Raw genomic sequence first — 72089 nt, forward strand, 5'->3', positions numbered from 1 at the left:
AAATGTAGTTGATGCACTGTTTATAATGGTTTTGATAGACCTTACCAACCTCAGTGTTGGTGGCATGGTACCATTGCGAAATGATTTGGTGTTAAAGGGAACTTTAAATGGAAGATGGTTTTCACTGCATGCTGATATATTAACACAACGTAGTTTGATTCACTCAGTCGGTTGAGTGCTCGTTTGAAAGTGTTTGCGTCGCAGGATCGACCAACATTGATGTATACATTCAGCTGATTGGGTTTTTCTCGACTGGACAAAGGCCGTTGTATGTTTTCCTGCTTGTGGGAACGTGCATATAAAAGATCCCTTGCTGCATTAGAAAAAAATGTAGCGGGTTTCCTCTGATGACTACAAGTCAGAATTACCAAAGGTTTGACATTCAATAGCCAATGATTATTTAATCGATGTGATCCAGTGGTGTCGTTAAACAAAACAAACTTCCTTTTGTAGCTTCATTCATGTGTTCGCCAATGCGTGTCATTTGTGTGATTCAAACGATAGCTCTTAAATACGGACACATCAATAAAATAATAAAAAATAGGTTTATTTAGCTTACACTAAAACTAATTTATATTCTTTCACGTGAATTTCTGCTATTATGATAGATGAGTATTGCACTTTTATTTAAATATTAAACAAAATAGTACATTTATGTTATTTCCAATGGTTAAGGACCGCACAGATATTGATTGAGGAAATCCGCTGTCGCCACTTCATGGGCTACTCTTTTCGATTAGCAGCAAGGGATCTTTTATATGCACCATCCCATAGACAGGATAGCATATGCCACGGGCTTTGGTGTACCAGTCGTCGTGCACTGACTGGAGTGAGTAAAAAAAGCCCAATGTACCCATCGACGGGGATCGATCCCAAACCGACCGCGCATCAAGTGAGCGCTTTACCACTGGGCTACGTCCCGCCCCCTCTATGTATTTATAGAATGACAATATTGAATAAAAATACCTGTTGTGGAGGTTGTGACCGACTATAGTTTACAATACTTTAGTTTCCCAGTTCTACGGACATTCAAATGTGTGTACACTATTGTTAACACACCCTTAAATAACACACAAGAAGCTCGTTATAGTTTATCGAATTTATTTAGTTTTAACAAAGTCAACAAAATACAAAAAAATACAAAGTAACATCTACACAACGTATCGTAGGCAAAACATATCTCTGTACCAGTCAGAGTCCAAGAGTCAGTCTGTAACTGCAGGCACTCACGAGTCACAGTTACGTCAATCATACCAGATACTTTTAAAACGGTCTTCTTTTCTTTTCAGTTTCTTCTATGATGCCTACATCCCCAACGTTGCAAAACATGCAATTATATTAAGGCCAAATTATGGAATGCATGAGTAATATTATTTGTCAAAACAACTTCATTTCAACTTTTTTTCGTGCTTATATCCAATTAAGGTTCAAGCACGTTGTCCTGGGCACACAACTAAGCTATCTGGGCTGTCTGTCCAGGACAGTGGGTAAGTTTGTTTGTGGTTAGTGAGAGAGAAGAGAGTGTAGTGGCCTTACATCTACCCATTGAGTAGAACTCGCTCTGGTTTGAAGACGGTACCGGGCTGCGAACCCTTTACCTACCAGCCTGTAGTCCGATGGCTTACCACTGCGCCACCGTGGCTGGTTCTTGAAATTATCACACACATCCGACACACAACAATGAAACTACGACTAGGGAGGCAATTCATCCAGAATCTGCTCACTCAGAATTATCTCCCCGTGGTATTCCATATCGTCAACATTAACACAAATTGTCCATTGGTTCATTTCAGAGCAGGTCCGTAGGAACGGGAAGGCCGCCAGTGGGGGAGGGAGGGAAAAGGTCCTCCATTTGAAGACGAATTTTTGTTTTCTCTCGATATAAAGATAAAAATTGGGATTGAGCCTCCCTCATGTCCAGTAGACATTGTGCCCCACACTTCAGATATCGTTCCCACAAGCCTGCAAGTATTTGGTTAATTTAGGTAAACGTCAATCAATGGTCAGTGATGTTAGTATGGAATAGTGGTATGTCTAGTAAACTACGAACATTTAAAACATACTGTCTTACAGATGGACGGATACACTTGTAACAAACGACACTGGACACAAATTGTATAGCAATACATATATATACGTAAATGTATTTTAATCCTCAATTAGGTATTGATAAGGCTTTGATTGTCTGTGATACACAAAACGTCACCATAGTGAGCAGGGAGGCTATTGGAATTGGATCTTAAAGAGGACTTGCACAACAAAACTATTGCACGAAAAAGGTGGTCGAATATTTGGTCTATGGTTTTATCTGTTAGAAAAAGATATCATGCCTTGGTACTTTCAGACCCACATTTGATATTCTTTGGAACTGATCAAAAGAACAAACGTAGCACATTTTCAAAATTTACCAATTAACCAAAAGCATGAGTGGATTTCTTAGGTTGTATATCACATCCATAACACTGCAATTGAAGTTGGTACGCTGCACAGCTTACAAAAATAACTCTGGATCCGCTTCTATTATGAAATGGAGACAGCATGCTTTAAGATGGGTTATTTTAATTTTGACGTAAATGTGTAAATTACAGAACAGATTCGACCATCGATTTGTCAGTTATGATATGACTTCATCTAAGCGCACGTCAGATACCTATTTGTTATATAGTAAGTAATAGTTGTGCAGTAATATAATTATTGCGGCGGGAACCAAATTCGTGTAGTAAATTACATTAATAATAAACTTTAATGTCACAAATTGACTGTTAGAAAAACAACGCATTTATAAAGTAGAATGGGGCTCAGTTGTCGGTAGGTATGTGTGAAGAAATGTCAAAATAACGGACTAGACTGAAGGCATTTTCTCTTGGTAACAGAAATAATATATATTCAAAAATTAAATTCAGTGTATTCGCAAATGATGATAATATAACATATCAGTTTAAAGTAGTGCAATTAAAATGTTTTGAAGACACAAACGGAAATACATAACAGTGATATTAGTGCAAAACTAATACCCACGTGGTCGATATTTTATTGAGTTCAGGTAACACACCAATATTCGTCATGTCGTTACTTGCTGAAGCAGCTTAATATAGTCTGGTTAAGGAAATAGTTCCTCATAATTAAAAAAAAAACTACACAATTCTGATATGTTTTCTGAAATATTGCTTTGAGTTAGTTTGTTTTGAAATATTTTATTGATCAGAAAAAAGTAAAAAAGATTGCACAACAGGCAGAGCCTATATAAGTGCTCTCCTAAACAAGATGGACATCAGACAATAATCAATATTCATAATCATATATATAACATAATAACATAATGTCAAATGGGATAAAGTATTTAACATAATTAATATTTATTAATATATAGTAATAAAAGGTAGAGAGTAGATAGAAATGGGACAGGCAAGAAAAATTATGATAGTGATGATCCTATTGTTGGAGCTAAACATTATATGTGGCAGTAAAAATCAGAATAATAAGTTAGTTCAACTCGAATCTCTTACTTGCAGCTATATATTTATATACTGCTTTAAAAAGGAAATAGTTTTCTTCAATTGGTAGGTTTATTGCGCCAGCTAATAGTAGATCAATGTCTAAGATATCAAGGTAATCGTGCTTTGATTAGACGTAGGTTGACCTCTGCAGTATTTAAATAACCCATTGGTTTAAAGTTACTTGTTATATGTAGTACTAACTGACAACAACTGAGCAAGTGGTACAGTGCGACTTGTATAATAGCAACACGAGGCGGTGCTCTGGCATAGGCACCGTTAATTTAAAACGTTCGTGGTCTACCTATGTTGATTTTGTACACGGTACTTGTCACTTGAGAACACTCCCTAAATTTGTAGTCACATGACCCTCTCGATAGTGTTGTATTAGAATATATTCTGACATAGTAATTGTATTGAACTGCATGTAGTAATTAATGGTGGTGTGTAACCTTCAGTGTCGTAACTAATTCACTTGCACAGAAGTTGTAATATCTCTATTATAGCTGTATTACTGAACTCTAGTGGAAATGCACCAGTCAGATATGTAGATGGATAAAGGAGAGGAGAAGAACAATATATAAGATTTAACAGAGTTTGTATAACTGTATGTATTCATGTAGGTAATAAATAGTGTATACTTGGGGTAGGGTTGTTGCGTATTTTATAGACAGCATACATGCTATAGCAATAGCAATTAAGAATAGGTTAAATGCGTTTTCAGTGAAGTCCTGTATACAGTTTTTCCAAGGTGATTTGCCGAAACATAGCTTATTATCATTATAAGTCTAAATCTGCACTATAGCAACATCCTTTACTCTTAATATCAACAGTGCATACATATATTGATGTGTATCAGGTGCGATTATGTAACATATTGTGAGCAGAATCCCTTCCAACACCAACCACCTCCGCTCCCACAGTTAATTAACCCCAAAATGTTAAAATGTATAAAATAAAGATAAGCATGTTGGCTATTGCCCTGGGCCCATATTTTCGAAGCTATTTTAGCGCTACGAAATCGTCAAACCATCGTCATTTATGACGTCACCATGGCGGGTGCTGTATTAACGCCATATCCTACTATGGCTTTACGATTTCGAAGAGCTAAGATAGCTTCGAAAATCCCTAGCCTCGTTCATCATGTTGCGAAATCTTATTTCCAGATTAGTTCTCTATTTCCTTCGATTGACGCTCCTCTTCCACTTGGACACGACCGCAGCTTGGCGGAAGATGGTGCTGGTCAAGATGTTAGAATTGGGGATGACGGAGAGGAGTCCTGTCGCCGATCTGGCGCCCTCGTCCCACACGTCGTCCTCAGTCTGAATCTCCATCTTCTGAATGACCAGACGCAGCAGCTCGTAACACTTGTCTATCGTGCCGCTCACCTCCTTGATCCTGTACACAAACCACAGCCATAGGAGTTAAACAGTCAGAACAATGGGAGCGGCTAGTTACTGCCTTAAGATATAGGATTCATCCTCTGAAATCCTATATAGCTGTTTGGCAGCAAAGCTAATATGAATAAATGTTGTTATCAAGGTTTAAAGGGACATTCTTGAGTTTGCTCCATTGTAAGATATTTCTGACTAATAAAATATGTCTATGATTAAACTTATATATTAAATATATTTTCTTCTTTATAATGTCAGTGTCTGTATATTCAATGTGTTTCTGGTCGTCTTATTATTTGTAAGAAGCCCAAACTGGATTTTGTCTTCAAATAATTTCGTACGTAAAATGAAATTTAAACTAGTACAAATATTAGAACGATCAGAAACACGTTTAATATACGGCCACTAATATTTTATGAAGAAAAATATATTTGATTTATAACTATAATAGTTAAAAAGTCTCTGTTAGTCGACAACATCTTAAAAATTGCAGCAAACTCAGGAATGTCCCTTTAAGTTATAGGATTTATCCTCTGCAATCCTATAAGCTGTTTGGCAGTAACGCTAATATGAATAAATGTTGTTATCAAGATTTGGGCATTTTCGTTTAATTCGGGCAAAAAGCAGCCTGCCCCTCTACAAACTTCACGAGGCTATACGATAAACATTTTTATATTGCCTACCTTAAATTAATCGTGGGGAGGGGGGTGGGGGGGGGGGCAATCAGCAGTGAAACAATTAATCATGGTACAATAGAGCCTAAGGAACCTCGTAGGATCTACGATGTATTTACGATATTTTGGAGTTACGACAATTTTGAAAATACGCTACGACATTTGCCGCAGTCACTTACGACGGATTTACGACAAATCGTGGCTAAGATGCCTTCGAAAATATGGGCCCACCGACGGGGATCATTCCCAAACCGACCGCGCATCGAGCGAGCGCTGTACCACTGGGCTACGTCCTGCCCCTCAAAAACAAATGAGATTCAAATTGAATAATTTTAAATAAATTAAAGACAACTACATTAATGTAGGTATTTGTGTTTCATGTGTTAAAGACAACTACATTAATGTATGTATTTGTGTTTCATGTGTTAAAGACAACTACATTAATGTATGTATTTGTGTTTCATGTGTTCTTCAATATGTTATATTCAATTACTACATCCGACACTAATGGTTTAGCCGTAAATTTCTAAATTACCTTTTAAATATGTAATTCTTGTCCCGAGAGAGGGCTGCGATCTTATCGGAGGTCGGACTCAGGATGGGCGTGTTCGAAACCTTAGAGGTATATGAGCACGTTAAACTAGTTACTTACCTACCTATCTTAGGCGTAAGACTACGAACACTACATAACATTATGGGAGTATCTCCTACGGGTATGGTCCATTGACGGGTATGGTTATCTATCAAGTACAATAGGTCCTGTTTACCACAAGCTCAGAAGATACTCTGATACATTTCACGAGACCTAGAGTGGAGCACACTTGAACCAGGTATTCCCATTACAAAACTGAATAAATAAAGCGGTTTCGCTATTTGTATAGTTCTTACCAATACCATTTTTGTCTCAATGTTTGGGGCGCCTTCGCCATTAATGAAATATTTGTTTTAATAGACTATGAAATTCTGTTTTGGGTTTTCTAACATACTTATATTCGTAGATTGAAAAGGCAGTATCATATTATATTTTTGTTACATTCTTTATTTCGCTGACGGCACTAGTCCATAAATTGCACGATAATTTGACCATCACGAACAAAGCTTATTTCACAGCAATTCAGGAACCATTGTGGAAACACTGTAGGATGGGACCATACCTTTGTTTCTGTTTGAAGAGTTCCCGATTGAGGACGCAGTTTCGACTCGGAGGACCAGTAGTAGATGCTACGTCATAATGGTTGTTTGTAACTTTGGTCCATAGCTGAAGCACAAAAGAGGAAAGATGTATTTAGGTATATTGTAGTCAGACAATAGGATGTTATTCACAAATAAAACGTATATAGATTGGAATCGTAAACACAGTGTCTAAAACTTTTTGCTGTTATGTTGCATTATATAATACTGTATATATCTAGCCTACTGAATAAATACTTTATGGAAATCTATTTATTTAATCTATAACCGATTATCCATGATGATGATCTATCGTTTATTTTTATCTATCTATCTATCTATCTATCTATCTATCTATCTACATACATACATGCATACATGCATACATGCATACATGCAGACAGACAGACAGACAGATAGATAGATATATAGATATATATATCCATCATACATACATACATATATACATTGTATCTATATATCTATCTTTCTACATACATACATGCATACATGCAGACAGACAGATATATAGATAGATATATAGATATATATATATCCATCATACATACATACATATATACATTGTATCTATCTATCTATCTATCTATCTATCTATCTATCTATATCTATCTACATACATACATGCATACAATCTATCTATCTATCTATCTATCTATCTATCTATCTATCTATCTACATACATACATACATGCAGACATGCAGACAGACAGATATATAGATATATAGATATATATCCATCTATCTATCCATCTATTTCTATTTCACTATTATCTGTCTACTAGTCTACCAATATGTCTACCCCTTATCAATTTTATATTACTATCTACCTCATTTATCCATCCATCCATCATTCCATCCATTCATACATCCATATATCTATATATCTTCAAACGTAAAGCTGCTATCTCCAGTTGTTTTTGTATTGTGATATCTAGAACATACCACCAACATCAATGTTCTTACATTCACAAGTCATCATTCGAAAGTATACTAGTTTTCTGTCATCTACTTCACAAACGTACTCCAGAAGCAGGGTCTTATTCTCTTCACGAACGTACTACTGTCCATGGTAACATCCAGAGGCGGGGCGTTATTCTCTTCACAAACGTAATACTGGCCATTGTAACCTACAGAAACGGGACGTTATTCTCTTTACAAACGTATTACTGGACATTGTAACCTACAGAGGCGGGGGCGTTATTCTCTTCACAAACGTATTACTGTCCATTGTAACCTACATAGGCGGGGGCGTTATTCTCTTCACAAACGTATTACTGTCCATTGTAACATACAGAGGCGGGGGCGTTATTATCTTCACAAACGTTATAATGTTCATTGTAACAATCGGAAATGTGGCGTTATTCTGTTCACAAACGTACTACTGTCCATTGTAACATTCGGAAGTGGGGCGTTATTCTGTTTACAAACGTACTACTGTCCATTGTATCATTCGGAAGTGGGGCGTTATTCTGTTCACAAAAGTACTACTGTCCATTGTAACATTCGGAAGTGGGGCGTTATTCTGTTTACAAACGTACTACTGTCCATTGTATCATTCGGAAGTGGGGCGTTATTCTGTTCACAAAAGTACTACTGTCCATTGTATCTTTCGAAAGTGGGGCGTTATTCTGTTCACAAACATACTACTGTCCATTGTATCTTTCGAAAGTGGGGCGTTATTCTCGTGCTCGGTGATACAAGTAGACTAACATGGCGATTACAAACTCATATATACTGAACTACAAAAGAAATGCGAACACTTAATTAGTTTTCTTTAATTTGGTTTAAAACTAATCAGCTTTAATTCCATACCGTGTTTTAATTTATTAAAAGTATCCATGCCTTGTGAACATTGTAGACCCATTTTCATACGTCTATTTATCGAGTTAACTGTAGCACGAAAAAATATCTACATTACAAAATTCGCATTCCTTTTGTTGTTCAGTATTCTACAATGAGTCGAGACTACGGCTTTAAAGTGTGTTCTACATTTGTATTACTCAACCATTAAGCAAACAGACAGACAGACAGACAGAAACTGAATACATCATGCAGCAATGCAGCATACAATACGTTTCGTGTACGTACAGTATGTAATGTATTCGCGTTCTTGTTTGGGTATATTTTCTGTGTGACCCTGTCTACCTTTGCTAACAGGCTTAGCGGCATTTTGCGTTCCAGGTCCATGTGGAGTTCAACCTGTGTGGATTAAAAGACAACATACGAATATACAATACATACATGGCTACATAATATACAGATATATAACAAAACCTACACCATGGTAAAAAGCGAAAAACAGCAATATATCTTTAATATGCATGTCCTCATTGTTATATCAAAACATGCTACGGCCTTCAATGTACCAGTCGTGGAAATGTTTAGACAGGAAAATCCGAATCCATCAACAGTAATAGACTGTGCGACACATCGCTATCTACCACTGATCTTCTTGCCCTCCTACCCCCCCCCCACCCCAAACCCATTATATTCAGAGAAAATAGCGTTTATTTACATCTGTTACAAACATAGGTAATTTAGTACCCAATATAGGGATTTTATAAACATTTAATACACACAATAATTTTATTTATTTTATAACTTACCCATGATATACATGTCATAAACACATGTGATAATTTAGTGTATTAACCCGGTTAATAATGGTATGCAAATTTAAAGGTATATAGAAATTTGCAAGGTATGTTGGTAATAATTTGTTGCTGTGAATGGGTCATTTGTTTACAAGCCATCAAAACCTGTATACCTGAGCGTAACGTGTTCATAATATTTAGTTAAAGTGCGTGGTGACTTTAGTACCGTAATTTACTAAATATCGAATTAAAATATTATTTTAGAAGTGTTATAGGATAAATAGAATTCACTACTCGTGTTTTTTTAATATGTAAAATATCAACCTCTTCTAGTTAATCTGCATTTGTCTCGGCAGAGCCTCGACAAATACCGATTAACATAGACTCGGTTGATATTTTCCATACTAAAAACACTCGTGACGAATCCTCTATATATACTAGCCGTCATTAATAACGCAATTTCCTTTTGTCAAAATAATATACGTTCCGGTTGGACTTCGTTGACGCTATTCGTCAATGTACATGGTACAGTGGTACACATTATTTCAGCAGCATGTAAAGGTCGACTTCCGGCCTGTTCCCAACATAAGGGGAACAACGCTAAAAACGCATTATCTGGTAAATCGCGCACACGCAACCACTTGGCGAAATAACACTTTGCACGTGCATTTCCTAATACCCGGGCACACTCAGAACACGCGGGTGGTAATGAGTATCTCACTCCTACACGATGCCTCGGTTGAACAACGCCGATCGGAATCAAGCCATTGGCTTGTTGAATGCCGGAAACTCGCAATTGCGGGTAGCACAACGGTTCCACGTGCACCCGTCAACCATTAATCGGCTCCTCAACCGATATCAGACGACAGGGACCGTCAATGACCGCCGTCGTTCGGGCACACCACGCGTAACGACCAATAGACAGGACCGGAACATACGGTTGCGGCACCTGCGCAATCGGTTTTTGACAGCCGCAAGCACTGCCAGGACTGAAGTGGGAACCAGGGGACGACTCATCAGCGCCCGAACTGTCCGGAGACGTCTTGCCGCAGCACGACTGCATTGCCACCGACCCTACCGTGGCCTTATCCTCCTGCACAGACATCGTCAAGCAAGACTCTTATGGGCCAGGAATGGTGGGCATTTGCGACCCAGGAGATGGCGAGATGTCATCTTCTCGGATGAATCGAGATTTAACGTGAGTGTCACGGACAGACGTCGTTGCATTTACCGCCGTCGTGGAGAACGTGTCGCGCAGGCCTGTGTTCTGGAGAGGGGACCGCTACGGGGGCGGCGGAGTCATGGTTTGGGGCGCCATCAATGCTGACTTCCGGTCCGAACTCGTGGTGGTACAGGGAAACCTTAATGCGCAACACTACGTCGACAACATCCTGCGGCCGGTCCTCCTCTCCATTGATGAGACGGCATGGCGGAAACAGGCTCGTCTTCCAGCAAGACAACGCTCGGCCGCACACTGCCAGGCGTACACAGGCGTTTCTTCGTGCCCACCATGTCACTGTGTTGGACTGGCCAGCAGTTTCCCCGGACATGAACCCAATAGAGAACATGTGGGACGAGCTGGGACGTCGTGTTCAAAACCAACCGAATCCACCACAGAACTTCGCTGAGCTGCAGCAGGCATTGCAGCATCACTGGGCAGCCATCCCACGACGTGTGGTGAGGCGCCTGTGCATGTCCATGCCTAGGAGGCTGCAGGCGTGCATCGCAGCACATGGAGGTCACACGAAATACTGACCCCCATGACGTTGACATCGCCAGAGACGTTATGCGCGATTCACTGTTGGCGGCTGACAGTGCCAGTCAGATGGGCCAGTGGTTGGTCTCACTGGTGGTATCAGTTTCATTTTTGTGCGATCTCGCATAATAAAATAAACCATGATCATTTCCGAGATTGCGTTTTTATTGCCGCCTAGTATATATATATATATATATAAACACACACACACACGCGCGCACGCACGCACACACACACACACACACACATTATATATATATATATATATATATATATATATATATATATATATATTATTCAAAAAAATGCTATCGGATTATTTTTACAGAATCAAACACATCGTAAAGACAATCAAGTAAGTGAGTGAATGGTGATGCCAAAAACACTAGAAAAGACGTTCGATTCCCATAAACGTATCCATAGTCAACGTTTGTACCGAAACGCAAAAGCTCAACCCTCAGAGAAGCACGTGCATCATGAAGTTCTGTAACTTTGCATGCCGAACCTTCCGTTAGTTGGGCATAAAAGGCCACATCAGCAGTGATTAAAACAGACCACATGACGACACTGTAGGTAATACAATAATGCCAAGATTGACGTCAGCTCAACGCAATAATGTCATTGGGAGATTGCAGGCAAGGGCAACTCAACAAGCTGTGGCAAAGCACTTTGGCGTCTCCAGACAGACCATCTCTGCTTTATGGGCAGGGTACAACACCATTCAAAGTGTTAATGGCAGACCAAGGTCAGGTCGTCGCAGAGTAACCACCGCCGCTCAAGATAAATACATCTTCGAAATCGAACCATTACAGCAACAATCACAGCGACATAACTCCCTGGACTACGCAGAATATCTTACAAACAGTTCGTAATCGGCTGAGGGAGGCAGGAATTTTCCATAAAAGACCAGTGCAACATGGTGAGATGGACACGAGCCAGGTGAAGGACTGTTTTGTTCTCAGATGAGTCGTATCCTCCTGTCACGTGCTGATGGACGCACACGTGTCTATAGACGTCAAGGGCAACGTTATGATCCAAACTGCGTGCAACAAATCGACCGTTTTGGTGGTAGCAGTGTCATGGTGTGGGCCGGAATCCATCATGGTGGTAGGACGCTTGAATGTTTCAGCATGACAATGCCAGACCACATGTTGCACGTGTTAGTCGGGAGTTTCTGTAGCGCCACAACGTCCAGACAGTACCATGGCCTGTCCGTTCGCTGGATGTAAATTCAATAGAACATCTATGGGATGCACTGGATCGGCGTGTGCGCCAGAAGAATTGACCACCCCGACACTTCCGCAAATTCTTACGGCACTGCAGCATGAATGGCAGAACATTCCACAACGTGTTGTGCAACGTTTGATTGCTTCCATGCGTCGCCGTTGTCAAGCTGTCATCAGGGCTCATGGTGATGATAACAGATACTGACATTTTGCCCACCCCTATATCACATATATGCCTGTGTACATGTTTCAGGTGGATTCCCAGACATGTACAGAGTAATCCCCTTGATCAGTGGTTGCTTGTATCATGTCTACCAGGTTTTTTTTTTTATTAAACTTTGAAAATCAATATCAAGTTGTTGTTTTTTAAGACTATTGATAGACTCACAGGAAATGACCAAACGTAAAATGTAAGTTAAGGAAACAATATGTCAAAATGTTCGTACATACCTGCATTGCTAGGCGCTTGAGTCGCGCATCCCTCTGAACTGCAACAATGTCACCAACAGCCAAACCAGTCTATAAGACATTTTCAAATGACATACTGTAAATTGTATTGTGGTACCCATAACGTTCACAAGGTAAAATACAAGTTTGCGATTTTCAGTAAATAGAACCGATGCACTGCATACAATTGAGTATACAATATATGCAGCACAGCTCGACAATGGGGAGTTAAACATGTAATGAAATGTATCTTTCTCTTACAATATATCCAAAGTAATCGATATGCGATCGAAATCAAGCAGATGATTGTTCAAAGAAATTACGAAAAGTTCAAATTTAAAATAATAATTAAATGGTATTTTAATTTAAAAAGAAATAAAATATAGTGTTACATTTTACGCAAACTATCAATTTACAGACCGTACACATTAATGACCCAAAAATACTAAACTATTACCGAATCAAAGAAACAAGACCGAGTCGATAAATGGCAACGTTAAATGTTGCTGTGGGAAATTTGTGTGAAGTTTATTTATTTTCCTTATGTTTAAGGGTTTTTTGTATTCTTCAACGCCTGCGTATCTTAAACAATTTACACTAAAAGAGTCATTATGATAGAGAGTACCGATTTATGTTTTTAGGTCAAACCAACGTTTTAAACTGAAGTCAAATGCTTTGGTTGATTGGCTCTTTTTATTAGAAATTCAGAACAAATACTGAAATGACCGACTTATAATATACTTTTCTTTTGTCTCTCTTTTTTTGTCTTCTTCTTTTTCTTTCTTTCTTTTAATTCTATTATTATTATTATGCTAAAATTACGTATCATCCGCTACTCCCTACTACAGTCGAATTTCAATATAAAGAATAATTTACTTTCGTGTTTAACAAGCCTACCAGTAGATTGACGAGTAGAATTGGCATGAGCAATATGAAGACTGCGAGGAAAACCAGAGTGAGGTTACTGAAGTGGAGAGTCTGGTCAGAGTCATCATTGTAGGGCGTGTTGAAGGAATTCATGTAGTCCAATTCTAGCATCATGGTGGCCGTCCTTAGTAAGGCCAGTCCAGGGTTGTCAAATGCTTTGTTCTTCTAATATAAGTAACAGAAACATATATACAGTAATATCAACATCATCAACAACAATAGAATAATAATAATAATAATAATAATAATAATAATAATATGGACTTGGTGAACCAGAAATGACTCTGCGGATGAATGGTCTTGCCTAGCATAAATTGATTCGGTGAATAAAGAAATAAATTGTGGTTTCATCTCGTTCTTGAAAAACAAAATTGAAGTAAAAGAAAAATGAAGCAATCAATTATTATTTGTAAACAGGCATTGAACTATAAACCAAATTCCATTGGCCTTGGACTTTTTTGCGGAATGGACCTAAACGCAAACGTTCAAACCGTGACCGCCGTCTATTTATCTGTTGTACGTACAGTGATCCTCTCCTGTCTTCTAAACCTGAAGTACGGTCTACGCAATGCTTGGTGCGCCGTCGGTGACGATGTAACAGAACAATATTTTGATGTACTGTCATGGTCGTACTTTGTGATCATATAATCTGTTGCGCACAATTCTTCCACTGATTGACCTTAACTCAGGGATGTATTGGGAGTTAAACTTCTCATTTCAAAATGATTCTATATGTGTACCCACACGTGACTAAGATTGCTAGTAATGCAACTTGTGATCGCAAAGCATAAATAGTTCGTGCAACTGACACGACACCGCTGGAATATCGAAGGGAGTGGTTACACTTTTATTTATTGAAATGTTTATGACCAGATTTCAAGGGTATTATATTCTATATATAACTAACATATTGTAATAGTTGCCAAATCGTCAGATGGCTCTATAATTTTAAAATAAGACGTCAACAAAAACATATGACAGCAATTACGTTTTTCTCGATCGAATATGACAAGTGATACGTATTTTATATTATATATAATAGAGGTAACACAAAGCAAAGTAACATTACCTCTTTTCCAAGAAGCATGAAGAAGGCCAGTCCAAACGCTATGATGAGAATTGAAAACACACACAGAACCTGAATTAAAGTGCGCAGAATCTCCAGAAACATCACCACATAGATGCCAAAGAAATCAAACCTGAAAAAGACAAATGTGCCCATTGGCGGCTCCAGAAAGGGACACAGGGGATCACAGTTCATGTGTCCCCCTCTGTCCGTTTGAAGTGCCTTTTTAAAACAATTCATCATCCATAACATACAACAAAAAATAGACTTCAAAACGCGTCTCTAGGAAATTTTATTTCAAACACTTTCGGGGAGCATGCCCTCGAACCCCCTACAGATTTCGCTTTCGCTCTCTTTGGACTTGGCTCATTTGCGTTCAGTAAAATCAAAGTTGTAGTTTTTAGGATTGTGTAACACAAACACACAGACACAAACACACACACAAACACGCACACACATAGACACACAGACACACACACACCACACACACAGAGAGAGAGAGACAAACACACACACACACACACATACACGCACAAACACAGACAAAACAAACACACAAACACACACATTCACACACACACACACACACACACACACACACACACACACACATATACATAGAGAGAGGTAGACACACACACAGACAGAGACACACACAGACACGCCACCCTCGTCCCCTTCATAAAATCCTGGATATTCTCTTGTTGACACAGATATTAATGTACGACAAACGACTGGACAATTGGCAATAGTCTATTTTCGTAAGAAAACAGATTGTTAGTTTGTATTACTGAGATATTCCGTAAAGCATTATTGAGACAGACGTAGAATGTCAAATATGGGTATCCATACCTGTGCAAGAAGACCAGAGCGTTGAACCAGGCGAGGAAAATCACTACCGCACCTGTCTCCCACTGCCAGTGGAAAGACATTTTGAACAGAAAGGGAGCCGTGAATATCATGGAAAATGAGAACAGGAAAAACTGTAACAGGTTCTGGATTTCCAAGAAGTATCTTATTTTCTGAAAAACAAAATCAGTAGCATTACTATTTTTATTACTTACATTGTCTCTACAAACAAACACCCCAACATATTAGTAATAAAATTAAATTTTCGTATTTTGTTCGATTATTTTCTGCTACTGAATCTCAATTTGTTTTACTATTATTTGATTTATATCAAACTGAGGTTCAAGAACGCTGTCCTGCGTATACCTCTCAGTTATCTTGGTTGTCTGTCCAGGAAATGCGTTAATATTTAGTGGTTAGTCAGTGGAAAGCGACTTTAATGTAGTAGCAAACACCTCCATACTAGTCGACAAAAACTCACTATGTTTAGAAGCTGGAAATGGGATGCGAATCCTGTATTTACGAGCCACAAGACCAGTAGTTTATCAACTAAGTCACCAAACTAAAACATGTTTTAATTTAGATGAAATGAGAAATCTACCTAGCGCACAATACCTAATTTGAATACTGTATAGTAATTTTATATTGGGATACTCATACTGGGGGGGGGGGGGGGGGGGGGGCAAAACGCTGTCCCTTGGTCATGTTGTGGGGTGACAGGGAAATATATAACGGCAGTATTCATTATTATGTTTATGCCAATGTATACTCAATTTTTAATCTACGAAATGTCTTTGTAAAAGACGAATCTAACACGTATACGCAATCGACAAAAATCACCTTATGACTTTATTAACTTTATTGAAACGTTAACTTTTATTAATAATTACGTTTTTCCCCAAGTTGTTTCATGCCTGTGTTTAGATACATTTCACAGCAGACTCTCACATGTGCTGTTTTATTATCTCCAACTTAAATTACAAAGACCTTTGAAATAAATGTCATAAATGAAATAAACTACATACCTGCGTAAACATTTGGAAAACCTCCTTTATAACGTTCAGAACGCTGTACAGTGTAACAACCCACAGTGTGATCACATAGAAAGAACTAAACTGCAAACAAAATATAAAGGTTAAAATATTTATGTATGTTGTTTTCTTCTTCTATTGAACACTTAAGTAATAAGTATAAAGAACTATGATCAATTATGTGTCAGTACTATACATTACCTAGCCTAAACAACTACGAGACAAACAAGAATCTGAATGTGTACATTTTTGCTGGAAGCAACTGCACTAGTGTCCTTTACAACTTAGCAGGTACAGCAAATGAGTTTGGCTACAACATGAAAATTGGTAACGAAATAATAGGTGCATTACTTCTCTTGAGATTTAATTGAGTAACATGAAATATAGTACTTTATATAGAATAGTAATTCTTACATCAACTGCTAGTAGATGTTGCAAAAAATAAAAAAATCGTATTTTTATATATAACACATCCAAGCAGGGATCATGAACATCTTAATAATGAGAATTCTGTAATTATTAATTATCAATGAATACTACGATAGTAACATAGATATTGCCGTGAAAACATTGAAGGAAGTCATTAATTCTTTCCTTAACTTAGAATATGGGGAACCATTAAGATATTACCATATTAAGATAAACGTTACACTTCATGAACTAGTCTCAGGGGAGTGATAAGGAGCTAGAGTGACATCTCCCCTTAAACGACGAGGGCTGGTAATAACACCTAGTATGGGCTAAGACAAGGTTGTCTACTATATCCATATATTTTAGATCCATATATTTTAGATGTATATGTTGATATACTTCTGATAATTTGATTGTGTATAAATATCAGCAGCAAATTCGTAATCCATAGCCTTTCAAAACTCGTTTTACAAATTAAATACATGCCACGCAATTCTACATCCAATTAAGTCGTCTTCAGAAATTAATTTCACACATTTATGAACATACTTGATACCCTCCATAGTAATTTCCTCCCAGCATCTTTAGTGTATCGTTGTCCACTGACCACATGTCAAAATGTATAAGAGATTCTTGGTTGATTATGAACGCTGTCAGAAGACCAAGATATGTCATGTATATTAACAGGTACACTGTGCAGAACCATTTTCCATAGTCATTCCTGAATATACAAAACCATCTTGTTATAAAAAAATAATGAAACAAAAAACGTGTTCAACAGAATTGCTTCATATTATTATTATTAGAACTGAACAAATACTGGCACAACGGTTCAAATCGTATATGGAGCTCCAAAAATACTTAATTTTTTTTTCACGTAGTGCTATTATTAGTAGTATTGCCATTATTATCATTGTTGTTGTTGTTGTCGCTGTTGTACAAGTGCAGCAATTACATTGTTACTGGTTAACATATTGATTAACCTGATTAAGTGGGTAATCCGTTTTATTTACTTTTTTCATAATTGGGAATTGCATCTTACATGAACATGTGATGATACAATAGCAATAAATACTGAATTAATTTATCAAGTACTAACTAATTATAACACCTCGACGAGGTGAAATATATAATGCTTATTTGTTAGATTATTTTTATAGAGAATTTGAAATAATTGTTTGCGAATGCTGTAGATTTGCGATACAGACAATAATTAAGGCTCTGATTTTTTAAATATTTATGCATATATACTGAGTCAAATTAAAAACTTCGCAACCGTTTCATATTGGCTAATTAGCAAATATGATTCAAGAACGTGTCAAGTAAGGTATGTTTTTATTGTATGACGTCCAAAAAAGAATAGGAATAAATGTTGAGTCAAAAATCTGTTCGTCAAAACCACAAACAGTCAAAATGGTAATTCACAAGCAGGGTCGTCTGATGAAATCACAGGTTCAGTAGCGTGTATGCCCTCCATGTGTACCCACAACTGCAAGGCAATGCCTATTCGTCGACTGCCTGATGCATGTAAAGACTGCATTGTGGATACGGCGCCATTGTTCCACTAATGAGGCACCAAGTTCCTGCAAAGTCTGTGGAGGGTTCATTAGAGTGCGCAGGCGACTTCCCAGCACATCCAAGACGTGTTCGATAGGATTCGGGTCGGGCGACCTTGAAGGCCAATCCATAACATTGATGCGCCCGCGTTCCTCAGGTAATCCCTTGTCAAGATGGCCGTGTGGGGTCTGGCGATGACATGCTGAAAGATCAGACCTGGACCATGAGCTGCCATGAAGGGCACAGGTTCCTGGGCCAGTACCTGGTCGCGGTATGCAGCAGCGTTGAGGTTGCCACGGATGACAAGAAGTCCATTTCCACAGAAAGCACCCCAAACCATTATACTTTCACCTCCGAATCTGTCAACTTCAATGACACAACACTGAGCGTGTTGTTCACCACGCCGTCTCCAAACTCTCTGCCTGCCATCGGCAAATCGCAATGTTAATCTTGATTCATCGCTAAACACGACTCTATTCCATTGCCTCTGAGTCCATCGCAAGTGACGTTGTGCCCACAGTTGACGTTGACGTCGATGGAATTGGGTCAAAATCGGCCCAACATATGGGCGCCGTGCGTGGAGGTGAGTGGTTTGCAGCCGATTTTGGATCCTTTGCGCGGACACCCGACGTCTGAAAAGTTCATTATTGGTTGCTGTAGCTGTCATGAAACAGTTGCCGAGGTGACGTAACACAATATGACGGTCATCTGCCTATGACGTCACACGTGGTCTACCCGGTGGTGCCCGTTTATTGTACTCGTGTCCGCAGATCATAAATTTCCTGCAATCCAACGCCTTTGCAACGTCAGCTACTGACGTTCCCGCGTGCAACATGCCGACGCCACGTTCACGCTACACATTTGTGAGGCGTGGCATCGAATAAGGTATTAACAAATATCATTTAATATGGTTTTTCATTGTCTCAGACTACTGTGAGCAAGTAACGATAAAAACACGTGTGCTATTGTAGTCACGTGACCAGTGGCACGTGCAAAACCGCTGTTGCCTCAATGGTGCTGTGCACGTGCTATGGATCGCGCCAGGTGGGCTTCAAATGGAGTGTCGACATTGTCATTACAATATTTATTCCTGAAAAATACCTGCTTTCAACACTCACTGACGTTATGCAAATTTTAGATTGTGAAGTTTTTAATTTGACTCAGTATATATATAGACTTAAACAGGTCTATGATGAAAATACTTACCACTTTGCATTGAGGAAGCTGACACAGAGAGGATGTGACAAACATTCAACTCGTCCATTCTTTACCATTACCTGCAAATAAGGTGGATGTTTCTAAATTCTTCCAGCCTGCATTAATTATCTAGCGATAACAGTTGGAACGTTTTTCTATACATTTCAGTAGTTATACGAAATATTTGGATTACATCGTACACAAAGTAATTGCCTCCACAGCAATGTTTATTAAAATCAGTTTATACTTATTGACAACATATCGTCTTGTCATGGATTTCAAAACTCTTAATTCTATTTTTATCCTGCATGCATGAACTTAGGTTATCTTACTAGTGGTGACAGATTAACACAAAATAATAATTAAGCGTTTAGTAGGACAAATTAATCAAGAAGATGTAATTTCTAATTCCGTGAACAAACAATTAACCAATGTTTTGTTTTTATAAACTGTACATAAAAATACTTTTGCTAGTTCAAAACGCTTAAATTATATGCTTAAAAACAAGGAATAGTTCATAAAAAACAAAACACAAAAAGTTTTCATTGAAATGAGATTCACAAATGCAACTATAAATCTGAATGACAAATCCGTATTCCGCAATTAAATATAGATGAGTACGAGCAATAGTTTTGCTACATATACTACTGTCAAAACTTACATTAAGTAGAAGCATCGGCGTGTAAGGTTCTCCTTTCCGCTTCAACTCGAGCACGTAATCCACTGGACACCGCAAGTATTTATAGTTATACTCCACCTGCAATATAAAACCCTTCCAGCTATAGCAAGTATTTATAGTTATACTCCACCTGCAATATAAAACCCTTCCAGTTATAATGCAAACAAATTATGTTACTTTTGCAATCTGATAATAATGCAATAATGCTTAGTGAACTAATATAGGCTATGTGCAATTCTATATTTGTAATATGGAATTTGTTATTATCTTTAATTCATTTTTGTTTTAAATACCGATATTGATGTGGCATATGATCCACAGTATGCGATATACAATTGTTTTTCTATTCACATTTGTATATATGCTACTATGGTGGTAGCTTCATAATCTGGTTTTAAAGTTTTAAAGTTCAGACTCAAGGTTTTAGTTAAATGAAATACGTATGAGCGAGAATGCACTAAAACATTGTGACTAAAGTTCTATACGTTCAGGGCCAGAGCTATTTTCTGACGTTGAGTAACTAGATATGTAAAGTGTATAATTAATAACACTTTCTATTTTCTACACAAGAAGTCAGTTTTCAACTTGTTTCAGACAAGTTTAATCTCGGAAGACGTTTAATTGCATGATCTGGTATTGTGCTTATAAAGTATTTAGGGCCTAGACTCAAGACATTATAATAACATTTTCACTTTTGAATTTGTATATTTTTCGTATTAGTGTGTCATTAAACATTCATTTATTTATTCATTCATAATAATAACATTTACATACTTTAAGGTTATAGCAATGACATGCACATTCCATGTGTGTGACATATATAGTCTAAGCACCACAATTACGAATTTAAACTACAAAAGCCATTATCCCCTATAAAGATCAATGCAGAGTAGAATGGGAATTTAGCAAAGTGTGGTTAATTCCATGAATCTGTATCCAGTGCTCCGTCTGTAACAGGACAGTGACTTCCGAGAAGATCCTTTACACGAGAATACATCCTTTCTGTACCACTCCCAGACATGCTACTAAATCAAAACCAGCACTTGAAAGAATAAATATACTGGAATAAATATGGCTGTGATTACATTCACCCATGAATCACTGTCAAAACAGTGATGATGCCAGGTGTTGGAGCGAAACCTGTTTTAGTCTTACATGCGTGTAACTACACATATTTAGAATGCTCAAATATCTGCATTTAAGTAAAGAAAAAAGACTTTGTAAAATCAGCTCTAAGGTTTTATAAGCACAGGCCCATTCTATTCCAATTTTGTCTGAGCTACAACTATATTGTGTTTAGAAAAATGTGCATCCATACGTAGTAATCTTTGCTCTGTGTGTCGTGGACGGATTGGCTTTGGCAGCGGTCAAGAACAGCCTGCAATAAAGAATATGTGCATTGCTTATAAAAATGTTTTCACTCTAAAATGTGAAAAGAATCTGTAATGAAGGATAAATGCTAAAAAGTATTTTGTTTTCAACCATGGTATTTATTTCAATGTATTTTATCTGAAATGGGTAAAGAAAAAAGTATTTTGTAATTATCACCTGTATCATCTTTTTTACTCAAATTATCCCTTCTATCTCAGTTCCTACGAGTACTTCAAAAATAGCTTGAACGAAATAACTGTCACAACTATTGTTGAAATTAATAACGTATGTTCTTAAGAATAATTTACAAAGGACATGTCAACCCACTGTATTAGAATACCAAACATCTTATTTCACCTTACCATGCAGACTTCTGGTAACTGCTTAATGAGTCCCAGCATAGGACACCCGTAAGGTCCAGAGCATGTATTCATAACATCTTCCCATCTGTGAAACAAAATTATACAAGCCGTAATAATTATACAAGAATCATATGTCAGTCACCAAATAATTGTCATTTAAAATGTGCTGAGGTGTCGTTAAACAAAATATTGCTTGCCTGTCTGTTCGTGGATTTTGTGTACAGAAGTCACTAGCAGAGTCTGATAATCAGACCATGCACCGACAAGATTATTTGGGCTTAATGCTCAAACGTAGAGACACAAAAAACGTCTGTGATATTATATTAATCATGACGTTAGTTTAGACTAATGTTGAGTGTAGTTATTGTAACGTTCACACAATAGTAATGGAGTCCATTATTCAATGTTTAATGTGTATACTATTATTACAAGCTTCCAGTGAATACATAATTGATTCTCTGTAATTTATTGCCTACATTTCATTTTTATTTATTATTTTTTACTTTATTTTTAAAAACCCGGAAATGGTCGTATAGTGAACACAAAACGAAACCCAAGTCAGGTGTACGGTTGTTTTTTAATGTAATTAGAAACGTTTACCTGATTACAAACTTTATGTTGACAAATGATACAAGGAATATCATCTTTTAATTCTTCCGAATCTCAATATGTTTTAATCCCTTCTTTAAAAACAAACCTTAATGTTACAGCTGAAAATTATATTTGCGTTTTGTTTTGGTGATCACTATATTATGTTACCTCTCATGGTCAATAACCGCTAGAGCAACCTCTGTCTGCTGTTTTTCTAAAATGTAATCGAAAAATGATCTGTTGTCATTGTTTTTGGTAATAGTAGCTCCAAGGGTCAACAAAAGTGTCACAGCATTCGCCTGTCCATTTGTGGCGGCGGCATGTAAAGCTGTTTCCTATAAAATGACAATATGCATGCTAACAATACAATTTCTGATACGAATAAATCAAAACTACAAAACAACGCTTGAAACGTCGCTTCTTTAGGAAGTCTAAGAACCGGGCGTTCTTTGTTTGTACAATGCATTTAACACATTTTATAAGAAGATGAAATGATATAATGTAGATAATTTGTTCCCATAAATATGTTGACCAGTATAAATACACGGATAGGAAGAAATAAGGGAACACACAAATAGTAACAGAAATATTGACTGCAACCAAAACCCCATCCAGATTGTCCGAAAGTTAACAGAGTTACTGGCAGTTGATCTCACAGTACTGACATCCAGTCCCACATTACATCTCTGTGTTGTATACAGTTATAACCACTCTGGTGGTGATTTAAATCTGAATGAAAAAGCCGTAATACATGGTTAGGGGCGTATATATGTACAATGAAGAGTCGAATGGCATTTGACAAAATAGTTGTAGATTCCGTGATACTCTATCAAGTGCACCATAGTTTGACATCCAATAACCGATGTATTTTTTGTGCTGGGGTGTCGTTAAACATTCGTTTATTCATTCTATATATATAAGAGGACAGCCACTCCCGAGGAGATCCTTTACTAGTTAGAGATTGCATCATTAATGCTCCGCCATAAAGAGGACTGCCAGTCCCAGACTAGTTTACTAAATGAAAACTGGCACTGGATTCCCCGTATTTATTTATATCAGTATATATAAAAAGCCAAATACATTAATCATACAATTCCTGAACGAGTTGGAAAGGTTTTTCCAAACAAAGTTATCAATAAATTACTCGTTTGACTCAAGGGTGACTTAAACCTTTAGTCCCTAATATAAGCTAATATGGCACCAGTGGAGACATACCCATTACTTGTGAATTGTAATGAAGATACTTACTCCGTTCACGTTGGCTGCGTTCAAGAGGTTGTAATGGACGCTCACTAACAGACGGATGCTCCGGGTATAACCATTCTTGGCCGCGTAATGCAGGGCATTGTTGCTTTCGTAATCTCTGAAAAACATGTTTGGTTTTATCAATTTAACAACTTGTTACAGTCGATATATGTAAAGCAAATCGGAGGGGATGGGGAGGGGGATCCTAACACACGTTTCCTTGTTATTGTGTTCAGAAGGCTGGAAATGCAAGATTCTAGATTGGGGGAAACACACTATTACTTTAATCCGATAATAATTGTAATACTGAATGCAACCTTCAAAACAATGTTCTATTTTTATTTTAATTCAACTTATTTTCGTGCTTATATCCAATTAAGGTTCAAGGACGCTGTCCTGGGCACACACCTCAGCTATATGGGCTGTCTGTCCAGGACAGTGTTAGTTGTTAATTGTTAGTGGTTAGTGAGAGAGAAGAGGGTGTAGTGGCCTAAGAGAAGAGGGTGTAGTGGCTTTACACCTACCCATTGAGTCGTTAAAACACGCTCTGGGTGGGAGTCGGTACAGGGCTGCGAACCCTGTACTTACCAGCCTTACCAGTACTTACCAATGGCTTAACCACGATGCCACCGAGGCTGGTACGATGTTCCAAATCGAGTTGTACATCAATAAAAGGGAAATAACTCCAGTAACTTTAAATGTCAGGGCCAGACGTGTTCACGTATTAATAATAAACTTGAAAATAAATAGTTATTTGTATTATTAATGTGTGTGTTATGAATAACTAAGTGTATTAGTGTATAGTGATAAATTATGAAAAATTACTATATATTTGGCCTAGGCTGTTTGCGGACGTTCACAATTATCAAAAGTGTACAAACTATATTCTGGGTGGGAGGATGTGGGTGAATGTCAGTATACGCTTGCAAAATAAATTAAAATAGTCCTTATAAAAATAAACATGTTTTAAAAATTAAATTATAAAAATATTCCTTATAAAAATCAAAATGTTTTGTTTTCTCTTAGAGTGGGTCATAAAATAATTACGGTCTCTACCCTCGTGAAAACATTAATAATTCTGATTTTGTCTTTGTTCTGCATTTATTCATAAACGTTTTATATAATACAATTAAACCTAATAATATATTATGATCATATACCTTTATACACATCTAAATGCACTGTTTATTATAACGCTCGACTATGAGAGCTAAAGGGCTCCGTTCGGCTTTAATGATGAACATACTTAGCAAACACTGCGCCTTTCTTCATGAGGAGACTGATGATCTTGGTGTTGCCATTCATTGACGCGATGTGGACAGCTGTTCTACCCTTGCCATCAGTTTCGTTGATAATATTTGGACCCTGGTCAGTCTCCAGTAGACGTTTACATGTGTTGAATCGACCATACCTGAAATACAAATACAATTTTGGTGATACCAAGGAACAAAACGAATCGAATAGAATGTTTAACGACACCCCGCAACAAATTACACATCTGCTAGTGGAAAGGAAAGGGAAGGAAGGAAATGTTTTATTTAACGACGCACTCAACACATTTTATTTACAGTTATGTGGCGTCAGTCGGCTATTGGGTGTCAGTGAACAAAACGGACTACGTTATCGTAGCAAACTAAGGTTACTTTTCCATTGTTTTTATCCATTGTTAATAAGGATGATATGCTCACTTTGATACTCGGTCATGTTGGCATCATTAACAATGAAAATGCAGATTGTGCCCAGTCTGCTATGAATTTATCCTACAGTGGTTTTAAACATCGTATGAACCATTTATATTTTCAACTTCGCAGAATGATTGGAACGACGTAATTGCGACCAAGCGTTATTTTGACAAGCTATTCCTGGGGTAGTGGCAGTTCTATCACAGGCAGTGCGGGAATAATAAGTGGTTTTGTGTCGTGCTTGCATTGGCCATACTCATTTAACTATTTCATATATCCTAAAACTGGATCCTCCTCTTCAGTGTGAGCACTGCCCAATGTACCTGAAACTGGATCCTCCTCCTCAGTGTGAGCATTGCCCAATGTACCTAAAACTGGATCCTCCTCCTCAGTGTGAGCACTGACCAATGTACCTAAAACTGGATCATCATCCTCAGTGTGAACACTGCCCAATGTACCTGAAACTGGATCCTCCTCCTCCGTATGAGCACTGCCCAATGTATATTGACTATGCACCACATTTAGATGGAATATAGTCACCTGGTGCCAGTGAGGAAATATATATTCGGTAAAGGATATATGGTGGAATCTTTTAATTTCTACCCAGAATTAATTTTAAAGTTTTAAAAACATTAGAGATTCTATACCAAATGTACCGATATCTATATTTTGCACTGCTCTGTACACTGTGTTTTCAGATGATTATATTATTTTCATTTTAATGTAATTAATTATTTTGATATATTGATCTTTGTTTGACACCCAGTAGCCGATAGATACGTTTGTGCTGGAGTGTGTTAAACATTCGTTCCTTCGTGTTTGTTTGTGTTTTGTTTGTTTGATGGTTTATTTGGAGGGGGGGGGGGGGGGGTTGAGAGCGGGGTTGATTGAATGTTTTGGGTTTAATATTTTAAGTATATGAACAGGATTAAATACCAAAACATTGAACATATAACATTAAATTTGCTTTTGTTTGTAATAAACTATAAAAGGTACTAACAACCAGTGCATAAATATTCAAGACATTGTTAGAGTAGTTTGAAAATATAAATTGAAATGGTTTATGTTTGAAAACATACTTGGCTGCAAAATGGAATGGACTCTGTTTTTCGCTGTTCTTCACGTTGATGATAGCGCCCATCTTCAGCAGCTCGTCGATGGCCGTGAGATTACCTTCCTTACACGCGTAGTGGAGCGGCGTGCAGCCGTAGTCGTCCTTCTCATCCAAGTGACTCTTCACAAGCTGCAGGACACAATCACACTATATTGTCACCTAGTGGTGGCAATTGGTTGGGTTTTCATCTTTTGATAATTGGTTGGTTAAACCAGCCAAACATCGATTATAATCGGTTGTCGATATTTTAAACCTTGTTTTACTCAAGGTTAAAAATATGTAAGTTTGTATGCTTACTGGCATCACTGAAGTGTGTTGTTACTCAAGGTATCTAATGGATACAAAATATAAGAATAAAAGTACTGTACGTGTAAAATTGTCACTTAAAGTTAAGGAAAAAACTTAAAGGCGAACGTTGCGACCTTTAAAAACTAAACCGGTTGTTATAAAATAAAGATCATTGGTGAAATGCACGGATCTCGCAAGTTGAAAATCAAACGCTCAATTACCCAACTCGACTTTATCCTTCGTCAAATAAATTTAAGATGAATTAATACAAATTTGATATAACTAGTTTTATTGTAGGGTATAATGTATATTATGTATTTCTGCAAAATGGTAACGCTGTATAAACACTGCATTTCACAGATCAATCCGCAAATAATAGAGTTGCAATTTGTAGTTACCGTTTTTATAGAAAACATTTGGGTCACTTCGGCAATTTCCGTAGCATAAGGTATATGTATGTTTGTTTACAATCGATTACCAGAAATTATAATCGATTATTTGGAATTTGGATTTAATCAACCAATTCCAATTAATCGGACCACTACTGTCACCAGAGCTGCTTCATATGCTAGAGTTATAATGTACTATATCTCGCCGTTTAAGGTAGTACTAAACCAAATAACTTCCGGCTGGGTCAAAGTTCGAGGTGCACCCAACTTTAAAGAAGTGAACACCACAAGGCCTGTGATTGGTGATAAATGTGAGTGTGTTGGTTGTAAAAAACTTGTTTGATCTGGGTAAAAAATGTATGCAATTTTATTTCATCTAGTTCCACTGTGTCAAGTAGCGTTGTGTTTGAAACATGTATGGGGTACCTGTAAAAAACAGTACTAAAATTTTTTGCGGAACTAGGGTAGTCATAGACGCTACCCGTTATCTCAGAAATAAGCAGCTTGACCCCCATTTTTTTCTGATTCACTTTAAGGGTGAGGGGTGGTAGTATTTATATCCGTGGCGTTTATGTCGATTGATACGCTGCAGGTAGGAGTTTTGGCCACATATGTTACTATTGTCGTCTATGGGATTTGATTTGGTAGCATACACCTTAAGGAGAGCTGTCACTCCCGCTCGCCACTACACCCCTGAAACTAGTTCAAGGAGAGTAGTGTTTAGCTCCTTTCAGCAAGTGAATGTATAAGGTATTAATATGATAATTTATTGAATGGCTTGCAAATAATCACTCCCTTAAGTTTGTTCCAGGTCAAGGTCTGATTTTGATTTTTATTCTCTCCAAGTAGAATTAATTCGGCATCGGAAGAAAAAACCCATATAAAAACAAGTATGAGAACAGTTCTCAAGCAACAGTGGAACAAAATAATTTGAATGTTTTTTGGCTGGCAGTCTCAAAACGATGTATGATTTTCAAAACGTTATTAGCTGATCAAAATTGTATATCTGCACAAGGCAGAGTCGAAAGGGTGTTCGATAAAGACGTGATTGCTTCCATGATTCACTATCAGGAACTCGTCCTGATATTGTTTAAAATATTATTTTCAGTTTTTTTATTTTCAAAACGAAAAAGATTAGTATTGATAACCCTGTTCATGTATTACATTGGAAATATTTGTAGTTGTTTTAAAGATGCCAGAGTAACAGCAGCATTTTTAAAGACATCTGTGTATCAGTTATGACCCGAAATAGACATTATTACTACTAAAAACAATGTGTAAATTACATACCTGTACAAACTCTGAAAAATGACTTAGTTGGCCACCAAACTTAATGGCTATATGTAGAAAGTTTCGGTTGTGTTCGTCTTTCACGCATATGTCTGCGTTGTGCTCCAACAAGCACTTCGCCGTCTGCCACCCTCCCTTCGACGCCGACAGCAACAACGGCGTGCGGTCTTGGCAGTCTTTGGCATTCACGTCAGCTCCCTGAAAATTTGAGAAAGCAATTTTACTAATCAATCAATATATCAAAGAGTGGAACGATTGGAATGATGTAGTATATTATTTGTGTATATATGGCCAGTTGCCCTGTTTTCGTGAGGTTACCTGTTTCGGTGGTTGTGTCGTTTTTTGCGCAGTGATACGTACATTTAAATAGTTTTGACAAATTTTGACTTTTGCATGGAGAAGGTAAACAAATGTCTGGTATATTCACAGAAATGTTCGTAAAAATAAAATTAAACGAGCAAAGAAAGCAATATTGAACTTTACCTCACTCATAAACGCGGCATATTTCTTAATATATTTTTCTATGATTTTCAAAGACTGTAATTTGAAAGAAAACTTAATTATAAAAAGTATTTCTGTCTGTTCTCAACTGTACTGGTATTAAGTCACAGGGCATACCTACTCCATCTAGGGCCCCTCCACATGAAGCTATTTTAGCGCTAATGCCACCTTAAGTGCATACAGTAGTTATGCACTTCGGGTAATCCTAGCGCTCAGATTGCTTCGTGGAACGGAAAGAAAAGAAAGAAATGTTTTATTTAACGACGCACTCAACACATTTTATTTACAGTTATATAACGTCAGACATATGGTTAAGGACCACACAGATATTGAGAGTGGACACACGCTGTCGCCACTTCACGGGCTACTCTTTTCGATTAGCAGCAAGGAATTATTTATATGCACCATCCAACAGACAGGGTAGTACATACCACGGTCTTTGATATACCAGTCGTCGTGCACTGGCTGGAACGAGAAATAGCCCAATGGGCCCACCGACGGGGATCGATCCCAACGGAGCCCAGGACAAAGATACAACGATAGGTCTTTTATCGATGGACAATGGAAATCCTAAGAGTTACTGTCTCAATATTTTCAAATTTGTCGGCACCACCGATTCAGTCGGTGTGTTTTGACTTACTTTCTCCAGCAGGTACGTCACGACAGCGACGTGGTTAAACAGCGCAGCACGGTGTAGCGGCGTCATGCCGCAGCTGTCGGCGATGTGCACAGCCTTTTCAAATTTGTCCGGCTGCGAGTTGTACATGAGATGAAGCATGTCGAGATTTCCCTGAAGACAGGCGAAATGGACCGGTGTCGCCTGGTCGTCCTGCAATCAGAGACGTGTAAGTTCATTCTAAAATGTCTATAGTACAAAGACTTGGTCCCATACTAGGCTGTCGGTTAGGTATCGATGAACACCATTTATTTCCGCAAGCATACAGATATGTATACTGAACGTCAAACAAAACTATAAACTTTTATAAAATGCCATATTTTCTACAAGTTTTTACAAATTCTGTACATCTTCTGCTGTTTCATTCTTCCAATATGATCGCCCAAGAACAGCTGCAATCAGTCAGACGTTGCATGGCTGGTCCGAAAAAAATGGTCACGTGCACGAAAACAAAATCACGTGCACGATTAAATTGAAATATGCAAGTGGTTACTTCATACTGAATCAAGCGCTGAATGGTAGCCACTGAAAAACGTATCGGACATTGAAAAATGTTGAATGTCTAGGTTCAAACAAATTCAACGCAAACATGGGCAAGTTTCAATTAGTTTCGAGTGTCAATCCAATGAACATAGAGTGTGCAGCAGGGTGAGATATAACCAACAATCACACACGTGCTTCCTTTGCAAAGATCGCTGGGACGTGAAAGACAAACTTTACTATCAAATGTGGTTCAGTATTTACGTTAACTCCATACTGTGACATCTAACAGCATTATTTTTATCTAAAGGCGGACAAACACATTATGAAAGACACCAACGCGTCTGTTCAACTTGGTTATGACGCCGTACATATGCTCTGTTACCTACAATTTCCAACTGAGGATTTAGATTTGTCAAACATCTTACAACTTTACAGTTTGTGTTTTTGCCCCCCCCCCCCCCCCCCCCACCTCACCCCAGTATGAGTAAATGGTGTTTTTAATTTTAAAATGCAATGACATGATTTTATGGTGAGATAGAAGATGTGGTGTGTACATTATTTATATTTACCTGTTGAGCATTCACGGGTGCACCTGCTTTGAGACACATTTCCACGGCTTTAATGTTGCCGCCGTTTACGGCCGAGTGGAGAGGTATGTTGTTCTCCATGTCTTTCCATAACAATATTTCCGCTGGTGTATAACCACTAGTTTCCGCTAAATGAAGAACACACAAAAAAGCAAGTCAAGATTTCACAAATTAACAATAATCAATTAAATAATCCCAACGTGCATATTGGTAATGTCATACAGTATAGGACGAAACACGCCCCATTACTCGTTTTACTCTATGATGAATTAATTCAAGAAACGTCTTTGATTTTCTTTGTCAACGAGATATCGTTAATTGTCTGAATGCAATATGTTTCGTTGCAATTGTGTTGCAATTCAGAAGCTTCCTACTAGTGTTTTACCCTTTGTGGACAGATATGACAAACGTGGCAATAACTAACATATCACCGAAATACGATTACACTGTATGGTGTATTGTAAATCATTAAATCAAGTATACCCGAGGTTGCAGCTTTAATAGCGTAAATTTGATTGATGATTCACAAGACTATACTAAAATAAAATCACCTGATAGTCTTTCTAGAATAGCCAACACAAAGCCCGGGCTTTATGAGGATTGTGTTGCTGTTTTGATGTTGTTTTATGAAACTGTTTTGATGTTGTTTTATGAAATGCAGGTTTAATGTCTTTTGTATCGTCACTATGTGGTCCCTCTGATCAAGTGAATCATTACGTTTTAGACATTATTATTCACACGGGTATATTAAATGTGAACCAACTGTGTTCAAAAAAGCATATTTGTTTAGATGGAGACTGTCAATACAATATTGACTTGATGTTTTTTTTTAAAAAGAAAACAATTGAAGGTCACCGTAACATATGGTCACACCATGCATGTTAGCAGGTCAATGATGTGTGCAAGTACTGAAGGGAATAAGGCAAAGGCGGACACGTACAATAGTTAATCAGGACTTCTAGAGTCTTCGACGATGCTGATTTGGCCGCGGCGTGGATGGCGTAGAACCCGAAATCACACTTGATACAGGGCTTGGCACCATATTGTAGCTGGGAAAACAAAACATATTATGTGCATCAATAAGACCGTAATCCATAAAGCCATTAACACTCGTATTTTCTCTGTAGCCATGTGTTCAAACGTGGTCGCGCTTCGAATATTTACAAGCTATTAAGCATGCGCTATTTATGTTCCGTCTGAGTTGATAATTAATTTAGATCCAATACAAACCCTAGAATGTTCTCGAAATAGGATATGTGTTCTGCTTGTAGTGTTTAATACGTGTTGTAATACGTGATACGAGTCAACGCGCTACAAAAACGAGAATCCAAAAACAAATGTCACGTTCAATTTCCAACAAGCTGTAAGTAAATAAGTCGCTTTAATGATGTCTAGGACATTAATTGCTATTTACAGTGACCATTGTCACAAAAATACCTCAGTTCTATGGCGTGCTTAATGTTTTGACGGGGTTTGGATATTGTAATTGCTTTTATTTTACAATAAAAATATAAGACACTCTTTGGTGTATTTAAAGTATTTGTCTTTTTAATTGTTCTTTTAAATGTTCTTTTTTAACTGACTTAGTCAATAAAAATCATTTATTAATTCAGTTAGTGCATCATGTATTCTGATTTATCATTTTCTGTAACCATGCAGAAAGAAAGAAACAGACAGAATGAGAAAGCAGTTCGACTTGCGCAATTGGTCCTCAGTCACAGTCTACGAATTGTCGAGCATTTTAAATGTTTCATTTAAATATCCATTTGGGTACATTAACTAGCTATTGGTAACTAGAATTCAACCATAAAACGTGTACGCCTCAAGAGTATCGACCAGGAAGTCATAAACCTAAACATTTCGTCAGTGAAACAAACAAATCCCTGATCTGATGTGCGAATAAAACGTATCACTTAGGGATCATCAAATTTACCTTTCGCTTCCACCTTTTATTTACTATATGGAATCATTGTGTTCGTAAGCCATTATTTGCTGATCCTTGAGAACCCTTTTAACTAAACGGATCTGACGAGTTCACACCGAGTTTATGTCACCATGTTCCTCAAGCTAGAGGGAAGAAAACATGCGCTCGATTAGAAATCTGCCTCGATTACATTGGAGGAGGCACGATCTAGATTAGTCGGTAAGAGTTCTCGGCTGAGGTGGTTGTCTTGTGGGATCGAAACATCTCAGTGGACCAATTTTCTGACTGTGTTTTCCCATCCCAACCAGTGTCTCACGACTGGTATATGAAAGGTCATGGTATGTGATGCCCTGTTTGTGGGAAAGTACATATATAAAAGATCCTTGGTTTGCCATCAAAAAGCCGATGACTAATAGATCAATGTGCCCTGGTGGTTTTGTTAAACAAAACAAACTTTAATTAAAGTTTCCATCAAGGTAGTTCATATATTAAATTTATAACAGTGTTACCATGATACTGTGTTAGTACGATTTGACTTCATTTTAGTCTCGCCCTTGCGATTTTAAGCGGCAGTATCCGGAATATTTTTTATTATTTAAGCATATAGAACAGAAAATCCAATTACGTTTGGTGCATAATATGACGCCACACTCCGCATTGGTTTTACTACGCTGGCTTATCCAGGTCAAAAACAAAGCCAGTATTTTGAAAGTGGGACACTTTTGACGGGCTCCTACCGATCTCGGTTTTCAATGGAATTGCCCAACAAGAGATCACGTGAGATTTCGCAATTTTTGAACAAATTTAATTGTCTTGATTGAGGGGTCGTTTCATATCTCCAAAACATATTTATATCCATAGAGGTATGGTACAACGCCTTTCTAGGGGTCGGTGGGTGGGGGATTTGCCTTGAAATTTTGATAGTGGCCAGCTGTTAGCATACGCGTTACATGTAAGGGGGTGTTACTAATTACGTAACGCTCTAGGGGTAGAGGAAGAGGGTACTGTGTTCGATTTACGTAACATTTTTCAAGACTATGTGTTATTTTTATTCATTACTTAGACCTAAAAAGGTGTTTTCTGGAAATGCGCGGTCAGTCTAGGATCGATCCCCATCGATGGGTATATAAAAGACCATGGTATGTGATATCCTGTCTGTGGGATGGTACATATAAACGATCCCTTGCTAAAAATGTAGCGGGTTTCCAAGGCGCGTGTGCAGGGATTTCAGCGGGGTTGAGGTTATAGACTGTGTTGAGCGAAGTTTATAATGGGGCCATGCTCCCCCAGAAAGTACATTTCAAATTTTTTTAAGCTTGAGCAAGTAAGGGTTTCGACCTCCAATACCCTCTCCCTGCACATGCATCCGATTCCTCTCTAAGATTACCAAATGTTAGACATCCAACAGCAGATGGAAGGAAGGATAGGATATGTTTTATTTAACGACGCACTCAACACATTTTAATGATTAAATCAATATGCTCTAATTTTGATGTCGTTAAACAACTCCCCCCCCCCCCCCCCCGCCCCTAACTTTACCCTTTCCAAACGAAAGAATATTTATTTGAATTTGTCGATTTTAACACGTAAAATTAAGAAGTGAAAACCTTCATTGTCTACTTCAGTATATTTTATTTTTAAAATATATACATGATTAATGCGTTACTAGTATACAAACTAAACTTTGAAAGTTCTACTAACACTTTATAAAATATTAATTCTGAAATAGGAAGGTACGATTGTCGATAATACGTTGTCAAGATCAAACTAGTTTTAACGAAACTCTAGTACCGTATCCTCAACCGAACGTTCTTCGTACAGCGCAAGATTTCTCTTTTAATTTTTTGAGACGAACCCTACAATTTGAAATCGGCAAACGCATGTGTTAACTAAACTGACAACAGGCTGTCGTTTGTGCTTTGTTGAGCAATGGCGGCACATGTGACGAATCAAGCATATACTTTTGACGATATCCATTCATAGCGAACACACACGAGTTTTTTAAAAGTGCATTTGAGCTTGTATGTCATATTTGTACATGATGTTATAATATGGTAACCAGAGACGGTAACATTAATACGACGGTGGCGTTGGCGTTAATGTTTAACGTTAAAGTTTCGTGTTTATATCAATTTCTCACAAACAAGTCCCAGGTCAATGAAACTTGGTTTATAGCTGCACCCATGGGTGTTCATCATAGTACACTGAAAACATTTGTTTAGCGAGATATTTAATTTTGTGAAAATGTTAATGTCTAATGTCCTATTAGCTGACCAAACAGCCACACACACCCAACGACCGGCGCATTTCAAACTTGAAAGTCAAAATAAATATACCGCATGCTATTTACAGAATTGTGTCATAATTGGGTATTGTTAGTATTATTCAGACATTACATATCATATAAACAAGTGTTGCAGGTCCATAGTGAAAGTGTTTTGTTTAAAGACACCACTAGAGCATACTAATTTATTTATCATTGGCTATTGGATGTCGAACATTTGGTCATATTGACATATAGTCTCAGAGAGGAAACCCGCTACAGTTTCCCAATAGTAGCAAGGGATCTTTTATATGCACAGACATGATAGCACATACCACGGCTTTTGATATACTAGTCGTAGTGCACTGGATAGAGCGAGAAATAGCCCAACCGACGGCGATCGATCCTAAACCGACCGCGCATCAGCGAGCGCTTTACCGCTGGGCTGCGTCCTCCTCCCCTCCCCGATTTAAAGTAAAATGCAAAACAACACACCAGAATCTCTGCACATTTGTCGTGGTCGGTGACAGCGCAGTAGTGGAGAGGTGTGAAGCCACTCTCACCGGCCTGGTTCACATCCACCTGGTCATGCTGAAGTAGAGCCTTCAAAAAACAACATCAGGTTGTTTTATTTATTGGAGAAAATACGGTTTAACACATTCTGATATATATATTTCAAAACGTTTTATGGTACATACAATACATCGCTGAACAAGATGATGGCTGATGCTGTTTCATATTTTGAACTTGAGTGCATGTCATCACAGCTGTACTGATTCTAGTGAGCTCTGTCCGGCGCTATTTTTGATTTAGTAAATTAGTCTGAGAGTGGCAGTCATTTTTTGTGGCGGTGCCAGAGAGGTGCAATTTCCAGTAACGGTTCTCCTTGGGAGTGGCTGTCCTTCTATAGACAAAGCTCTAGATAGAGATTCACGGAACAAACGACTATTATGCTTGGAAAAACTCTTGGCGGAACCACCGCTGGTATCATATGAAGATTGCTAGTGTGTCTCAGGATTATGAAATGTTTGATAACCAGTAGCCGATGGTTAACTGCATAATGTACTTTAAAATTCGATTTATTTGCTTCTGACTTCGTTTTGATTTTTGTTGTTGTTGTTGTTGTTGTTGTTGTGTTGTAAGTACATTCATGATTATCATGTCCAGTCAAAATGACAACTGTGAACATAAAGTAAAGTTTGTTTTATTTAACGACGCCACTAGAGCACATTGATTTTTTATCTTATCATCGGCTATTGGACGTCAAACATATGGTCATTCTGACACTGTTTTTCAGAGGAAACCCGCTGTCGCCACATAGGCTACTCTTTTACGACAGGCAGCAAGGGATCTTTTATTTGCGCTTCCCACAGGCAGGATAGCAAAAACCATGGCCTTTGTTGAACCAGTTATGGATCACTGGTCGGTGCAAGTGGTTTACACCTACCCATTAAGCCTTGCGAAGCACTCACTCAGGGTTTGGAGTCGGTATCTGGATTAAAAATCCCATGCCTCGACTGGGATCCGAACCCAGTACCTACCAGCCTGTAGACCGATGGCCTGCCACGACGCCACCGAGGCCGGTACTGTGAACATAGTACCATATCATTCATGAAAAATAAAAATCATTTGATTGCTAGTGATGTACAGTGAAACATGTATGCAATTCCTTATTTATAAAGTTTCTCATTTATGCAGTTATTCATTTAAAAGTCAAATTAATATATTATTTCATTAATAACGTCTATCAAAATAATTGGCATTGAACAAACAAATAAAAAATAAAATAAAATAATAAGACAAGTGCATTTTCTATGAGCGGCATATGTTTATGTTGTTGATGACATGACATTGTTGTTGTTGTTTTGTAACCGCAGTTGCACCGTGCCCGAAATACGCAATAAACCAAACACGCAAAAGGACTCTACTGGTGTAATCAAAAAAAAAAACTTTAAAATTTATGGAATGGCTTTAATTTTACTTATAATTTTGTCATACCTCATCACTACATAATAAATGTGTGTACCTTTAAAGCATCAACGTTGCCAAGCGACACAGCCAAATGGATTGGTGCGTGTTTCTCGTTATTCAGAATGTCGGTGAGCGCGCCGTGGTCAATGAGGAAGTTGATGACGTTGATCTGTCCTTCTTCTACAGCGAGGTGCAGAGCCGTGTTCCCTTGTTTGTTTTTGATGTTGAAGTCTGTAAGGCAGAAGTTAAAGACACCATCTCGAGTTTACTGTTACTGTAAGATGTCTCCGACTAGCAGAACCCTTATGACAACTAAAGTTACACATTTAGTCAGGGAGCAAGTGTCATAAAATAAGCTCCCGTGGGAATTTGGTGATGAAAGCAAATCACCTGGTCAGATATCTTAGGTATATTGTATATTATCAAAAACACTTTGATGGCACTCTGAGAAATTGTTCAAATGGCAGCTATGGACGCCATTTTGAATATTTAATTAGGTGACAGTAATATTCCATCAAAGTGTGAATATTAATCAAATAAACAGTGTAAAATATGTAATCATATGTTTTTTATGTCGGGGAATTCATTTCTGGCATGCCTTTTGAGCTACCATGAACAAGTTTAGAAATATTTTACCCCCCCCCCCCCCCCCCCCCCCCCCCCCGGCTAAAAAAACGTTTTATAATATGAGTTATTGCAAGGATTTGGTAATGTGTGACATCACCAGTGGTGTATTTTATAAAAATAAGTTCATTATTGTTGACGTTCCTATTTGGAGATAATGCACCTTTAATAGAATCGAAGAAGGTTGTTTACATTTTTGTATGCATTAATGTTAATGACAGTTTAAATTACTCACAATTTATACGACGTATCATCGATTTGTTTAGCATTAATGGAAGTATTTATTACCACATGACAGGTGTTATCAGTTTCCAAGTGGAAATAAAATTAAAGATTAGAAATAGTAGCTCGTAACATGCATGTTATACGAAAATGGCGCTATTGCCTCGTTCTGAAATACTTCCCGTCATAAACAGCTGATTAGCAGATGACATCGACCTTGCAAAGGTAAAGAATGCTATTTTTAGCTAGAAAAGTATTTATGTGTTTTTAATATGAGAAATATTTGATAAAAGTTATAAGAATATGTAAAATTAAGTACAGCATAATATATATATATATATATATATATATATATATATATATATATATATATTGTAAACAATTCGTTAAGTACAGTTACCTAAAATAATATATGTGTGTGTATGTGTATATGTATGTATGTATGCATATTGCCAACGTCCCTAACTGCGTTATGTTTGCAACTCCATTCATTTTGTTTTCTCATGAATGGTTCAAGCAATCAACATCCGATTTGTTGTCATCTGCTAGTCGTTCATTTGTGAGGTTTTTCTTCACAGTTCAGGAACAGTTTCATTACCAATCAAGTTCAGACAAGTACGTATTTAAATACAAAACTTTACAAACCCCTAAAATCATTAATCTGACTGTCATTTTTGTTTATTCCTTAAAATGACCGATATCGGGTCCACATGACTCGTAGAAATTAACTTAAAATGGAGGACGATGAATTAACATTCGGTACGTGTCACATTAATGTAGTAGACACTAGTTTAAGCCGTGAAAATGGATACTAAGTTAGTTAATCTACAAACCTGTAACACTTTTGGGAAAAAAAAGGTGTGTTTTTTTTGTTTAACGAAACCACTAGAGCACATTGATTTATTAATCATTGACTATTGGATGTCAAACATATGGTCATTTTGACACAGTCATAGAGAGGAAACCCGCTACATTTTTTCCATTAGTAGCAATGGGTCTTTTATAAGCACCATCCCACAGACAGGATAGCACATACCACGGCATTTGATATATGGTGCACTGGCTGTGACGAGAAATAGCCCATTGGGCCAACCGACGGGGATCGATCCCAGACCGACCGCGCATCAAGCGAGCGCTTTACCACTGGGCTACGTCCCGCCCCTACATTTGAATAAAGTTACAATAAAGTTAAACAAGTCTCTGTGACGATGGAACGGGGAAATACCCTTAAAATATACTAGAGCTCGTCTTCATAACCGTTACTTCTCAAAGGTACGTGCATTTTTTTAAAAATATGAAAAATGCATTTCGTAGTATTAAAAATACCATGGGATGTATGGAATGGATAATTTAAACAATAAAATTTAAGCAATGTCTGATATCAAATTATCAGAAACAGGTCTAACATTGAAAAATATACCGTTGTGTTTAAAACCGGGGGTCTGTCACTTTAATATGACTGTCTACATCAGTTTTACTATTGCAATAGTATTGCGATAGTTAAAATACTATTGTGATAGTATAGCAATAGTGATAGTACTATTGCAATAGTATTGCGATAGTTAAAATACTATTGTGATAGTATAGCAATAGTGATAGTACTATTGCAATAGTATTGCAATAGTATCGTGAATTCTTAAATCGCTTGATAACAGTAATATGAAAAGATATTTCGCAAAACTATCTCAGTCTTCCAATATTTATGTGTTTATGTATTGATGTATGAATATCTATATATTGTATGTATGTCGAGAATGGCTGTTCCTTTCTTGCCTCGCAAATTGCCCCGTGTCGTTGCTGGGACTCGAACCTATGGCACCGAATTGCCCGCAAATTGCAGACTTGCCACGGTACCTTCTGATCTATTGAGGCATGCATGCATAAAAAGGATGCTCTTTAACTCAACCATATGCATGGGTCCTACAAGTTACGCGGTCGATCCCGCTTACGTGCATAAAACAGTGTGCAGACCTGGCATGTATGTGTGTATGTATGTATGTATTTAAGAATGAATGAACGCACTGGCTCAGGAATTTTTTAAAACTAAAAAATTGTTATTTTCTAATTTTGCCACAGGGATTCGAAATTGATTTTAAATTGACCGTTGTGATATACAAAATATAACTGTTTTTCGGTCTTGTTTTAAATTTATTTGGCTAGTACTATGTTTTGTTTACAGCCGGATACGATGTATTTGTTTTTAAAAAATTGTTAGGAAAGGGATAACAACAAACCAACCACTGAAAAATGGACTGGCTTAGAGGCTTAAGCGACGTGTAGTCGGGTGGAGACTAAGATATCCTTGAGACTTGGATTTTTTCTATATGCAATAACCGGACGTATGTATGTATGTATGTATGTATTTAAGAATGAATGAACGCACTGGCTCAGGAATTTTTTAAAACTAAAAAATTGTTATTTTCTAATTTTGCCACAGGGATTCGAAATTGATTTTAAATTGACCGTTGTGATATACAAAATATAACTGTTTTTCGGTCTTGTTTTAAATTTATTTGGCTAGTACTATGTTTTGTTTACAGCCGGATACGATGTATTTGTTTTTAAAAAATTGTTAGGAAAGGGATAACAACAAACCAACCACTGAAAAATGGACTGGCTTAGAGGCTTAAGCGACGTGTAGTCGGGTGGAGACTAAGATATCCTTGAGACTTGGATTTTTTCTATATGCAATAACCGGACGTATGTATGTATGTATGTACGTATGTATGTATGTATACATGTATGTATTGATGTATGTATGTATACATGTATGTATGTATGTATGTATACATGTATGTATGTATGTATACATGTATGTAGCCCAGTGGTAAAGCGTTCGCTTAATGCGCGGTCGGTTTGGGATCTATCCCCGTTGGTGGGCCCATTAAACTATTTCTCATTCCAGCAGTACACCATGGCTGGTATATCAAAAACCGTGGCATGTGCTTTCTTCTCTTTGGGATGGTGGTGCATATGTGGGATCCCTTGCAGCGTTGCGAAAATGTGGCGGGTTTCCTCTGATGACTGTGTGTCTGAGTTGCCAAACGTTTGACATCCAATAACCTATGATTAATTAATCAATGTGCTCCAGTGGTGTTATTAAAAAAGGTATGTAGGTAGGTAGGTAAGTAGGTGGGTAGGTAGGTAGGTAGGTATGTGTTTGTATGAGTATGTGTGCGCATGTACGTATGTTTGTGTTTGTATGTGTCTGTGTTTGTACTTAGTTATTTGTAATAATGTCACTAGGTAGTGAAATTATGCGTTGGTCGTAGACCATATTTCACTATGCATACTATCGAAACTATCGACAGTTGAGCAAACAATTGCAATAGTTATCGATAGTTGAATTAACTATCGAGGCACTGACTATCGCAACATATCGATAGTTCGATGTATTGTTACACCACTACTACAAGGTTATTTCGGTCGTCCAACTGTTTGTAGGATTTCAAATTGGACTTTTATCTCTCAGTAATTTCAAACATACCGAAAATATATCATGTTGGATATGGAGACAAGATTGTCAATTCGACTTCGCATGATAAACATGAATGCATTGACGACAACAAAAATGAAAAGGGGGGAATCAGAAACAAAACATCCAGTAATCAACAGACAAAAAATAAAATACTAAAACGATATTGAAAGTATATTTTCAGTGCTTACCGCCTCCATGCAGTGCAATAAATTCCAGAATGTTAAGTCTTCCTTTAATGGCTGCCAAGTGGACCGGGACCTGGCCATCACTGTTCTGGATGTACAGTCTCGAGGGATCTTCATTGTACAGACGGGCGAATTCCTTTAGGTCCCCAGTACCGGCAACCTGAGAAAAAAAAAACAACAACAAACTAATAATCACAATTATCATTTATCTACAGCCTCTGTATATACAGCTTTCTTTCAACGTAATTTATGTCCCACGGGTCATCTGCAAATGGTTAAATAGAGGTGTTACCAGGAATCAACTCTGCGATAAAGTCTGGTAGGTCTCATGATTAGAACCTGCTGTTCTTGAAACATTACACATGATCGTTTATAAACATTGTCAATTCTTACTGCTGGCTGTTACGTCCATGTATATGTTTGTTGGTTTGGTGGGGTGTTTGTTTCTTTTTACCTTTTTTTTCTTCTTCTTTTTTAAATCAACTTATTTTTGAAAGGGGTTGTTCGTTTATGTGTCTTGATCTGATGCACAGTAACAACTGATATATTATAAGTCGGCGAGTCCAGTTAATAATAGATGGGGGGTTTTCTTGTTGCTTATTGTATGTTTATTTGCGGGGGTTTACTTGTTTGGTTGTGTGTTTGTTGTAGTTGTTTTTTGTTGTTGTTGGGGTTTTTTTTGCTGTTTCTTGGTTGATGTTTGTTGTTGGTGTGTTTGTTGGGTGTTGTTGGTTTTTGTCGTTTGCTTTGTTTTGGGGGAGGGGCGATGATTCTATAGTCGTTTGTATGGGTTGGGGGGTTTTGTGTGTGTTGTTAAATCTTGTCGCAGTTGCAGCATGAGCGTTTTCAGGGTCGTGTGTATATCTCACATTTGGAATTAAATTATTATTTCACAATACATAACAAAAGGTTTGTCTAATATACCAAATACTTCTAAACGCCACCAGAAGCCAAATCACCCCAAATAATGCAGTGATCGCAGTTACATCCACTGTTTAGCTAATAGGTTACTCTTTCTTGTGTCAAAAAGAGGTACGTTTTCCGACACAACTTTAATTTGTTATCATTCAAGACAGTATGAATACATCATGTGGAGGGAACAGTTTATTGCATTCTACACTTATTCGTATTCTTAGTCATGTTTTCGATGCGAGAAGACGTTGTTTCGTGCGCTCTAGATCTCCATCACCCCCACCTCCACCTTCACCCCTTGGGGCAATGATCGCGTCTTACGGCAAACTGATAGAGTACAAGGTCGCGTACACTGGGTCACGGGCAAACTGTGACCCTAGTATACGGCGATCCCAAGAAAAGAAGGAGGACTGCATCCAGAAAGAGGCCGCGCGCGGCAGGGGCGGCACAAGGGGGATCAAAACCGGCAGCCCAACTGCCAGCGGCGGTTCCTTCTGCGTCGCTGCCCCCGGTGTCTCCGCGGGAGAAGCAACCTGTTGAGACGGCCCGTCTAGCGGCCGTTGGAAAACGGAAAGCTACCACTCCACCAGCTGAACAACAAGACAGGGACACGCCTCCCCCACCACAGCAGGCAGCGAGGGATCCTTCAACCCGTCGGTTCCTGCAGACAGCCAAGCTGCGTCACCCCTTCCAGAATTATCTCATTACAGATACCGACGACGTGTCAGAGTTACTACGCGATCTACCCTACTCTTCCTGGGTCTGGGACAACTGGAATTATGTTGACGTTCCGCCATGAGGGAATCTTCAGACAGGGCCTGCTAGTAGCCGAAATGGACAACGCTGCCATCCACAGGATCACGAACATTCTCTTTGGCAAGTCATACACCTTTGTAGCGAAGCACCTAGCGAAATGGAGCTAACACCTTTCACACGTCGTATTCCAGGACCTCCTAGACTCGCCGTAGACACCAAGAACTCCCCTACCAACCCTCCTGCCAACATCCTCTTCCTCAGTGGTTATGGATTTTTTTGTCAGACTTTAAACGTTTTGGCCGCCATCTTCAAAACTTTTTGTTTGCATATAGTCTGTCACCCTTTATTTTTGGCAGTTCGTCTAAATTGCTCCAATCACCTTCAACTTTGGATTAGCAGTCAAATGTTTTGTTTGGCCTCAATTTTGACCATGCATGATTTTTCTCAACTTCACAAATTTCTTTCCAAATTCCGCTCCCCTCAAACTCACACCCACCCTTTCTGCCCCGGAATTGGTGACTGGCGAAGTCAGAGGCTAAGTCCAGGGTGTGCCTGCCTGAACCTTCGGGATATGAGCACGTTAATGGAGTTACCAGTTCCTTACAGGACTATTGGCAGGGCCACAAGCGAAAGATATCTTTAGATGGCTTCAAAGCAGTGTCTTGGATGAATTTTCCCAGCAATTGTAAAGGATTTTATTTATTTTTGGTTGATATACAAGTGTATGTATGTAGGTATGTATGTGTTATATTAGAACAAAAGGTACTCTCTAATTTTTGTTGTCAAGCTGTGTGTGTGTGGGAGGGGGGGGGGGGGGGGGAGCTATTGATAGAAGTCAAATCTTGTTTATTTCTAGAAACAAGAGACAAAACCAGCTGACGCTATTCTTTTCGAATATCATTGCTTTGTTCGTGCTGGGGTGTCGTTAAACATTCATTCATTCATTGCTTTGCTTTGGTTTGCTTTGTTAAAGCTAAATTTACACTTCACCGGCGACTCTTGTTGGCGAGTAGTTGACTCGCCCAGTCCTGCTTCTGTTTAAACATAATCCTCATGTTTCAGTGAAGTCAGTGTGGCTTTAACACAGTTCACATTAAATGTTTGGTGCGCGTTCGTTCAACTCGTTTTAGTTTACCTAATGAAAAAAAAAATTCAGTTTTGCATGAGTTCGGCAATCAAAGTAAGAACTGACCTGAACACTCACCTTTAAAACGAAACTTAGCTGTAATTATAAAAATGTATTGTCTTATTAAACAAATATGTGTTTCTGTCCATTGTTTCATTCTAGATTATTACATATTCGAATGCGTTTATCACACAGAACTTGTAGATATAATATTTGCTTTGACGGCCAGCAAACAAACATAATTATAGGATAGCAATGTATGACTGTGCTCTGAGTATGGACTTACGTTTGTACACTCAAACAAAATCTAAATAACACGATCGTCACATTGTTTTTCTATTACCACAGTTCGACACCCAATAGCCGATGTATTTTTCGTGCTGGGGTGTCGTTAAACATTCATTCATTTATTCATTCTAAATAACACTTCGTGGATATAGTGTTAACATTTAATATTTTACCAAAACTGTTACCCACAAGAAAATAAAGGAACAAAACGCAATGGTAGTGCTTCTTATTTGCTTCAAATTCATTCTATATTATTACGGTTTAGCTCCTGTGTTTCTTCTGCGCAAGTTCACATGTATTATTTTTAGCGGTTTTCGTTTTGCTTTGCTTTGCTTTGCTTTTCTTTGCTTTGATTTACATTGATTTGTGTTGTGATGGGTTTTGTTTCTGTTTTGCGGGTGGTTTTATTTTTTATTTTGTTTTGGTACTTTTCCCGTCTACTTTAGGTCCTCGCCATCTGTAACATTACGTATGAATTTTGTTCTTCGTTATCTTTAAGTGCATATATTATTATTTATTATTATATACTTTGTCCTGTTATATTATTTAATTAATTGTATTTTATTTGTGTATTATTAGGTATATCTTAGCGGATGTTCTCCAACTGTATCCACGTTTATTTAAATTAATCACAATGAAGTAATGTCACTATGTGTGGTTTATTACGGTATATGCTTTATAGTTTTAATATATAAACAATCGTGCAGTTTTAAACCAATTATTATTTTATTAGTGCATACATAGACACGCACAGGAATATACCTTTTGATTCGTAGACTGACATGGACAGACTGACCACAAGACAGATTGATGGATGAAGGGAGAGAGAGAGAGAGAGAGAGAGAGAGAGAGAGAGAGAGAGAGAGAGAGAGAGAGAGAGAGAGAGGAGAGAGAGAGAGAGAGAGAGAGAGAGAGAGAGAGACAGAGAGAGATGGCGGAGTAGGAGAGAACTAGGTACATACGAAGAAAACCATATAGTTAAAAAAGTTTGCCTTTTTTAACGACACCACTGGAGCACATTGATTAATTAATCATCGGCTATTGAATGTCAAATATTTGGTAATTCTGACAGGTAGTCATCAGAGGAAACCCGCTACATTTTTCCTAATGAAACAAGGGATCGTTTATATGTACTTCCCTACAGACAGGACAGCACATACCACGGCCTTTGATATACCAGACGTGGTTCACTGGCTGGAACGAGAAAACATACAGAGGCAGAAACAGTGAGATAATTAAAGAGATAGATATTCGTGATGAGATGACTGGAAAGATGAATATGGACAAACAAACAGACAGCCGGATGAATATACAAAAATGACTGGATAGATGGACGAAATGGTGAATTAATAGATGGATCGATGGATGGAAGGATGAATATCTAGCCTAAATGCTGAGAATACAGAATGTGATGTGCGGAGGTAACATGACAATGATTTACCTCTACGAACATTTCCATCTCATCGCTAGTAAGCCGGACTCTGCTGCGGTTCAAATACTGGCGAAACATGGATCCTTTCCGAACGCTCGCTGCGTTTCTGATTTCATGCTTTCTTTTTACGAAGATAGGCATGATTCCAACGTTGTCCCGCTATACAATGGAATGTAACTTTCAGTACATAGCTACTTAACCCGAACCGCACCACATTGATTGGTGCATCGCGTGACACTGATGTCCGGATCATCACACAGTATATACTAAAATGTAATTAATGTTGCCAATAAAGGTTCACATTGCATTAAAAAGAAGAGAAAGGTTAAAAACAACCCAACTAAATTGTGAATAAATTTATTTATTGTTTGTTTAATGTATTATTGTGTGTCGGAAATCAATGGCATCGAATTGTTATTCTGTTTTGTGAAGTCACTAAACTATGATGGGTAAATAATCTCTCTCCATTAGTAACCATATCAACTAGAACTGTAGATAGTCTATAAAACGCTTTTCATTTACAAAGTAATAATGCAAATTACGTCCGATGTTTTTTCTACACATATAAGTATTTATACAGACTATGCCTGTTAATGTTCTTTGGAAGAACTGCGTCGAACTTTCATTTGCTTCCGAGCGTGATTACCTGGAAGGTGTAACTCCGTGGACCTAGACGAGATAACATCGCTAACAATAACATTAATGACTCTAAACCTGAAGAGCTCCTTCTCAAACAAGAGATGTCAATGACATGACATGTCGACACCCAGTAACCATTCAGTTTAAGGGTGGTAGGTTCTAGGTTGGAATCTGAGTACCGGTGTATACAGTGCAATACATACATGTAATACATTCAGAGTTATGCACAATGTAATATGCAATGGTATTAATACGGCTATTTATGATATTAAACAATCATCATACTACACACACATATATATACATTTATATATATATATATAGATATAGATATAGATATATACATATACATATACATACATACACATACACATACACATACACATACACATACACATACACATACACATACACATACACATACACATATACATACACATATACATATACATATACACATATACACACATATACATATAATATATACATACATACACACATACATAACAACACGAAAAATACATCTGCTATTGGGTGTTAAACTATGGTAACATTTTGTTTTGTTTTGTTTAATGACACCCCTAGAGCACATTGATTTATTAATCATCATCTACTGGATGTCAACATTTGGTCATATTGACATATAGTCTCAGAAACGAAACCGGCTACATTTTTCCATTAGTAGCAAGGGATCTTTTATATGCACCATCCCACATACAGAATAACAAATACCACGGCCTTTGATATACCAGTCGCGGTGCACTGGCTGGAACGAAAATTACCGTAGAACAATCAGTATCACATGATTAATAACCCCAACCGCCTCCGTCGTTAACAACTTTACTAACCCACCCTAACCCAGTAATACTTCTCCCTCATTACCCTTTGTCGGTCGAACGCTTACTTAAGGTGATTTGGTCGTAGGATCGAACCCCCATGATGGACCCATTATCTTCCTCTCAACAATGTCCCCACCCCACCCCCGGTGTTTATATCAAAGGCCGTGGTATGCACTGTTCCGTCTGGCAAAGAACATATAAATGATCTCATGCCAGAATTATTAAATGTTTGATATCCAATAGCCGATGATTAATAAATCAATGTGCTCTAGGGGTGTCGTTAAACAGAAACAAAATGTTTAAACACAAGATATATGCCGTGCTATTGATCTCGGTTGTATTCTCTCAAGTACGCCATGTTTTTTGGACGTTTTTTTTTTTTTAACTTTCAATTTAACTTACTGTTATGCCAATATCCAATCAAGGTTTAAGTACGCTGCCCTGGCCACACACCTGAGCTATCTGGGCTGTGCATCCAGGTAAGTGGTTAATTGTTGGTGGTGACAGAGAGAAAGTCGGTTTAATGGCCTCACATCTACACACTAAGTCTATACAACTCTCACAGGAAACATCATTTGTGTCGGTCTTGGACAAAACTCTAGGACGAAGTCAGAGGTTGTGTCCTCGAAAGGCGTTTTTCAACAGTTCTCTGATGGAAACATTCCAAAAAGTAGCACGCACTCACACTATGTGTGAAAGTACGCATCCGTCAATGGGTTTATCTGAAGCAGTCATTCCCAAATTTGATAAACTCGATAAATTCAAGTTTCTTTTAGTGTTATTATTTTAACTCTTTTTGTGTTTTTTTGTTTGAAGGCATTTAGGTGAGATGATCAGCATTATAACATGAATTGTAACAAGGAGACTTGCACAAATCAGCCAGTGTTATAAACAAACATTGTTAAATTTATGATACGCTTCATAACGTCCTGTCGCTCTAACATCATTACCAAGAGACGGTACACGTGATTGTATGTCACAGGCGAGTGGTTTCAAATAAAACAAACGAAATGATGAGTGTTACATATCAATGAATCAGCTTATTGCAACATAAAATGATGGATATACGTTATCTATATCACATATCAATCATTCGATTAACAGTCCCAGCCTTATAATTGATGGACAGTACACATTTCACCAAATTCACGGTTGAATTGTTCCAATTAGAAATGCCATTTGTTCACCTTAATATGTCGATAAACTAGCTTATTCGTACGATATGGATTAAATTTCGCTATTATATAGCACGTAATGCAATCCATGGAGCACTTTTTTGTGCAAATGTAATTGAATCGTTAGTCAACTGTACAATAATTAGAAAAGCTTTTAGTAGAAATGTTACTTTCCGTAGTTTCTTATGCTACTGCTGGTACCAGCCGTAAGTCGAATACTTATCCACTCTAGTTTTACTTCATCGAGAGATGTGTGTTGATTTGTTTATCTCAATGACAAGACAATTAACATTAGCAAGCTCTATCTATGTACAATGAGTCCAAATGATTTTTGACAAATATTTTGTTATATTCGATGTCTATATTTCTCACACGCACAAACTCTAGTACCTAGTTCTCTCCTACTTCGCCTCACTCCATGTTTCACCCTGTCACCTACCCACGACGCCTCCCCCCCCCCCCCCCCCCTGTCTGTCGCTCTCTCTCTCGCTCTCTCTGTCTGTCTCTCTCTCTCATCTCTCTCTCTCTCTCTCTCTCTCTCTCTCTCTCTCTCTCTCTCTCCTCTCTCTCTCTCTCTGTCTTTCTCTCCTCCTCTCTCGCTCTCTCTCTCTCTCTCTCTCTCTCTCTCTCTCTCTCTCTCTCTCTCTCTCTCTCTCTCTCTCTCTCTCTCTCTCTCTCTCTCTCTCTCTGTATGCGTGTAGAGAGAAATAGAGAGAGTATGTGTTGTGTGTGTTTGTGTGTGTGTGTGTGTATTATGTATGCGACAGAGAGAGAGAGAGAGAGAGAGAGAGAGAGAGAGAGAGAGAGAGAGAGAGAGAGAGAGAGAGAGAGAGAACACTTGACCGGGACAAGTTGTATTGGACTTGACAGCTAGCCCCAGAACAGCACAAAGTTTGTTTTTGGTTAACGACACCACTAGAGCACATTAATTAATCATCGGATATTGAATATTAAACATTTGGTAATTCCGACTCGTCGTCATCAGAGGAAACCCGGTACATTTTTTCATTAGCAACAAGGGATCGTTTATATGCACTTCCCCACAGACAGAAAAGCACATACCACGGCCTTTGACCAGTTGTGATGCACTGGTTGAAACGAGAAAAAACAATCAGTTGAATGGATCCACCGAGGTGGTTCGATCCTGCGACGCAGGTATCTCAAGCGATCACTCAACCGACTGAGCTAAATCCTGCACTGAGAACAACGCAAATGCATCCGGTTGTATAACATGGTCAATACGAGAGAACAGGTTGACATTCATTGGTTTTGTACTCGGTAACCAATTTTGTTCTGCTGTGTCGAGCAAATATGTATTCCTTGTAGACAGTATATAATGTACTGTGACACGATTGGCCAGTGAAGACCTGTAGTCTGTAACAGTGTTAACAGCTATGGCGGACTTGCAATTAATCAAGTAGTCGTAACTACCATAGGGATGTGGATAGAATGGATTAATGAATGTTTAATGACACTCACAGCACGACAAACGCATTGGCTATTGGGTGTCATACTACGCCAAGTAGGTAAATAAAGTGATGGTCAACATCAATATAAAACTTCAAGAGTTACATTATAAAGATCTGCGCAAAAAGTACAAATATCACAGATAATAATAATTAAAATTTAAAATAAAATTCTGTATCACAAAGATATTTCAACAAAAGTTCCATCACATTACTTCTACCGAATATAGCTTCCTTAGTGTGCTTGGGATGACTGCAGTCCACTACAATGTCACGCACTGTTGGATATGGTTAGTGAAGTGAGGAGCGCTAATACACGTACCTCGAGAATATCATAAAACAAACAGGATTTCAAAATTACCTGTCTACATGTTCACATAAATATTTACCAAGATAGTTTTGATTTATAAATGACTAATAACCGACATTGGTGTGATAAAGATTTGTATTGGGGATCTGCGCACTCAAACACACACTAGTAGGTCTCGTTAGGACTAACATATAGTCCAGTATAAGATAAGGTGAGAGGGAAACATGCCCTCCACTTCTAGCTATGCTAATCGCAATCAATAGTCTGACAGATTATATGTCAAGCTAATAAATTTTAAATTAATTACAATCAAAATGAAATACCTGACAACACATATTATGAGGAGTAGGCTGTATTTTTAGGTTAATATTTTTGTTTCGTTTAATAACGATCTAAATGAAATCACAAATAAGCTAACCATCCATCTCCATGTGAAGACATGTACAATACATGAACGACGTCACACTGAAGGTGACAAAAGGTGAATTACTTGCTGGATCCACCCATTTGAAGGAATTGCCCAATGAAGTTCCATCTAAATAGATTGAAAGGCGTTGTACTTTCCATTCTTGGTTCTGAAGAAAAGTCTTGATACCTTCTTATACCTAGCATAATGTACATTTAGTTTATGCCATTTACAACACATGCGTTCTGAAATAGTTCCGATCAGTGCTGCGATATGGCTAAAGGTATATTTTAATCAGACCAGACGATGCTGCAGCCAAAACAAAAGGAAGAATGACTGGTTACGAGAAGCCATAAAACTTGACCTATTTTGTGTGCTTAAATATTGCTTTAGAAGAAAATGTTAAACCATTTCTCGTTAACTCCATTGGCCGTATATTGACCACACTAATACCATCTTAATATGCCACACAAAGAAAGGAAAAGGGTAGTTGTTTTTCCTCACACTGTGAATTGTTCAAGACAAAGGCCTACTCCATATTACAAGATAACATCACAATGACTGACGTAGAAAGGTAAACATTGTTTACTTTCTACATAGGTTAACGTTTGTATGCTCGACTATGTAAAACAACACTGTTGAAATAGCTACAAGGTTTGTATGCTCGACTATGAAAAACAACACTGCTGAGATAGCTACACGGTGTGTATGTTCGACTATGTAAAACAACACTGTTGAGATAGCTACAAGGTTTGTATGCTCAACTATGTAAAACAACACTGTTGAGATAGCTACAAGGCATCATATGACACCTCTGATTGTAGGCGGTCATATTTATGCGTCATATCTACCCGCACGTGGAGCACATTTTCTTCAGCTTTCGTGATTTCATCTTTCTGCAACTATATCAATATAAAATAAGAATTTCCCTTATCTCGACGGATATTATCATGCAACCATGCTTCCTGTGACCTGATCACCCCTATTTTATTTTGTTTATATATTTTTTTTTAATAGTTTACAAAAATATAACTTGAATAGGGTTGCATGATTTAAAAAAAAAGTATTACGTGGTTATTTGGCTCTGTTACACCATTATCGAAACCTTGCCAATTAACTACGATATCACAACGTAGTAACGTGGTGCACCCACTCTTGAAGACAAATGAGATAACACATGGATATTAGCCCCAACTCTTGAAGACTAATGAGATAACACATGGATATTAGCCCCAACTCTTGAAGACCAATGAGATAACACATGGATATTAGCCCCAACTCTTGAAGACTAATGAGATAACACATGGATATTAGCCCCAACAACGATATTTTGGAATTTCTAACGATACACCTTGTGCAAGTTAAGTAATAATAATACATGTATAAGCCCTCAAAACATCTTTTCATCACAGCTGTACTTATTCCAGTGCGCTCTGTCCTGTGCTAGTTTTGATTTAAACTAGTCTGAGAGTGGCAGTCGTCTTTGTGGCGGTGCAAGAGGGGTGAACTCTCCAGTAAAATATTTCGTTGTGAGTGGCTCTCCTCCTATAGGCGAGGCACTAGATAGAGATTCATGGAATCAATCCCTATTTTGCCAAATACCCACTCAACTCTGTATTGTGCATATGGCCCTGGTCACGTTTTGCCTTTCAGATTTGAAAATAGTGTTCGACTCTTTATTCTCGTTGTCTCATATTACTGTTATTTTTACTTATATTCGTTATATTTGTCTTAGATTCCTCAAAGTATACGAAATAGTAATTCGACTCTGTGTTGTTGTTAACTTTAATATAACATGTTCTACCGTATGCATTCCAGTGTATACCAAATGGAAAAGATCGCATCGAATTATTTGGGTTGCTTTTGTAGTGGGTTCTCTTTTTTTTCTTTATTTTCCTTCTCTTTATTTTCTCTTCTTTTTAACAAACAGTCTAGGTACATTTCCAAAAACAAACAAATTTGATATATGTCCCATTTGTTACAGCAACTAATATTTTTTTTTGCTGTCAATATGTATCTCGAAACTCGATAACTCAAAAATCGAATACGTTCTGTGCATCCACCACCACGTTCTCTGTCTTACTCTTCCCTTTTGTCTACGCACACATTAGTACATTCAGACCGTCACAGAAGATCTCGCACCAGGCATTATATTTGTCAATCGTATCACTTCGCCTGCTTTCGTTACTTCCCACAATAAAAGTGAAAACCGGTCGAGGTGACCTAATTACGATTATAAAGGAATATATCCAGCAGTTGGCGGCATAGTTATTCACCTAGGTCGTGATCCTATATACAAATAAATAATAGTGATTTTGTTTTAATATACTGTGTTTGGTAGGCTGGGTAAGCAGCGCATTTTGAACTGTAATTTTGATATCTACAAATCGACAAAATTGTTACTTTGTTACAACTTGAAAATAATAGTTGTTCCTCATCCATAGTGAGAAATAAAATAGAACCTTTTTACGACTTTTGCCTACAGTTATCTTTATAACTTAAATAGTTTAAACTTAAGGCCATAAGATAATTGGTTTTCTGTAGCATTAGAGTCTAGCATTTAATTTGTAGTCTCGAGTAACAATTAATGTCAACAATTGGTCTTGGTTCTTGGCCTATTTAGCTTGAATGTACCATCAGAGGATTCGTTTTGGAGAAGTTTCATACATTCCACAGAACAGAACTTTATTATTCTCAGATTGGTTTCCAAAGGTATATCAGTAGCAAAAAAAAACCCTATAAATGCACATTTGTTGTGACAAGACCAGATTTTTAGATACGTGTCACGTGGGCACACACGTTGCTCTACGTCAACATAAGACAGTACAGCGCAAGTTCGTTTTGAATAGAGGCGTCGGGTTTCTTCGTGTAGCGTCCATACATGTTAACAACATATAAGTATGACTGGACTCGAGAATAATGAAACTAAAGCTGTGTGGCATGAGATTGAGGAAAACAAATATACACAGTAGCTGGCTACCATTTGGTCGTCGACGATTGCCGAAGTATTACACAAAATCCTCTCTAGCCCTCCCCTACAACATATCAATACGTGGAGGTCTAGAGGTGACTCGAGCCAATGACTTTTATGGTGAAGCACTGTCACCCATAGACAGAACAAAACTACAACACGTGTACAACAATTACTAAGTACCCACAACCACCACATCCCAACATCTACCATTAATCCCAGTTTAAAAAACAATCAGATATAGCATAGACAAATAATTAAACTATCACAAAAGGTAATTATTTAAAAATCCGTTGTATGCACGAGTACACAGAGCCACTATTTTCCATTGTTCTGCATCCGCTATTATAAGCAGTTCCTACAAATTGTTTTATTATTCAATAAAACAGCGGGCGATTAAGAACGGTACTGACATTTATTCCGCTTAGTTAATCTGATGATCGTCATCAGAAACGCATCATGTGTAATTGAAAACATAACACGAACGTTGGTTTTGACGTTGTCATAAAGATGAGCACACTCCTATATTTGACTTTTGTGGCAATACTGTTATGTGGTTGTTATTCACATTTTGATTCCATCAAATATATAGAAAACGGATGAATTTACAAATCATTTCGTACGGGATTAACGGTATGTGCGTCTGCTAAAAACTAATTGATAATTTTACAGATCTCCTTGCAATGTTAATATATGAATAAACATAAAGAAGTCTAATGTGGCGGCTATTACAAATTCGTAAAAAAAAAAACAAGTGTACAAATTAACGTCAGTAGAATCGGCATGATTTGTCTTTCTAACTCAACAGGATGCCCAGACGAACAGTCCATTATAATGCAGAGGATATTAGAGGTCTAGACAGTTTAAAATTAAACAGCTTAGTCTAGATTTCGATTTTGTTTTCGAAATCTATGGCATGGCCTAGTAAATCGATAATTGCACTCAACAGTTACTGCCGTCTACGTCAAAGGGAATGTTTTATTTCGCGAATACATTATTCACCTCAATGGACATCTCTGATGTTTTTATTGACACACACACACACACACACACACACACACACACACACACACACACACCACATTCTCGAAATTCATAAAATAAAATAACTGCCCCTTTAATTTAACAGTGCTACCTGGACAAGATTATACTGATGTACGCGACGACTCCGGGTTCGAATTTTATTTTGTCAAGAGAAACAAAAGTTGCATCAACGATACCGTACCATTATGTCTATGTGCGTGAACATTGCAGTGTTTTGGAGAATATTACATTTTTATATCATTTCAATCAAAAATGCTAACAAGTGTGGATGAAATCTCAGAAACATAAATACCCTTTTTAATAATTATTTAGTTTTATTTCTGAACAGGAATATATACAAATATATTACAAACAATTTTAGTTATGTATCGTACAGAAATATATCCACAAATACTTACAAAAACAAAAGCAAACCATTAATTTATATTGCTGATATATTCCATTAATTGAACACTAAAAGAAACTCGGTGGTATCACTGATTTATTTAATTAACATCAATAAAAATCAAGTATATCAAATGTATAGCTTCTAAAACTGAAACAGTCTCAAAAGATATATTTAGAGCGATTCTATTGTTCCAATAAAAGGAAAATATTATTTTTCCTAACCATTACCTATCGGTTTTACATTTGGAGATGTACGAATAAATGTTCTATGGTTTTTTCATCAACCTTACAATAAATACGTACTTAACATCAGGGAACCTGTACTCGCCCACCCCTGAAACAATTCAAGTGCCCCCTTTTCGAACAGTTTGTTTACAATTTCTATTTTACAAATACGAAACGCTTCCCGGAGTTGGTCCATGTGCCATTGTGCCCTAGGCCCCCTACCTAAGATGTTTCTCGACCCGCACTTGCGAACGACGGAATAGAAGCTTAGTGTAAATATTAGAAGAAGAAATTTGTTTTGTTTAACGACACCACTGGAGCACATTGATTCATCGACCATCGGCTATTGGATATCAAACAATTGGTGATTCTGACACGTAATCATCAGAGGAAACCCGCCACATTTGTCCTAATGCAACTAGGGATCTTTTATATGCACCATCCCACCGACAGGATAGCACATACCACGGCTTTTGGTTATACCAGTCGTGTGCATTGCTTGGAACGAGAAATAGCCCAATGGGCCAACCGACGGGGATCGATCCCAAACTGACCGCGCATCAAGCGAGCGCTTTACCACTGGGTTACGTCCTGCCCTAGTATAACGATTAGATTTACAGTCCAACTAACACATGTAATGAATCAGACAACTGATCTGCTGCCACATATCGTGACCAATAGAGACAGATTTACAGTCCAACTAACACATGTAATGAATCAGACAACTGATCTGCTGCCACATATCGTGACCAATAGAGACAGATTTACAGTCCAACTAACACATGTAATGAATCAGACAACTGATCTGCTGCCACATATCGTGACCAATAGAGACAGATTTACAGTCCAACTAACACATGTAATGAATCAGACAACTGATCTGCTGCCACATATCGTGACCAATAGAGACAGATTTACAGTCCAACTAATATATGTAATGAATCAGACAACTGATCTGCTGCCACATATCGTGACCAATAGAGACAGATTTACAGTCCAACTAACACATGTAATGAATCAGACAACTGATCTGCTGCCACATATCGTGACCAATAGAGACAGATTTACAGTCCAACTAACACATGTAATGAATCAGACAACTGATCTGTTGCCACATATCGTGACCAATAGAGACAGAGTTACAGTCCAACTAACACATGTAATGAATCAGACAACTGATCTGTTGCCACATATCGTGACATATATGTAGATTTTTTTTTTTTGATTTTTTTTTTTTTTTTTTTTGGGGGGGGGGGGATGTTGTGTTTGCCTTTAGATTATGTTTATGCCTTTTATCAGGTTTGTTTCTATTGTTTTTGCACGTGTGTGTGTGTTATTTGCTTCATGGTTTGTGGGTTGTATATTTCTTTGTTTAGGTGTTGTTGTTTTGTTATTTTCTTATTTTTTACAGTTTTATGTTGTTGTTTGTTTGTGTTTTTTAAAAATCATTTGCATAGGTTTTGTTATTGATTTAGGCTTTTGTTGGTTTCTTTGGGGCTTTTCTTGTTATTTTATTCCCACCTTACTCACAGACTCGTACAGACCCTGCGGCACAGCTTACGGATACGCTGTTTGTTTGTTTGTTTGTTTGTTTCTGTTTTTGTTTCTGTTTTTTTGTTTGCTTTTTTTTTTTTTTTTTGGGGGGGGGGGGGGGTGTCATTGTTATTGAGTGTTTGTTTCTTATTATTGTTGTTATTGTTTTCTGAGGGGCTTGGGGGTGTTTGTTTGTTTCTTGTTTATAGAGATCTAAATTATTATGAAGTGTGGTAAATGTTTCCTATCCCTGGGACGCTTTACGTTCTTTCATAAAGTTAGACTTCCTCATTTATTTATGTCGCTATTGTAATATATTTAGTTTTTACTTAATGTAACCTGCTATTCAGTTTCATGAAAATCAAATGTACCTTCAAATTATGTAATTTAATACTAAGGAATATTTAATTTTATTTGGCACCCTTGATCCGATGAAAAAGCGACTTGCAGTGAAAGACACATTTTAAATAAGTTACTTAAGAATTGACCGCAATAATGTTTTTGGTTCATGCAAGTATGAACCGAAAAAACTATGTGCACACTGTATGACGTCATACAAAAGTGTGCACATCGTTTCTTCGGTTCATACTTGCATGAACCAAAAAATAATTGCAGTCAAATCTTATAATTAAATTTATATGCATACTTTAACAATACATAACTGAATTTATTTTGTTTATTTTTAAATACGCCTGTAGTATTGTTTGTGTAAACTTCATTGATACTTATGTCGCGTAAGAATGCAAACGTTCATTCACTATTATTTGAATCAGGTGATTTTTTTTGTAAATGACGTCATTTCCTCTAGCTGCTGTGCATTTTTATGGATCATTTAGTTATATTGGAAGGAATTGTCCTATTCCTGTTTAGTTTATATTTTATGAAAGTGAATGAAGGGAACGTGTCTAACATTTATGCTGCGGTGGAACCGTTTAATTTTCGCCAACAGCTGTAGAACATCGCTTACAAGTAAGTTACAAGCGTGAAGTTTCCTACAGGAGTTCTTTGGCGAACGACCGAGTCTTATGTCATGATTAGCGAAGAGGTTGGGGTTTTTTTAATCAATGCTTATAGATTCATATATCTGCTCTGCTATAGCATTTTCCATTAATTTATCGTATACATTTTTTGTAGCTTTCACGTGTGTTTTCTTCAAAATATCTAAATATGATTGCCAGAATAATCCAGCTTGTTGCACAAACGTAGTGCGAGTCAGTGTGTGTGTGTGTGGGGGGGGGGGGGGGGGGGTAGTAGGCGTGGCTTAATTTTTGGGGGTTCATCGACATATGAACGAAAAAAGTAAGCACCTCTGGACCAATCAGATTGCCGTAAAGTGTATAGACGCAAAGAAAATTTAATTATATAATTTTGAACAACGACGGGTGAATCGAGAAATAAACTGAGAACATTTTCCACGTTTAGCGTACATCGATTGTATCTCGTCTGCTAAAACAACAGCATATGTATCTGTTTATTATTTTTTTGTTTTAATTAAATATAATAATTATTTTGCACGTTGTTGAATATAAAACATTGCACTTTAGCAATACGAGCATTTAAAACAAGTAACAGTATGTCATAGTATAAACAAAACAAACTTTAACTTTTACCTTTATATACATACATACCTTTAGGGTGAGATTTGGAATGTCCTGTAGCACATAAAAATTACTAAGGCTTATGATGCTTTCTTCAGTCTTTGGAGAAGTTATCTGAGCTTTCCTGATAAAACGTCCTCTGATACCCTTAAGACATCTCCGCTCGTTTTCGGGTGTCTCCATCATCGAAATGAAGATACTAAACAACACACGTCCACGAGTCTCGGAACTTGAACTTATCTGTCTGTCTGAAACTTGGTATCATTTTCTCCAAGCTGCGCCTCACCAGCCGTAAACCAATGTTTTGATGTGGTCTACCTGCCCACTGATTCAGCAGCGGCTATTATTATAACCTGAATGGATTTGTATTTGCTACGCTACACTTAATTGTGTCAGGTACCAGCGATTCTCCCAGGCTACTATATATGTTGCGTTCTTTCAAAGGCATTCAACTTGGATGCTTGAATCACGGTATATTGTTTACTACTGATAACAGGAATCATTTAACAGTTTAGCAATTTATTGAAAATGTTTCATCTAGATGAAAATATAGTGTTATTTGCGACTCATCAATAATACATCAGAGGGCGTTTGGTTTATTTAGTGTAATTTGTTTTGTTATTTATTTTGTAAAATGCACGTCAGTGATGAATGGAAGTTGTTTGTTTTCGTATGACCAACATGAATCTTGTTTTTTATTTTATTTTCGTGTATGTTGGATTCAAACAGAATCTGAAGTATTAGCCGATTGGCGAACTTGGTTAGACACTATATAGACACAGTTGGACAAAAATATAATACAATTAATGACACAATTGTAACATGTATCCAACTAATAAAGCTTTTGATATGACTACAATTAAATACATTTAATTTTTTCAAATATCAGAGAGAGAGAGAGAGAGAGAGAGAGAGAGAGAGAGAGATATATATATATATATATATATATATATATATATATATATATATATTTGCAATTGTGAGCCAACTGCTGGTACAGGCTTCTGGCATAACCAGGATCCATACCGGCCTCGTTGGCGTCATGGTTAGGCCATCGATCTACAGGCTGGTAGGTACTGGGTTCGGATCCTAGTCGAGGCATAGGATTTTTAATCCAGATACCGACTCCAAACCCTGAGTGAGTGCTTCGCAAGGCTCAATGGATAGATGTAAACCACTTGCACCGACCAGTGATCCATAACTGGTTCAACAAAGGCCATGGTTTGTGCTATCCAGCCTGTAGGAAGCGCAAATAAAAGATTCCTTGCTGCCTGTCGTAAAAGAGTAGCCTATGTGGCGACAGCGGGTGTCATCTATAAAAATGGCCATATGTTTGACGTCCAATAGCCGATGATAAGATAAACAAAAAAATCAATATGCTCTAGTGGCGTCGTTAAATAAAACAAACTTTACTCTTTTTTTTAACCAGGATACGTTAACTGAATTAACAATGGTTTTGTCTTTTTTATTATTTACCAATTGAATTAATAAAAAAACAAATTGTGTGATAAACTAATTTAATTAATACTTTTTTCTTCTTATTTTTTTTTTAACTAATCGAATTAATGAATGTTTTGTATCTTCTTTGTTTTTGATAAACTAATTGAATTAGTAAATCGTTTGTGTCATTTTTTACACCAACTGACCCAGACCGTAGATGAGAGAAAGATGACACTTGAAAACAATGTGATGAATATATAAACACACCACCTACTGTTAGTCCATACCTCATTATGATTATGATTACCAGCTGATGATTAATTATTTAATAGGCTGTTTCACACGCACTTTCTGCCCTCCAATCTAGGGTTATTCGGTACATTCTCAGCAGTACAAGCTGGGGTGTCGTTCTACTGACTACTAGTGTTACGAAAAACTGAGACTGTCACGCAAAATTTAAACGACCAAACCGTAAGACAAAACAAAATAAATTCCTGGTCTCTAGTCAGCGCACTTGACGTTGCCTGCCCTTCAATTTTGTTTTTATTTCGTGCGGTATGACGTCGATTTTTGCCGAGCTTTTCTTGCTATAACGTAAAACAGCATTTGGAGCCAAAACGTCATCGCGAATGAACTAAAACGTGCATTTTGATTTCAATTTAAGTATGTCCCTTATTTCGGTATCAGTTGTTTGTGGAGTGAAAGCACTTCGACCTTTCGGCATTGTATAGTGTGATAGATCTGCAAATTTGCTTCTTCATGTCCCAAGGGTACCAAGGCAAAGGAGGGGGCACCATGGTCATTGAGAATGGATCAAGGTACATAAGGAGGACGTAAGCAAACTAAATATACCCACCTAAAAATAATTTTAAAAGCTGCATCGCCGCATCAATTCTGGAACGTTGGTCTGACAAGAGCCCCACTTTCGTGTTTGGCCTTATTCATTCTGTGCACAATGTCGAACGGTAATGTGGCAAAATAGTATCTCTGTCTAGTGTCTCATCTATAGGACAGCCACTCCATAGAAGATCACAAATTAAGAGGACGGCCACGCCCATATTAGTTTACTGAGTGAATACCTAGGATAGAACATTTCGAACAACACAATACTAGTATTTAGTCGACGAATGTCAATAATTTAATATATAAGACGTTTACGAATAGAAACCCAATACTGGCACATATACGCTACTTTAGTCGCGCATGCATTTTACAAACAAATCGTCAATCAAATCTGGAAACAAAATTAATAGTCATTCACTTTCGTATTCCACGTATTGTGTTACAGTATGTGTTTATAGTATTAATGTTACCTGTATTAAACTGACACAAGTCCCATCTGCCAGGTGTAAACATCGCAATGGCTTTGAAAGAGCAGTTAATACCGAATGCACAGGTTTTCCCACTATCCTGCAGCAGTGCATTTTGTTTTAATCTCACATAAATGCATTTAGCCAGTTTTGGTGTTTAAGAAAGTTTGCGGACACTCAGTAGCTGTATATAATATTGCAGTATACAATCATAGTTTTGTGTAAGATTGTCATCGGTAGATCCATTGAAATAATAGCTTTATGTCTCATCTACTACTTGAAGAATTGGTTTTTATATGAACCTTCATATGGTCCTCCGCAGGACATTTGAGATAAATATACTCAACAAAATTAATCAAGGGCCAGTAAACCTTTTGGTAATTGTTTGCTGGTGTCATTACTTGAGCAAGTTGTGATCACAGCTGACTTACAAACATTGTTTAATAAATAAATCTGGCCAGTGATACACGCAAACATCTCGCACACCGCGATATTTTTTTTTTTTTTTTTGTGCATTTACAACAACGAAAATGTGCATTGGTTTAGGATTCGTTACATGATAGATGGTAACGATACTTGTCGTTTAGTTCGCTCTCAATAGTTTAAATCATCAAGGTGATCAACATGCCACAATGTTGGCACCTTACAATGGAGGAGTCTGTATTTTGTTATGTCATATTTAAAAACAATTACCGAACATATCTACTGACCCTTAATTAATTGTGTTGAGTATCAATAAACGTATTAGATGAGACATAACGCTAAATGGTCAATATTGAACTGCATGTATTAATCGAAAAGACATTTTATACCTCCACAGGTGTGGATGTGGTTATTACTGATCGCTATCTCGATATATTGACGTGCGGCTAGTGGCTAACATACTACTTTCAGCGCCAGTTTGACAAGGTTATTTAAAACGAGGTCAGTACCATCTGTTAGGAAAGCACCGAGAAAGTACGTGTCACATTAAGACATTCAATAATGCGTTTTACGGACCTATTGTTTACTGTAAGCTACATATCTTAGTGGCATGCGTGGTGGTTATGTCAGATATATTATTTTTAATCACTATATAATAATTTTCGAGTACAGTAATGTATAAATGTTGTATATGTTTAAAGAAAACTAAATTGGGGGAGGGTATTTTATTTAACGACATACTGAACACACTTTAATTACGGACATATGCCTAAGGACCACGCAATTAATGAAAGAAAATTCGCTGCCGCCACGCAATAGGCTATTCGTTCCGATTAGCAGCAAGAGTTTTTATATGCAGTATCCCACAGACAGGCTAGTAGATGCAACGTTATTTGCTACACCAGTTGTGGAGGCACTTGGTTGACATCCCAGTGCCTTCTCAAACACAGTGAGTTCTAATGACCCAATGAAGATGTGAAAAAAAACATTACACTAACTTATCTCTCATTAACTATTAACAAGTAACCATTAACCCATATTTAAGGTAGACAGCTCAGATAGATGAAGTGTATGTCCAGGACAGTTTGCTTCTGTTCTAGTTGGATATAATCCCACAAATCAATTTAAATTAAACTCATCTCAGTGGTGTAGTGGTTAAACCATCGGACTTAAGACCGGTACCGGATCTCACTCAGAGCAATTTTAACGACTCAATGGGTAGGTGTAAGACCACTACACCGACTTCTCCCTCACTAACCCCTAATAACTAACCACTCACACATTGTCCTGGACAGCTATCTTGAACCTTCTTTGAATATAAGCACGACAATAAATATTTCTGAATTAATTAATTTAAATTAAAATGCCATATGCAGGGTATTTTTGAAAAACAACATAATATTTTTTAGAATCTTCGAGTGAGGCTTATATACTCGAGCTGAGAGGGTGATGACGGAGAGAACACGGAATCTTTGTAGAATCATTGTGTCAGTTCAGTATGTTTTAAATGGGACCCATTCCTCTGTAGAGAGATGGGGAATGACGCATGTGTTTTGATAATGACCATACACATGTGACGCATTATTGGTCCTTTTTTATCTTCTTCCGTCTTATTGTGACCATTGTCAGAGTGCGACACGCATTGTTTCCAGAGATTAAATTATGCAAATGTCGTCATAGTGTAGATCATCTGATCGCATTTGCATACGATTATTGCTTGAAGCCAACAGTGAATAAATATCATTGTAATGCTGCATTAATGCATCTCGAATGTTTTATAGATGAAAGTCGATTGTTAAACGAATTCCATCCACCTTCTACTTGATCACGTAGTATTTAGTTTTACGTAACAGGAGTTCAATGATGCACGACCTGTTTCCTCCCAACGAATCGATATATGAATCAACGTTCTCCTTTCACAAATTGTTTTGTTCATTTCAAGACTTTAATTTCTGTATCTGTATTTGCTATGAACTTTTTGCCATTTTTCCTTTAGAGATTCTTATGTCTGAACTCGTTTTCCCAGCTTAAGAAAAGTTATATGTAGAAAAAACAAGTTTTTTGAATTAACTATTCTTAAGTGCTATGCATCATGCATTCTTAAGTGTTTTAAATATATCCTAGATTCCATTAGAAGACAAAAAAAACACGACCAGTACCCAAGGGAAATTAGTTTCTGAACACAAATATACTCTAGACCTGTTATAAGGATTATCAATAAATATTTCAACGAAGTGAATAGAAGTTTTCATTCTTTGATAGACATAGTATTTCCAAATACAAATAACTTACTGAACTGGAACTTATATTCAATGATGGAATCGAAAACAACTCGTAGACGAAAACACAAATGTGAAATTGAAAAGAATGACAAAGGGAAAACAATTAGCAACAACCAATGATCATAACAATTTCCTGAAATACTTGTATAGCAATCATGTCTGGTATTTGATATTTATGTACTTTTGTACACGTGGATTGTTATTTCACACGCATTATATCTCGGACTAGTTGGCACTGTCAAAAGGCGACAACGGAACCAAGTACATTGTCAGGTCATCAACAGAAGAATAAAAACATGAGGTATTCACCATGCTGATAGGATGAGATAAAAAATATTATAGAGCCATTCAGACACATTGAAACGTTAGTTAATTTAAGGGGGCCCATTTGGGCTATTTCTCGTTCCAGCCAGTGCACCACGACTGGTATATCAAAGGCCGTGGTATGTACTACCCTGTCTGTGGGATGGTGCATATAAAAGACCCCTTGCTGCTAATCGAAAAGTGGCGACATCGGATTTCCTCTCTCAATATGTGTGGTCATTAACCATATGTCTGACACCATATAACCGTAAATACAATGTGTTGAGTGCGTCGTTAAATAAAACATTTCTTTTTTTGTTAATTTATGCATAAGCATTGTATTTTCATATCAGTTTGTTTGTTTTGTTTAACGACACCACTAGAGCACACTGATTACTCAATCATCGGTTATTAGATGTCAAACATTTGGCAACTCTGACACAGAGTCTTAGAGAGAAAATCCGCTACATGTTTCCATTACTAAGTAGGAATCTTTTATATGCACTTTCCCCAGACAGAAACACACATATCACGGCCTTTGGCCAGTTGTGGTGCATTGGTTGAAAGGAGAAAACAATACAGTCAGTTGAATGAATCCACCGAGGTGGTTCGATCTTACGACACAAGCACCTCAAGCGAACACTCAAGCGACTGAGCTATAACCCACTCCTTTCATATCAGAACCGTAAACATGTCATATATAATTGAGAGCCAAACACACGAGGCTATAAGGACTTCTATACATGTGAAAAGATGGAAAATACGGGATTCGTATTTACCTAAATCCCATGAAATAATTCGTGTTACTTCTTAAAGCAGTAAAAAATAGGTTAGTGTGGAAATATTTTTCGAAATATTTGTATAAACCGTTGCTTTGCACCAGTGAATAACTATGCCAGATGTTCCGAAAGTCTTATATAATTGTGTCCACAATTTGTGATAAGCATGCGTTTAATTTATTATTTGATTCACAACACTGATCAACAAATAAAACAGCTATAGACACTTGACTGATGTAATAACTACATTTTAATCCATACTTGTGTGACGTCACACTATTGTTGTAATTGTAGATTTTTTTCTAAAGAATGCATAGCTATGAACAATTTTTTTTAATTTTTTTTTTTATGAATGAACACTTCCTCATACATTCTCCACTACATGTTTCATATTCGGTTTTTGTTTTTGTTTTCTTTAGTTAAACAAATCTACAGTAAAGATTAATAGCAATATGTTATGTAAGGCTGGTAGGTACTGGGTAGGTATTAGGTTCGCATCCCGGGGGAGGCACGTAGCCCAGTGGTAAAGCGTTCGCTTGATGCACGGTCGGTCTAGGATCGATCTCCGTCGGTGGGCCTATTGGGCTATTTCTCGTTCCAGACAGTGCTTCACAACTGGTGTAACAAAGGCCGTGGTATGTACTATCCTGTCTGTGGTATGGTGCATGTAAAATATCCCTTGCTGCTAATTGAAAAGAGTAGCCCATGAAGTGGCGACAGCGGGTTTCCTCTCTCAATAGCCGTGTGGTCCTTAACCATATGTTTGACGCCATATAACCGTAAATAAAATGTGTTGAGTGCATCGTTAAATAAAACATTTCCTTTCTTCCTTCCCGGTACCGGCTCCCAACCAGAGTAAGTTTCAACTACTCATTGGAGGGACGTAAAATTATTACATAGACTTCTCTTTTACTACCGTCCTCGGTGGCGTCGTGGTAGGCCATCGGTCTACAGGCTGGTAGGTACTGGGTTCGGATCCCAGTCGAGGCATGGGATTTTTAATCCAGAGACCTACTCCAAACCCTGAGTGAGTGCTCCGCAAGGCTCAATGGGTAGGTGTAAACCACTTGCACCGACCAGTGATCCATAACTGGTTCAACAAAGGCCATGGTTTGTGCTATCCTGCCTGTGGGAAGCGCAAATAAAAGATCCCTTGCTGCTAATCGGAAGAGTAGCCCATGTAGTGGCGACAGCGGGTTTCCTCTCAAAATCTGTGTGGTCCTTAACCATATGTCTGACGCCATATAACCGTAAATAAAATGTGTTGAGTGCGTCGTTAACTAAAACATTTCTTTCTTTCTTTCTCTTTTACTAACCGCTATTACACCTCTGTCCCTGACAGAAAGCCCATATATCCAGAATACGGTGCTTGAACCTTAACTGGAGTACCATTTAAAGGCTGTGCCATATAAGGGTCACCTTTTGATCCCGTCCGGAACACTCTGATTATTGCAAATAATTTTAAAACTATGACAGTGATTTTAACAGTATGTATACAGCTTTTGGTCTTGACAATCGGAAATACTTAATCGTAGCCAGCAGGATGTAACATCTCGCGAAATGCGATTTTAAGCTATGCCCTTTTTCGTAAGACACGCCCCCATGTCACAAAGGAGTCTAATTTTTCCGCGGGAAATAAAGGTAAATATGAACGAGTAATGCCCTACTATATTTGTAAATTATGCCAAATATAGATCTGTATTATTGTAACGAGCATTTAATAAAATATTAAGTAATACAAATCAGTTTTATAACTGAACGTTATAATTAGCGTATTGCAATGTGTTTTTTCTTCTAATCTGTACTTCCGATATTTTGACGTACCTACGTCATCCGATACACCTGCCGTCAACTGAGTTTATGATAGATGTATCGAACTACAAACAGCGCTGCATAGTTAATCGTTTGTAAACGTGACTCAATATTAATAATACGTGAATAATATAATATATCGCATAGTTGTTGTTTTGTCTGTTTGTTGTTGTAATTTTTTTTTTTTTTTTTTTTTGGGGGGGGGGGGGTGTTTGGTTTTTTGTGTGGGTTTTTTTTGTTTGTTTGTTGTTGTTGTTTTTGGGGTGGCTTGTTAACGCCTGTATCAGGTATGTAAACACCTACTTTAGCAAAGACATAAAATTAAGAATGAATATATAATCGTGGGTTAATCCATTATTTGCCATCTACGGTAAGGTAAGGCAATGGGATAAATGACTTAACAAATGATACCGTGGATATCATCCACTAAAGGTACTTTTTCATTAATGTGGTATATTATATTACATAATATTTGTCTAAATCATCAGACATTTAAACATTATTCGCACTAAAGAGAGGTTTTTTGAGGTTTAAAAAAAATCATTTCTTTTTATTCGAAGTTTGTAAAGGTATGCTCAGTATTAATGGTCTTTCTGAAGCTAGAAGACCCATTGCTGAGATGTGAAGTTTTACTGTGTAATGACACAAGAGAAGTAATGGATGGTGTTCCGGTAATACCTCTAAGAACATGTAGCATCATTACGTCTAATCAGTATTATTTTAGAATATTATAATAGAGTTTTGTACTATTATTTTTAGCATTAAACAAACATGCGTCCTACTCCGTGTTCCAGTCTTTAAAAAGGCGACAGCTCTATAATGTACTACTCAAAAGAATTTAAGGGTCAGACGATATTTTCGACATTATTTTCTGAATGTCAATTATATTAGCTAGACCATAATGTCACGCATGGTATTGTTCCATTTTGACGAAAGTGGGTCTAAGCAACCCATAAATGAATTAAAATCCACTGTCATTGACACTGTCGACTAGTTCTAATGGCGAAAACATGCTTACATTTGCACGTAAATTAGGGCGAAAGCGAAAGGTCTGCTAATTGCCCATAACTTGCTTTTTCACAAAGCGCTTCATTTGCACGCTTTGCACGTGTATTCCATGTTCCCAATGCTGGATTTCCGTATAATTGGAGCTTGCGTTCGTGTACGGTGCACACTCCAAATTCGACAATGGTACGACTTCAACTGACTATCGAAGACCGAGGAAGGGCTATTGCTTGGCTTCAGGATAGCAATACGCAAAGAAATGTTGCTCTGAGACTTGGTGTCAGTCAGAGTGTCGTTGGCCGACTGTGGCAACGGTACCAAGCAACGAATTCTGTTCGAAATCGTCCACGTTCGGGAAGACCCCGAAGCACTACAAATAGAGAGGACCGCTACATCACCAATATGGCTCTACGTCAACGCACAACCACTGCACGCCGATTACGTGACAATCTGCGGACTGCGACTGGAACTCGAGTGCTGATCAAACCATACGCAATCATCTGAGAGCCAATAATCTACGCTGCCGTCGCCAGGCTGTTCGACCACCACTCCTACCACGTCACAGAACGGCCAGACGTCACTGGTGCACGCTTCATCTGCGGTGGCAACGTGTTCAGTGGGGTCGAGTGATGTTCACTGATGAGTCCAGGTTTAGTCTCCTGTTCCACGACGGTCGGGTTCGTGTCTACAGACGTCCTGGGGAGCGCTTCGCTGACGTTAACGTTAGACAACGTCACCGGTTCGGTGGTGGCAGCGTCATGGTGTGGGGCGGCATCTCTATCCACCACAGGACCCCCCTCTATGTGGTGGATGGCAATCTGAATGGAATCCGCTATCTGAATGAGATTATCCGGCCGTTGGTTCTCCCAGGCCTTCAGCAGATTGGCGGCGGGGCAGTTCTGCAGGATGACAATGCCAGACCCCACCGCGCCAGGGTGGTAACGGACTTTCTCAGACAACAAGGTATCGCCAGGATGGATTGGCCAGCATATTCGCCTGACTTGGCTCCAATAGAGAACGCCTGGGACGAACTAGGCAGGAGAGTTCGGGATAACCATGCCCCTCCGGCCAACCTTCATGATCTGGGTCAACTTCTTATGGCAGAGTGGCAGGCCATTCCCCAAGAGTTCTTCAGACGTCTGATCAACAGCATGAGGCAACGATGTGTCGCCAGGGATGGATTCACACACTATTCAACGAATGTTCTAATGTGTAAAATCCATGTTTGACAATCTTCAACTTTGACAGCATGTATTGTGACTTTCTTGTATACAGTGATGTTTATTTGTGGTTTTTTGTAAATATGAAACAATAAATAATTTTTTTGGTGTAGTTTACATCATCAATCTAATACACTCTGAAACTTATTTGGTTATACATTTTTGACCCTTAAATTCTTTTGAGTAGTATATATTAACGGTGGATCGGAGTAACATTAGTCTTAATTGCAATGTGTAAACACATTTTACTAATCACTGACTTTGAAAACATCTGCAAAGGGTTTAAACAAAACAAACATAGAACCTATTCAACCTGTGCAAATATAAAATAGTCTAACATCCAATCTATATCTAGTTTACCGTAGTTGAACCTAAAATTTAAAACTTGGAATTTCCTTAGAGCTTTTTTTATTGAATGAAATGTATTAAATAGTTGAATAAATTTATTGTTAGAATATTGACATTAAAACTGAGGAATTTCCATAAACCAGAAAACTTTTAAAGATCAACTACATTCAAGATGTTGACTTCAATCAATAAACCACTCAAATGTTGATGCTGCAGACCACCCTACCTCCCCCCACCCCCCATTCATCCTTCCTTTTTATTTGGCAGGCATGTTCACACTCTGTCGCATTATAATCTGTATATGTATACTTATGAGATATTTATTGAACGCTTATTTCAAGTCATGCTGACAGTGTAATCAATTATGAGTTGTTTGATCTATTCAAGCTTAATGAGGCGAGAGAAATCTGTGTATATCCCAGCAGCATGGTGCAATGTTGTGTAACGCCAACTGCGTAAAATATATTTTTATTCAAGCCATATTAAACAAAGTGTGTTAGAAGTAGTAATAGTAGTAGTTGTAGTAATGGTAGTAGTAGTATTGGTAGTGATGGTGGTGGTGGTGGTGGTGGTAGTAGTAGTGGTAGTGGTGTTGGTGGTTGTGATAGTGGTGGATTGAGGTGGTGGTGGTGGCGGCATCAGTAGTAACAGTGTTAATGATTTTGGTTTTGGTGATAAACGTTACTTCTGACACGTATTGTTCATTATTATTCTGTCCCGGACCAGATCACTGGCTATCCAGAGGCCGGGCCCGGGATAGATATGCCCGAAACCTTAGAGGTACAGGGGTATGTTAAAAGGGTACTCTCTCTCTCTCTCTCTCTCTCTCTCTCTCTCTCTCTCTCTCTCTCTCTCTCTCTCTCTCTCTCTCTCTCTCTCTCTGACACGTAGTCTTCAAACAATACACGCTACATTTTTCCATTGGCTTGTCATGTTATGTCATAGGGGTTTAGGTGTTCATTCAGAACAAGCTGTTGTATCGCACGGCTGTCCTGGGCGCAGGGGCCGACTCCTCCATCCGCGCATTATAAGTGAGTGGTCTACCGATTGAGTAAAGTTTGGAGTGGTTAAAAGCACATTTTAGGAGGAGGGGTAAATATATTAGGACAAAAGGTATATGTCTTCGCCCTCTTCGCCTGATTCCTACAGTCTTTTTATTTATTTACAGTTTAAAAAACCCAAATACGTGTAAATAATTACCATGTTGCAAAATTATATCTTTTTGTAATCGTTTCTTAGTTCACAGTTTCGACGAACTGTCAATGATGCTTTCAGCAACGTTGTTACGACACCGATCCTACCTACCCCAAACAAACACAAAAAGAAACACAGAAAATTCCGAAAGAAAGAAATCAAAGTAAAAATAGTACCTACCCCAAACAAAACATAAAAGGAAACACATAAAAAGTCGGAAAAAGAAACAACAAAAATTAATAATACGTACCCCAAACAAACATAACAAGAAACACAGAAAAGTCAGAAAGAAAGAAATCGAAGAAAAAAGTATTTGGAGGGTAATAGATGCACGTAGATGAGCCACGACATAAATACCGATATATTAATGACTGAACGATTATTTCGTTACAAACAAGACTTAGACTTATGTTCAGATAAAATGGGCACTAAGTTTAGTTAATTTTCAAACCTGAAACTCATTTGGATAAAGTTACAATAGAGTGAAAGAAGAGTCTGTGACGTTAAAACGGGAAATATTCTTTAAAATAGACTAGAACTCGAATCAATAAACCGCTACTTCTCAGACGCACGTGCGCTTTTAAAAATATGAAAAATGAATTTTTTTTATTAAAAACATCAGGATGACCAGAAGCACTTCAGTGTGCTACGGAAACAAATATTCATTAACAATAAAATATAAGTAATGTTTTATTGCAGTGATCATAAACGGCTCTAATAGTGACAAATATGCTGTAGTGTTTAAAAACTAGTGTCTGTCCCTTTAAGAGAGAGGTTTCACATCTATGCCATTCCTTTTACGGATATCGATAGTACCGAAGATCGGTAATCTTTCTGACTTAAAGCTGTGTTATTTTTTATATTATATATAATGTATTAGCCACAAAATATATTAAAGAAGCGAATCCCATTTAGAAATTATTATTATTTGTTTGATGTTTTAAAGAAAAAATCCTGAAAAGGTTCTTGTGGTACTCATGGGTATCCCCCAACAAATTACTTGGAATGATCCTTTTAATATCACTTGTAAAATTCTAACTTGTAGGGAGGGACGAAAACTGCAATTGAAGAATACATTAATTGATATAGGTGTGTTTCACATCATGTAGGCGATACGTTTGTTCGTG

At 37.6% G+C, this 72089-nt stretch overlaps 1 protein-coding gene across 3 annotated transcripts; it reads right to left on the reverse strand.

The window, feature by feature from the left end:
• Window positions 1–1084: 1084 nt before the first annotated feature.
• Window positions 1085–59119, reverse strand: LOC121375124 (transient receptor potential cation channel subfamily A member 1-like). Of its 3 annotated transcripts, none has more exons than XM_041502373.1 (25): window positions 58877–59119; window positions 41743–41899; window positions 37286–37461; window positions 35755–35862; window positions 32013–32121; window positions 31055–31200; window positions 29967–30155; window positions 28826–29023; window positions 26824–26987; window positions 25309–25473; window positions 24066–24180; window positions 22986–23152; window positions 22227–22311; window positions 21812–21871; window positions 20476–20571; window positions 19824–19894; window positions 17610–17781; window positions 16644–16733; window positions 15622–15791; window positions 14773–14902; window positions 13674–13868; window positions 12780–12848; window positions 8899–8952; window positions 6717–6820; window positions 1085–4892 (listed from the first exon to the last, which is right to left on the reverse strand). In XM_041502373.1, exons 1-25 carry the CDS (start codon window positions 59030–59032, stop codon window positions 4670–4672), a joined length of 3369 nt encoding a protein of 1122 aa, XP_041358307.1. In that variant the 5' UTR covers window positions 59033–59119; the 3' UTR covers window positions 1085–4669. The 3 variants fall into 3 exon arrangements, with proteins under 3 accessions (XP_041358307.1, XP_041358305.1, XP_041358308.1); XM_041502371.1 differs by having other exon boundaries at window positions 8842–8952; XM_041502374.1 differs by lacking the exons at window positions 41743–41899; window positions 58877–59119 and adding an exon at window positions 38090–38192 and having other exon boundaries at window positions 8842–8952.
• Window positions 59120–72089: the final 12970 nt, after the last annotated feature.

The sequence above is a fragment of the Gigantopelta aegis genome, chromosome 6, assembly GCF_016097555.1.
Source record: "Gigantopelta aegis isolate Gae_Host chromosome 6, Gae_host_genome, whole genome shotgun sequence".
Classification (NCBI taxonomy): Eukaryota; Metazoa; Mollusca; class Gastropoda; order Neomphalida; family Peltospiridae; genus Gigantopelta; species Gigantopelta aegis.

Excerpts from the sequence above, each read along its gene's own strand:
- LOC121375124 (XM_041502371.1), bottom strand. The coding sequence starts at position 59,032 with ATGATGGAGACACCCGAAAACGAGCGGAGATGTCTTAAGGGTATCAGA. Across the intron at positions 41,900-58,876 it reads TTCCAAATCTCACCCTAAAG|GTTGCCGGTACTGGGGACCT; the intron begins GTATGTATGTAT and ends TTTTTTTCTCAG. Across the intron at positions 22,312-22,985 it reads GCGGTTATTGACCATGAGAG|ATGGGAAGATGTTATGAATA; the intron begins GTAACATAATAT and ends TTTGTTTCACAG.